Genomic DNA, 69525 nt, shown 5'->3' on the forward strand with positions numbered 1-69525 from the left:
GAGGGGGAAACAGGGCTCCTCTGGATGTGGGCGGGACCATCGTGCTTCCTCTCGAGTGGAGACGGGTATGGCGGTGAACTTCTTGAGTTGCAGCAAGGGTGTGAAAGACCCTTTTGAAGTTCCAGAGGTTAGGTGTCATTAGTCTTCAGACGCCTCATCGGAAATAGGCCTCATCTCGCCTGGAAGGGAAAACTTCCTCGATTTTCTCGAGTTGCGGCACGTGTTCTCGAGTTTCGCCGGGGACCTCAGGGACCCGCCCTGGTGGCCTCAGGAGAGGCCAGTTCCCATGCGAGTTGCTAGGGGGCCTCTCGGGATTCCTCTCCCGTCGATACTGGGGCCAAAAACCTTGTGTGGAATCAGGGCCGGAACCGAGGATTCCTCTCAGGGGCTGACATGGATCTTTGGGTACTTCTGGAGTCTCCCCAGGGGAGTCAGGCCTCGTCTCGATTGGGGGCATGCACGTGCGCTTTCCTTCCAGGCTGTAGCAGCAATGTCACGCCTCCCGTGGCGTGGATCAAAGGATCTGTGTTTTTCCCTCGAGGCTTTCCCTCGAGGCTTTCCCACAGGGCTTTCCCACGTGCCACCGTGGTGTCAGTCGATCCTCGGCATGAAAGATGAGCCAGTGCAGGGCAAAGAGGTTCCTCTGGAATGGACTGAGACATCTGGGGGACTCTTGGAATGGTGGTACGACCATGGAGTTCCTCTCGCCTTTCCTGTTGAGAGTGCCTCCTCTTGAGATGCGACGGGAACGCCGGGAATTCTTTCCCGTTGAAAGCAGGGAAAGGATCCCTCATCTCGAGCTACGAGGGGGAAACGGGGCTCCTCTGGATGTGGGCGGGACCATCGTGCTTCCTCTCGAGTGGAGACGGGTATGGCGGTGAACTTCTTGAGTTGCAGCAAGGGTGTGAAAGACCCTTTCGAAGTTCCAGAGGTTAGGTGTCATTAGTCTCCAGACGCCTCATCGGAAATAGGCCTCATCTCGCCTGGAAGGGAGAACTTCCTGGATTTTCTCGAGTTGCGGCAGGTGTTCTCGAGTTACGACGGAGACCTCAGGGATCTGCCCTGGTGGCCTCAGGAGAGGCCAGTCCTCATGCGAGTTCCTAGGGGGCCTCTGGGGATTCCTCTCCCGTCGATACCGGGGCCAAAAACCTTGTGTGGAGTCAGGGCCAAAACCGAGGATTCCTCTCAGGGGCTGACATGGATCTTTGGGTACTTCTGGAGTCTCCCCAGGAGAATCAGGCCTCGTCTCGAGTGGGGGCATGCACGTGCGCTTTCCTTCCAGGCTGTAGCAGCAATGTCACGCTTCCCGTCGCGTGGATCAAAGGATCTGTGGTTTTCCCTGGAGGCTATCCCTCGAGGCTTTCCCACAGGGCTGTGCCACGTGCCACCGTGGTTGTGAGTCGATCCTCGGCGTGAAAGATGAGCCAGTGCAGGGCAAAGAGGTTCCTCTGGAATGGACTGAGACTTCTGGGGGACTCTTGGAATGGTGGTACGACCATGGAGTTCCTCTCGCCTTTCCTGTTGAGAGTGCCTCCTCTTGAGATGCGACGGGAACGCCGGGAATTCATTCCCGTTGAAAGCAGGGAAAGGATCCCTCATCTCGAGCTACCAGGGGGAAACGGGGCTCCTCTGGATGTGGGCGGGACCATCGTGCTTCCTCTCGAGTGGAGACGGGTATGGCGGTGAACTTCTTGAGTTGCAGCAAGGGTGTGAAAGACCCTTTCGAAGTTCCAGAGGTTAGGTGTCATTAGTCTCCAGACGCCTCATCGGAAAGAGGCCTCATCTCGCCTGGAAGGGAGAACTTCCTGGATTTTCTCGAGTTGCGGCAGGTGTTCTCGAGTTACGACGGGGACCTCAGGGACCCGCCCTGGTGGCCTCAGGAGAGACCAGTCCCCATGCGAGTTGCTAGGGGGCCTCTCGGGATTCCTCTCCCATCGATACTGGGGCCAAAAACCTTGTGTGGAGTCAGGGCCAAAACCGAGGATTCCTCTCAGGGGATGACATGGATCTTTGGGTACTTCTGGAGTCTCCCCAGGGGAGTCAGGCCTCGTCTCGAGTGGGGGCATGCACGTGCGCTTTCCTTCCAGGCTGTAGCAGCAAAGTCACGCTTCCCGTCGCGTGGATCAAAGGATCTGTGGTTTTCTCTCGAGGCTTTCCCTCGAGGCTTTCCCACAGGGCTGTCCCACGTGCCACCGTGGTGTGAGTCAATCCTCGGCGTGAAAGATGAGCCAGTGCAGGGCAAAGAGGTTCCTCTGGAATGGACTGAGACTTCTGGGGGACTCTTGGAATGGTGGTACGACCATGGAGTTCCTCTCGCCTTTCCTGTTGAGAGTGCCTCCTCTTGAGATGCGACGGGAATGCCGGGAATTCATTCCCGTTGAAAGCAGGGAAAGGATCCCTCATCTCGAGCTACGAGGGGGAAACGGGGCTCCTCTGGATGTGGGCGGGACCATCGTGCTTCCTCTCGAGTGGAGACGGGTATGGCGGTGAACTTCTTGAGTTGTAGCAAGGGTGTGAAAGACCCTTTCGAAGTTCCAGAGGTTAGGTGTCATTAGTATCCAGACGCCTCATCGGAAAGAGGCCTCATCTCGCCTTGAAGGGAGAACTTCCTGGATTTTCTCGAGTTGCGGCAGGTGTTCTCGAGTTACGACGGGGACCTCAGGGACCCGCCCTGGTGGCCTCAGGAGAGACCAGTCCCCATGCGAGTTGCTAGGGGGCCTCTCGGGATTCCTCTCCCATCGATACTGGAGCCAAAAACCTTGTGTGGAGTCAGGGCCAAAACCGAGGATTCCTCTCAGGGGCTGACATGGATCTTTGGGTACTTCTGGAGTCTCCCCAGGGGAGTCAGGCCTCGTCTCGAGTGGGGGCATGCACGTGCGCTTTCCTTCCTGCCTGTAGCAACAATGTCACGCTTCCCGTGGCGTGGATCAAAGGATCTGTGGTTTTCCCTCGAGGCTTTCCCTCGAGGCTTTCCCACAGGGCAGTCCCACGTGCCACCGTGGTGTGAGTCGATCCTCGGCGTGAAAGATGAGCCAGTGCAGGGCAAAGAGGTTCCTCTGGAATGGACTGAGACATCTGGGGGACTCTTGGAATGGTGGTACGACCATGGAGTTCCTCTCGCCTTTCCTGTTGAGAGTGCCTCCTCTTGAGATGCGATGGGAACGCCGGGAATTCATTCCCGCTGAAAGCAGGAAAAGGATCCCTCATCTCGAGCTCCGAGGGGGAAACAGGGCTCCTCTGGATGTGGGCGGGACCATCGTGCTTCCTCTCGAGTGGAGACGGGTATGGCGGTGAACTTCTTGAGTTGCAGCAAGGGTGTGAAAGACCCTTTTGAAGTTCCAGAGGTTAGGTGTCATTAGTCTTCAGACGCCTCATCGGAAATAGGCCTCATCTCGCCTGGAAGGGAAAACTTCCTCGATTTTCTCGAGTTGCGGCACGTGTTCTCGAGTTTCGCCGGGGACCTCAGGGACCCGCCCTGGTGGCCTCAGGAGAGGCCAGTTCCCATGCGAGTTGCTAGGGGGCCTCTCGGGATTCCTCTCCCGTCGATACTGGGGCCAAAAACCTTGTGTGGAATCAGGGCCGGAACCGAGGATTCCTCTCAGGGGCTGACATGGATCTTTGGGTACTTCTGGAGTCTCCCCAGGGGAGTCAGGCCTCGTCTCGATTGGGGGCATGCACGTGCGCTTTCCTTCCAGGCTGTAGCAGCAATGTCACGCCTCCCGTGGCGTGGATCAAAGGATCTGTGTTTTTCCCTCGAGGCTTTCCCTCGAGGCTTTCCCACAGGGCTTTCCCACGTGCCACCGTGGTGTCAGTCGATCCTCGGCATGAAAGATGAGCCAGTGCAGGGCAAAGAGGTTCCTCTGGAATGGACTGAGACATCTGGGGGACTCTTGGAATGGTGGTACGACCATGGAGTTCCTCTCGCCTTTCCTGTTGAGAGTGCCTCCTCTTGAGATGCGACGGGAACGCCGGGAATTCTTTCCCGTTGAAAGCAGGGAAAGGATCCCTCATCTCGAGCTACGAGGGGGAAACGGGGCTCCTCTCGATGTGGGCGGGACCATCGTGCTTCCTCTCGAGTGGAGACGGGTATGGCGGTGAACTTCTTGAGTTGCAGCAAGGGTGTGAAAGACCCTTTCGAAGTTCCAGAGGTTAGGTGTCATTAGTCTCCAGACGCCTCATCGGAAATAGGCCTCATCTCGCCTGGAAGGGAGAACTTCCTGGATTTTCTCGAGTTGCGGCAGGTGTTCTCGAGTTACGACGGAGACCTCAGGGACCTGCCCTGGTGGCCTCAGGAGAGGCCAGTCCTCATGCGAGTTCCTAGGGGGCCTCTGGGGATTCCTCTCCCGTCGATACCGGGGCCAAAAACCTTGTGTGGAGTCAGGGCCAAAACCGAGGATTCCTCTCAGGGGCTGACATGGATCTTTGGGTACTTCTGGAGTCTCCCCAGGAGAATCAGGCCTCGTCTCGAGTGGGGGCATGCACGTGCGCTTTCCTTCCAGGCTGTAGCAGCAATGTCACGCTTCCCGTCGCGTGGATCAAAGGATCTGTGGTTTTCCCTGGAGGCTATCCCTCGAGGCTTTCCCACAGGGCTGTGCCACGTGCCACCGTGGTTGTGAGTCGATCCTCGGCGTGAAAGATGAGCCAGTGCAGGGCAAAGAGGTTCCTCTGGAATGGACTGAGACTTCTGGGGGACTCTTGGAATGGTGGTACGACCATGGAGTTCCTCTCGCCTTTCCTGTTGAGAGTGCCTCCTCTTGAGATGCGACGGGAACGCCGGGAATTCATTCCCGTTGAAAGCAGGGAAAGGATCCCTCATCTCGAGCTACCAGGGGGAAACGGGGCTCCTCTGGATGTGGGCGGGACCATCGTGCTTCCTCTCGAGTGGAGACGGGTATGGCGGTGAACTTCTTGAGTTGCAGCAAGGGTGTGAAAGACCCTTTCGAAGTTCCAGAGGTTAGGTGTCATTAGTCTCCAGACGCCTCATCGGAAAGAGGCCTCATCTCGCCTGGAAGGGAGAACTTCCTGGATTTTCTCGAGTTGCGGCAGGTGTTCTCGAGTTACGACGGGGACCTCAGGGACCCGCCCTGGTGGCCTCAGGAGAGACCAGTCCCCATGCGAGTTGCTAGGGGGCCTCTCGGGATTCCTCTCCCGTCGATACCGGGGCCAAAAACCTTGTGTGCAGTCAGGGCCGGAACCGAGGATTCCTCTCAGGGGCTGACATGGAGCTTTGGGTACTTCTGGAGTCTCCCCAGGGGAGTCAGGCCTCGTCTCGAGTGGGGGCATGCACGTGCGCTTTCCTTCCAGCCTGTAGCAACAATGTCACGCCTCCCGTGGCGTGGATCAAAGGATCTGTGGTTTTCCCTCGAGGTTTTCCCTCGAGGCTTTCCCACAGGGCTCTCCCAAGTGCCAACGTGGTGTGAGGTGATCCTCGGCGTGAAAGATGAGCCAGTGCAGGGCAAAGAGGTTCCTCTGGAATGGACTGAGACATCTGGGGGACCCTTGGAATGGTGGTACGACCATGGAGTTCCTCTCGCCTTTCCTGTTGAGAGTGCCTCCTCTTGAGATGCGACGGGAACGCCGGGAATTCTTTCCCGTTGAAAGCAGGGAAAGGATCCCGCATCTCGAGCTCCGAGGGGGAAACGGGGCTCCTCTGGATGTGGGCGGGACCATCGTGCTTCCTCTCGAGTGGAGACGGGTATGGCGGTGAACTTCTTGAGTTGCAGCAAGGGTGTGAAAGACCCTTTCGAAGTTCCAGAGGTTGGGTGTCATTAGTCTCCAGACGCCTCATCGGAAATAGGCCTCATCTCGCCTGGAAGGGAGAACTTCCTGGATTTTCTCGAGTTGCGGCAGGTGTTCTCGAGTTACGACGGGGACCTCAGGGACCCGCCCTGGTGGCCTCAGGAGAGGCCAGTCCCCATGTGAGTTGCTAGGGGGCCTCTCGGGATTCCTCTCCCGTCGATACCGGGGCCAAAAACCTTGTGTGGAGTCAGGGCCGGAACCGAGGATTCCTCTCAGGGGCTGACATGGATCTTTGGGTACTTCTGGAGTCTCCCCAGGAGAATCAGGCCTCGTCTCGAGTGGGGGCATGCACGTGCGCTTTCCTTCCAGGCTGTAGCAGCAATGTCACGCTTCCCGTCGCGTGGATTAAAGGATCTGTGGTTTTCCCTCGAGGCTTTCCCTCGAGGCTTTCCCACAGGGCTGTCCCACGTGCCACCGTGGTGTGAGTCGATCCTCGGCGTGAAAGATGAGCCAGTGCAGGGCAAAGAGGTTCCTCTGGAATGGACTGAGACATCTGGGGGACTCTTGGAATGGTGGTACGACCATGGAGTTGCTCTCGCCTTTCCTGTTGAGAGTGCCTCCTCTTGAGATGCGACGGGAACGCCGGGAATTCTTTCCCGTTGAAAGCAGGGAAAGGATCCCTCATCTCGAGCTCCGAGGGGGAAACGGGGCTCCTCTGGATTTGGGTGGGACCATCGTGCTTCCTCTCGAGTGGAGACGGGTATGGCGGTGAACTTCTTGAATTGCAACAAGGGTGTGAAAGACCCTTTCGAAGTTCCAGAGGTTAGGTGTCATTAGTCTCCAGACGCTTCATCGGAAATAGGCCTCATCTCGCCTGGAAGGGAGAACTTCCTGGATTTTCTCGAGTTGCGGCAGGTGTTCTCGAGTTACGACGGGGACCTCAGGGACCCGCCCTGGTGGCCTCAGGAGAGGCCAGTCCCCATGCGAGGTGCTAGGGTGCCTCTCGGGATTCCTCTCCCATCGATACCGGGGCCAAAAACCTTGTGTGGAGTCGGTCGGAAACGAGGATTCCTCTCAGGGGCTGACATGGATCTTTGGGTACTTCTGGAGTCTCCCCAGGGGAGTCAGGCCTCGTTTCGAGTGGGGGCATGCACGTGCGCTTTCCTTCCAGGCTGTAGCAGCAATGTCACGCTTCCCGTCGCGTGGATCAAAGGATCTGTGGTTTTCCCTCGAGGCTTTCCCTCGAGGCTTTCCCACAGGGCGGTCCCACGTGCCACCGTGGTGTGAGTCGATCCTCAGCGTGAAAGATGAGCCAGTGCAGGGCAAAGAGGTTCCTCTGGAATGGACTGAGACATCTGGGGGACTCTTGGAATGGTGGTACGACCATGGAGTTCCTCTCGCCTTTCCTGTTGAGAGTGCCTCCTCTTGAGATGCGACGGGAACGCCGGGAATTCTTTCCCGTTGAAAGCAGGGAAAGGATCCCTCATCTCGAGCTCCGAGGGGGTAACTGGGCTCCTCTGGATGTGGACGGGACCATCGTGCTTCCTCTCGAGTGGAGACGGGTATGGCGGTGAACTTCTTGAGTTGCAGCAAGGGTGTGAAAGACCCTTTCGAAGTTCCAGAGGTTAGGTGTCATTAGTCTCCAGACGCCTCATCGGAAATGGGCCTCATCTCGCCTGGAAGGGAGAACTTCCTGGATTTTCTCGAGTTGTGGCAGGTGTTCTCGAGTTACGACGGGGAACTCAGGGACCCGCCCTGGTGGCCTCAGGAGAGGCCAGTCCCCATGCGAGTTGCTAGGGGGTCTCTCGGGATTACTCTCCCGTCGATACTGGGGCCAAAAACCTTGTGTGGAGTCAGGGCCGGAACCGAGGATTCCTCTCAGGGGCTCACATGTATCTTTGGGTACTTCTGGAGTCTCCCCAGGGGAGTCAGGCCTCGTCTCGAGTGGGGGCATGCACGTGCGCTTTCCTTCCAGGCTGTAGCAGCAATGTCACGCTTCCCGTGGCGTGGATCAAAGGATCTGTGGTTTTCCCTCGAGACTTTCCCTTGAGGTTTTCCCACAGGGCTGTCCCACGTGCCACCGTGGTGTGAGTCGATCCTCGGCGTGAAAGATGAGCCAGTGGAGGGCAAAGAGGTTCCTCTGGAATGGACTGAGACATCTGGGGGACTCTTGGAATGGTGGTACGACCATGGAGTTCCTCTCGCCTTTCCTGTTGAGAGTGCCTCCTCTTGAGATGCGACGGGAACGCCGGGAATTCTTTCCCGTTGAAAGCAGGGAAAGGATCCCTCATCTCGAGCTACGAGGGGGAAACGGGGCTCCTCTGGATGTGGGCGGGACCATCGTGATTCCTCTTGAGTGGAGACGGGTATGGCGGTGAACTTCTTGAGTTGCAGCAAGCGTGTGAAAGACCCTTTCGAAGTTCCAGAGGTTAGGTGTCATTAGTCTCCAGACGCCTCATCGGAAATAGGCCTCATCTCGCCTGGAAGGGAGAACTTCCTGGATTTTCTTGAGTTGCGGCAGGTGTTCTCGAGTTACGACGGGGACCTTAGGGACCCACCCTGGTGGCCTCAGGAGAGGCCAGTCCCCATGAGAGGTGCTAGGGGGCCTCTCGGGATTCCTCTCCCGTCGATATCGGGGCCAAAAGCCTTGTGTGGAGTCAGGGCCGGAACCGAGGATTCCTCTCAGGGGCTGACATGGATCTTTGGGTACTTCTGGAGTCTCCCCAGGGGAGTCAGGCCTCGTCTCGAGTGGGAGCATGCACGTGCGCTTTCCTTCCAGGCTGTAGCAGCAATGTCACGCTTCCCGTGGCGTGGATCAAAGGATCTGTGGTTTTCCCTCGAGGCTTTCCCACAGGGCTGTCCCACGTGCCACCGTGGAGTGAGTCGATCCTCGGCGTGAAAAATGAGCCAGTGCAGGGCAAAGAGGTTCCTCTGGAATGGACTGAGACATCTGGGGGACTCTTGGAATGGTGGTACGACCATGGAGTTGCTCTCGCCTTTCCTGTTGAGAGTGCCTCCTCTTGAGATGCGACGGGAACGCCGGGAATTCTTTCCCGTTGAAAGCAGGGAAAGGATCCCTCATCTCGAGCTCCGAGGGGGAAACGGGGCTCCTCTGGATGTGGGCGGGACCATCGTGCATCCTCTCGAGTGGACATGGGTATGGCGGTGAACTTCTTGAGTTGCAGTAAGGGTGTGAAAGACCCTTTCAAAGTTCCAGAGGTTAGGTGTCATTAGTCTCCAGACGCCTCATCGGAAATAGGCCTCATCTCGCCTGGAAGGGAGAACTTCCTGGATTTTCTCGAGTTGCGGCAGGTGTTCTCGAGTTACGACGGGGACCTCAGGGACCCGCCCTGGTGGCCTCAGGAGAGGCCAGTCCCCATGCGAGTTGCTAGGGGGCCTCTCGGGATTCCTCTCCCGTCGATACTCGGGTCAAAAACCTTGTGTGGAGTCAGGGCCAGAACCGAGGATTCCTCTTAGGGGCTGACATGGATCTTTGGGTACTTCTGGAGTCTCCCCAGGGGAGTCAGGCCTCGTCTCGAGTGGGGGCATGCACGTGCGCTTTCCTTCCAGGCTGTAGCAGCAATGTCACGCTTCCCGTCGCGTGGATCAAAGGATCTGTGGTTTTCTCCCGAGGCTTTCCCTCGAGGCTTTCCCACAGGGCTGTCCCACGTGCCACCGTGGAGTGAGTCGATCCTCGGCGTGAAAGATGAGCCAGCGCAGGGCAAAGAGTTTCCTCTGGAATGGACTGAGACATCTGGGGGACTCTTGGAATGGTGGTACGACCATGGAGTTCCTCTCGCCTTTCCTGTTGAGAGTGCCTCCTCTTGAGATGCGACGGGAACACCGGGAATTCTTTCCCGTTGAAAGCAGGGAAAGGATCGCTCATCTCGAGCTCCGAGGGGGAAACGGGGCTCCTCTGGATGTGGGCGGGACCATCGTGCTTCCTCTCGAGTGGAGACGGGTATGGCGGTGAACTTCTTGAGTTGCAGCAAGGGTGTGAAAGACCCTTTCGAAGTTCCAGAGGTTAGGTGTCATTACTCTCCAGACGCCTCATCGGAAATAGGCCTCATCTCGCCTGGAAGGGAGAACTTCCTGGATTTTCTCGAGTTGCGGCAGGTGTTCTCGAGTTACGACGGGGACCTCAGGGACCCGCCCTGGTGGCCTCAGGAGAGGCCAGTCCCCATGCGAGGCGCTAGGGGGCCTCTCGAGATTCCTCTCCCATTGATACCGGGGCCAAAATCCTTGTGTGGAGTCAGGCCCGGAACCGAGGATTCCTCTCAAGGGCTGACATGGATCTCTGGGTACTTCTGGAGTCTCCCCAGGGGAGTCAGGCCTCGTCTCGAGTGGGGGCATGCACGTGCGCTTTCCTTCCAGGCTGTAGCAGCAATGTCACGCTTCCTGTCGCGTGGATCAAAGAATCTGTGGTTTTCCCTGGAGGCTTTCCCTCGAGGCTTTCCCACAGGGCTGTCCCACGTGCCACGGTGGTGTGAGTCGATCCTCGGCGTGAAAGATGAGCCAGTACAGGGCAAAGAGGTTCCTCTGGAATGGACTGAGACATCTGGGGGACTCTTGGAATGGTGGTACGACCATGGAGTTCCTCTCGCCTTTCCTGTTGAGAGTGCCTCCTCTTGAGATGCGACGGGAACGCCGGGAATTCTTTCCCGTTGAAAGCAGGGAAAGGATCCCTCTTCTCGAGCTCCGAGGGCGAAACAGGGCTCCTCTGGATGTGGGCGGGACCATCGTGCTTCCTCTCGAGTGGAGACGGGTATGGCGGTGAACTTCTTGAGTTGCAGCAAGGGTGTGAAAGACCCTTTCGAAGTTCCAGAGGTTAGGTGTCATTAGTCTCCAGACGCCTCATCGGAAATAGGCCTCATCTCGCCTGGAAGGGAGAACTTCCTGGATTTTCTCGAGTTGCGGCAGGTGTTCTCGAGTTACGTCGGGGACCTCAGGGACCCGCCCTGGTGGCCTCAGGAAAGGCCAGTCCCCATGCGAGTTGCTAGGGGGCCTCTCGGGATTCTTTTCCCGTCGATACCTGGGCCAAAAACCTTGTGTGGATTAAGGCCCGAACCGAGGATTCCTCTCAGGGGCTGACATGCATCTTTGGGTACTTCTGGAGTCTCCCCAGGGGTGTCAGGCCTCGTCTCGAGTGGGGGCATGCACGTGCGCTTTCCTTCCAGGCTGTAGCAGCAATGTCACGCTTCCCGTGGCGTGGATAAAAGGATCTGTGGTTTTCCCTCGAGGCTTTCCCTCGAGGCTTTCCCACAGGGCTGTCCCACGTGCCACCGTGGTGTGAGTCGATCCTCGGCGTGAAAGATGAGCCAGTGCAGGGCAAAGAGGTTCCTCTGGAATGGACTGAGACATCTGGGGGACTCTTGGAATGGTGGTACGGCCATGGAGTTCCTCTCGCCTTTCCTGTTGAGAGTGCCTCCTCTTGAGATGCGACGGGAACACCGGGAATTCTTTCCCGTTGAAAGCAGGGAAAGGATCCCTCATCTCGAGCTCCGAGGGGGAAACGGGGCTCCTCTGGATGTGGGCGGGACCATCGTGCTTCCTCTCGAGTGGAGACGGGTATGGCGGTGAACTTCTTGAGTTGCAGCAAGGGTGTGAAAGACCCTTTCGAAGTTCCAGAGGTTAGGTGTCATTAGTCTCCAGACGCCTCATCGGAAATAGGCCTCATCTCGCCTGGAAGGGAGAACTTCCTGGATTTTCTCGAGTTGCGGCAGGTGTTCTCGAGTTACGACGGGGACCTCAGGGACCCGCCCTGGTGGCCTCAGGAGAGGCCAGTCCCCATGCGAGGTGCTAGGGTGCCTCTCGGGATTCCTCTCCCGTCGATACCGGGGCCAAAAACCTTGTGTGGAGTCGGTCGGAAACGAGGATTCCTCTCAGGGGCTGACATGGATCTTTGGGTACTTCTGGAGTCTCCCCAGGGGAGTCAGGCCTCGTTTCGAGTGGGGGCATGCACGTGCGCTTTCCTTCCAGGCTGTAGCAGCAATGTCACGCTTCCCGTCGCGTGGATCAAAGGATCTGTGGTTTTCCCTCGAGGCTTTCCCTCGAGGCTTTCCCACAGGGCGGTCCCACGTGCCACCGTGGTGTGAGTCGATCCTCAGCGTGAAAGATGAGCCAGTGCAGGGCAAAGAGGTTCCTCTGGAATGGACTGAGACATCTGGGGGACTCTTGGAATGGTGGTACGACCATGGAGTTCCTCTCGCCTTTCCTGTTGAGAGTGCCTCCTCTTGAGATGCGACGGGAACGCCGGGAATTCTTTCCCGTTGAAAGCAGGGAAAGGATCCCTCATCTCGAGCTCCGAGGGGGTAACTGGGCTCCTCTGGATGTGGACGGGACCATCGTGCTTCCTCTCGAGTGGAGACGGGTATGGCGGTGAACTTCTTGAGTTGCAGCAAGGGTGTGAAAGACCCTTTCGAAGTTCCAGAGGTTAGGTGTCATTAGTCTCCAGACGCCTCATCGGAAATGGGCCTCATCTCGCCTGGAAGGGAGAACTTCCTGGATTTTCTCGAGTTGTGGCAGGTGTTCTCGAGTTACGACGGGGAACTCAGGGACCCGCCCTGGTGGCCTCAGGAGAGGCCAGTCCCCATGCGAGTTGCTAGGGGGTCTCTCGGGATTACTCTCCCGTCGATACTGGGGCCAAAAACCTTGTGTGGAGTCAGGGCCGGAACCGAGGATTCCTCTCAGGGGCTCACATGTATCTTTGAGTACTTCTGGAGTCTCCCCAGGGGAGTCAGGCCTCGTCTCGAGTGGGGGCATGCACGTGCGCTTTCCTTCCAGGCTGTAGCAGCAATGTCACGCTTCCCGTGGCGTGGATCAAAGGATCTGTGGTTTTCCCTCGAGACTTTCCCTTGAGGTTTTCCCACAGGGCTGTCCCACGTGCCACCGTGGTGTGAGTCGATCCTCGGCGTGAAAGATGAGCCAGTGGAGGGCAAAGAGGTTCCTCTGGAATGGACTGAGACATCTGGGGGACTCTTGGAATGGTGGTACGAACATGGAGTTCCTCTCGCCTTTCCTGTTGAGAGTGCCTCCTCTTGAGATGCGACGGGAACGCCGGGAATTCTTTCCCGTTGAAAGCAGGGAAAGGATCCCTCATCTCGAGCTACGAGGGGGAAACGGGGCTCCTCTGGATGTGGGCGGGACCATCGTGATTCCTCTTGAGTGGAGACGGGTATGGCGGTGAACTTCTTGAGTTGCAGCAAGCGTGTGAAAGACCCTTTCGAAGTTCCAGAGGTTAGGTGTCATTAGTCTCCAGACGCCTCATCGGAAATAGGCCTCATCTCGCCTGGAAGGGAGAACTTCCTGGATTTTCTTGAGTTGCGGCAGGTGTTCTCGAGTTACGACGGGGACCTTAGGGACCCACCCTGGTGGCCTCAGGAGAGGCCAGTCCCCATGAGAGGTGCTAGGGGGCCTCTCGGGATTCCTCTCCCGTCGATATCGGGGCCAAAAGCCTTGTGTGGAGTCAGGGCCGGAACCGAGGATTCCTCTCAGGGGCTGACATGGATCTTTGGGTACTTCTGGAGTCTCCCCAGGGGAGTCAGGCCTCGTCTCGAGTGGGAGCATGCACGTGCGCTTTCCTTCCAGGCTGTAGCAGCAATGTCACGCTTCCCGTGGCGTGGATCAAAGGATCTGTGGTTTTCCCTCGAGGCTTTCCCACAGGGCTGTCCCACGTGCCACCGTGGAGTGAGTCGATCCTCGGCGTGAAAGATGAGCCAGCGCAGGGCAAAGAGTTTCCTCTGGAATGGACTGAGACATCTGGGGGACTCTTGGAATGGTGGTACGACCATGGAGTTCCTCTCGCCTTTCCTGTTGAGAGTGCCTCCTCTTGAGATGCGACGGGAACACCGGGAATTCTTTCCCGTTGAAAGCAGGGAAAGGATCGCTCATCTCGAGCTCCGAGGGGGAAACGGGGCTCCTCTGGATGTGGGCGGGACCATCGTGCTTCCTCTCGAGTGGAGACGGGTATGGCGGTGAACTTCTTGAGTTGCAGCAAGGGTGTGAAAGACCCTTTCGAAGTTCCAGAGGTTAGGTGTCATTACTCTCCAGACGCCTCATCGGAAATAGGCCTCATCTCGCCTGGAAGGGAGAACTTCCTGGATTTTCTCGAGTTGCGGCAGGTGTTCTCGAGTTACGACGGGGACCTCAGGGACCCGCCCTGGTGGCCTCAGGAGAGGCCAGTCCCCATGCGAGGCGCTAGGGGGCCTCTCGAGATTCCTCTCCCATTGATACCGGGGCCAAAATCCTTGTGTGGAGTCAGGCCCGGAACCGAGGATTCCTCTCAAGGGCTGACATGGATCTCTGGGTACTTCTGGAGTCTCCCCAGGGGAGTCAGGCCTCGTCTCGAGTGGGGGCATGCACGTGCGCTTTCCTTCCAGGCTGTAGCAGCAATGTCACGCTTCCTGTCGCGTGGATCAAAGAATCTGTGGTTTTCCCTGGAGGCTTTCCCTCGAGGCTTTCCCACAGGGCTGTCCCACGTGCCACGGTGGTGTGAGTCGATCCTCGGCGTGAAAGATGAGCCAGTACAGGGCAAAGAGGTTCCTCTGGAATGGACTGAGACATCTGGGGGACTCTTGGAATGGTGGTACGACCATGGAGTTCCTCTCGCCTTTCCTGTTGAGAGTGCCTCCTCTTGAGATGCGACGGGAACGCCGGGAATTCTTTCCCGTTGAAAGCAGGGAAAGGATCCCTCTTCTCGAGCTCCGAGGGCGAAACAGGGCTCCTCTGGATGTGGGCGGGACCATCGTGCTTCCTCTCGAGTGGAGATGGGTATGGCGGTGAACTTCTTGAGTTGCAGCAAGGGTGTGAAAGACCCTTTCGAAGTTCCAGAGGTTAGGTGTCATTAGTCTCCAGACGCCTCATCGGAAATAGGCCTCATCTCGCCTGGAAGGGAGAACTTCCTGGATTTTCTCGAGTTGCGGCAGGTGTTCTCGAGTTACGTCGGGGACCTCAGGGACCCGCCCTGGTGGCCTCAGGAAAGGCCAGTCCCCATGCGAGTTGCTAGGGGGCCTCTCGGGATTCTTTTCCCGTCGATACCTGGGCCAAAAACCTTGTGTGGATTAAGGCCCGAACCGAGGATTCCTCTCAGGGGCTGACATGCATCTTTGGGTACTTCTGGAGTCTCCCCAGGGGTGTCAGGCCTCGTCTCGAGTGGGGGCATGCACGTGCGCTTTCCTTCCAGGCTGTAGCAGCAATGTCACGCTTCCCGTGGCGTGGATAAAAGGATCTGTGGTTTTCCCTCGAGGCTTTCCCTCGAGGCTTTCCCACAGGGCTGTCCCACGTGCCACCGTGGTGTGAGTCGATCCTCGGCGTGAAAGATGAGCCAGTGCAGGGCAAAGAGGTTCCTCTGGAATGGACTGAGACATCTGGGGGACTCTTGGAATGGTGGTACGGCCATGGAGTTCCTCTCGCCTTTCCTGTTGAGAGTGCCTCCTCTTGAGATGCGACGGGAACACCGGGAATTCTTTCCCGTTGAAAGCAGGGAAAGGATCCCTCATCTCGAGCTCCGAGGGGGAAACGGGGCTCCTCTGGATGTGGGCGGGACCATCGTGCTTCCTCTCGAGTGGAGACGGGTATGGCGGTGAACTTCTTGAGTTGCAGCAAGGGTGTGAAAGACCCTTTCGAAGTTCCAGAGGTTAGGTGTCATTAGTCTCCAGACGCCTCATCGGAAATAGGCCTCATCTCGCCTGGAAGGGAGAACTTCCTGGATTTTCTCGAGTTGCGGCAGGTGTTCTCGAGTTACGACGGGGACCTCAGGGACCCGCCCTGGTGGCCTCAGGAGAGGCCAGTCCCCATGCGAGGTGCTAGGGGGCCTCTCGGGATTCCTCTCCCGTTGATACCGGGGCCAAAATCCTTGTTTGGAGTCAGGCCCGGAACCGAGGATTCCTCTCAAGGTCTGACATGGATCTCTGGGTACTTCTGGAGTCTCCCCAGGGGAGTCAGGCCTCGTCTCGAGTGGGGGCATTTACGTGCGCTTTCCTTCCAGGCTGTAGCAGCAATGTCACGCTTCCTGTCGCGTGGATCAAAGGATCTGTGGTTTTCCCTGGAGGCTTTCCCTCGAGGCTTTCCCACAGGGCTGTCCCACGTGCCACCGTGGTGTGAGTCGATCCTCGGCGTGAAAGATGAGCCAGTGCAGGGCAAAGAGGTTCCTCTGGAATGGACTGAGACATCTGGGGGACTCTTGGAATGGTGGTACGACCATGGAGTTCCTCTCGCCTTTCCTGTTGAGAGTGCCTCCTCTTGAGATGCGACGGGAACGCCGGGAATTCTTTCCCGTTGAAAGCAGGGAAAGGATCCCTCATCTCGAGCTCCGAGGGGGAAACGGGGCTCCTCTGGATGTGGGCGGGACCATCGTGCTTCCTCTCGAGTGGAGACGGTTATGGCAGTGAACTTCTTGAATTGCAGCAAGGGTGTGAAAGACCCTTTCGAAGTTCCAGAGGTTAGGTGTCATTAGTCTCCAGACGCCTCATCGGAAATAGGCCTCATCTCGCCTGGAAGGGAGAACTTCCTGGATTTTCTCGAGTTGCGGCAGGTGTTCTCGAGTTACGACGGGGACCTCAGGGACCCGCCCTGGTGGCCTCAGGAGAGGCCAGTCCCCATGCGAGTTGCTAGGGGGCCTCTCGGGAGTCCTCTCCCGTGGATACCGGGGCCAAACACCTTGTGTGGAGTCAGGGCCGGAACCGAGGATTCCTCTCATGGGCTGACATGGATCTTTGGGTACTTCTGGAGTCTCCCCAGGGGAGTCAGGCCTCGTCTCGAGTGGGGGCATGCACGTGCGCTTTCCTTCCAGGCTGTAGCAGCAATGTCACGCTTCCCGTCACGTGGATCAAAGGATCTGTGGTTTTCCCTCGAGGCTTTCCCTCGAGGCTTTCCCACAGGGCTGTCCCACGTGCCACCGTGGTGTGAGTCGATCCTCGGCATGAAAGATGAGCCAGTCCAGGGCAAAGAGGTTCCTCTGGAATGGACTGAGACATCTGGGGGACTCTTGGAATGGTGGTACGACCATGGAGTTCCTCTCGCCTTTCCTGTTGAGAGTGCCTCCTCTTGAGATGCGACGGGAACGCCGGGAATTCTTTCCCGTTGAAAGCAGGGAAAGGATCCCTCCTCTCGAGCTCCGAGGGGGAAACGGGGCTCCTCTGGATGTGGGCGGGACCATCGTGCTTCCTCTCGAGTGGAGACGGGTATGGCGGTGAACTTCTTGAGTTGCAGCAAGGGTGTGAAAGACCCTTTCGAAGTTCCAGAGGTTAGGTGTCATAAGTCTCCAGACGCCTCATCGGAAATAGGCCTCATCTCTCCTGGAAGGGAGAACTTCCTGGATTTTCTCGAGTTGCGGCAGGTGTTCTCGAGTTACGACGGGGACCTCAGGGACCCGCCCTGGTGGCCTCAGGAGAGGCCAGTCCCCATGCGAGTTGCTAGGGGGCCTCTCGGGAGTCCTCTCCCGTGGATACCGGGGCCAAAAACCTTGTGTGGAGTCAGGGCCGGAACCAAGGATTCCTCTCAGGGGCTGACATGGATCTTTGGGTACTTCTGGAGTCTCCCCAGGGGAGTCAGGCCTCGTCTCGAGTGGGGGCATGCACGTGCGCTTTCCTTCCAGGCTGTAGCAGCAATGTCACGCTTCCCGTGTCGTGGATCAAAGGATCTGTGGTTTTCCCTCGAGGCTTTCCCTCGAGGCTTTCCCACAGGGCTGTCCCACGTGCCACCGTGGTGTGAGTCGATCCTCGGCATGAAAGATGAGCCAGTGCAGGGCAAAGAGGTTCCTCTGGAATGGACTGAGACATCTGGGGGACTCTTGGAATGGTGGTACGACCATGGAGTTCCTCTCGCCTTTCCTGTTGAGAGTGCCTCCTCTTGAGATGCGACGGGAACGCCGGGAATTCTTTCCCGTTGAAAGCAGGGAAAGGATCCCTCCTCTCGAGCTCCGAGGGGGAAACGGGGCTCCTCTGGATGTGGGCGGGACCATCGTGCTTCCTCTCGAGTGGAGACGGGTATGGCGGTGAACTTCTTGAGTTGCAGCAAGGGTGTGAAAGACCCTTTCGAAGTTCCAGAGGTTAGGTGTCATAAGTCTCCAGACGCCTCATCGGAAATAGGCCTCATCTCGCCTGGAAGGGAGAACTTCCTGGATTTTCTCGAGTTGCGGCAGGTGTTCTCGAGTTACGACGGGGACCTCAGGGACCCGCCCTGGTGGCCTCAGGAGAGGCCAGTCCCCATGCGAGGCGCTAGGGGGCCTCTCGGGATTCCTCTCCCATTGATACCGGGGCCAAAATCCTTGTGTGGAGTCAGGCCCGGAACCGAGGATTCCTCTCAAGGGCTGACATGGATCTCTGGGTACTTCTGGAGTCTTCCCAGGGGAGTCAGGCCTCGTCTCGAGTGGGGGCATGCACGTGCGCTTTCCTTCCAGGCTGTAGCAGCAATGTCACGCTTCCTGTCGCGTGGATCAAAGAATCTGTGGTTTTCCCTGGAGGCTTTCCCTCGAGGCTTTCCCACAGGGCTGTCCCACGTGCCACCGTGGTGTGAGTCGATCCTCGGCGTGAAAGATGAGCCAGTGCAGGGCAAAGAGGTTCCTCTGGAATGGACTGAGACATCTGGGGGACTCTTGGAATGGTGGTACGACCATGGAGTTCCTCTCGCCTTTCCTGTTGAGAGTGCCTCCTCTTGAGATGCGACGGGAACGCCGGGAATTCTTTCCCGTTGAAAGCAGGTAAAGGATCCCTCTTCTCGAGCTCCGAGGGCGAAACAGGGCTCCTCTGGATGTGGGCGGGACCATCGTGCTTCCTCTCGAGTGGAGACGGGTATGGCGGTGAACTTCTTGAGTTGCAGCAAGGGTGTGAAAGACCCTTTCGAAGTTCCAGAGGTTAGGTGTCATTAGTCTCCAGACGCCTCATCGGAAATAGGCCTCATCTCGCCTGGAAGGGAGAACTTCCTGGATTTTGTCGAGTTGCGGCAGGTGTTCTCGAGTTACGTCGGGGACCTCAAGGACCCGCCCTGGTGGCCTCAGGAAAGGCCAGTCCCCATGCGAGTTGCTAGGGGGCCTCTCGGGATTCTTTTCCCGTCGATACCTGGGCCAAAAACCTTGTGTGGATTAAGGCCCGAACCGAGGATTCCTCTCAGGGGCTGACATGCATCTTTGGGTACTTCTGGAGTCTCCCCAGGGGTGTCAGGCCTCGTCTCGAGTGGGGGCATGCACGAGCGCTTTCCTTCCAGGCTGTAGCAGCAATGTCACGCTTCCCGTGGAGTGGATAAAAGGATCTGTGGTTTTCCCTCGAGGCTTTCACTCGAGGCTTTCCCACAGGGCTGTCCCACGTGCCACCGTGGTGTGAGTCGATCCTCGGCGTGAAAGATGAGCCAGTGCAGGGCAAAGAGGTTCCTCTGGAATGGACTGAGACATCTGGGGGACTCTTGGAATGGTGGTACGACCATGGAGTTCCTCTCGCCTTTCCTGTTGAGAGTGCCTCCTCTTGAGATGCGACGGGAACACCGGGAAATCTTTCCCGTTGAAAGCAGGGAAAGGATCCCTCATCTCGAGCTCCGAGGGGGAAACGGGGCTCCTCTGGATGTGGGCGGGACCATCGTGCTTCCTCTCGAGTGGAGACGGGTATGGCGGTGAACTTCTTGAGTTGCAGCAAGGGTGTGAAAGACCCTTTCGAAGTTCCAGAGGTTAGGTGTCATTAGTCTCCAGTCGCCTCATCGGAAATAGGCCTCATCTCGCCTGGAAGGGAGAACTTCCTGGATTTTCTCGAGTTGCGGCAGGTGTTCTCGAGTTACGACGGGGACCTCAGGGACCCGCCCTGGTGGCCTCAGGAGAGGCCAGTCCCCATGCGAGGTGCTAGGGGGCCTCTCGGGATTCCTCTCCCGTTGATACCGGGGCCAAAATCCTTGTGTGGAGTCAGGCCCGGAACCGAGGATTCCTCTCAAGGGCTGACATGGATCTCTGGGTACTTCTGGAGTCTCCCCAGGGGAGTCAGGCCTCGTCTCGAGTGGGGGCATTTACGTGCGCTTTCCTTCCAGGCTGTAGCAGCAATGTCACGCTTCCTGTCGCCTGGATCAAAGGATCTGTGGTTTTCCCTGGAGGCTTTCCCTCGAGGCTTTCCCACAGGGCTGTCCCACGTGCCACCGTGGTGTGAGTCGATCCTCGGCGTGAAAGATGAGCCAGTGCAGGGCAAAGAGGTTCCTCTGGAATGGACTGAGACATCTGGGGGACTCTTGGAATGGTGGTACGACCATGGAGTTCCTCTCGCCTTTCCTGTTGAGAGTGCCTCCTCTTGAGATGCGACGGGAACGCCGGGAATTCTTTCCCGTTGAAAGCAGGGAAAGGATCCCTCATCTCGAGCTCCGAGGGGGAAACGGGGCTCCTCTGGATGTGGGCGGGACCATCGTGCTTCCTCTCGAGTGGAGACGGTTATGGCAGTGAACTTCTTGAATTGCAGCAAGGGTGTGAAAGACCCTTTCGAAGTTCCAGAGGTTAGGTGTCATTAGTCTCCAGACGCCTCATCGGAAATAGGCCTCATCTCGCCTGGAAGGGAGAACTTCCTGGATTTTCTCGAGTTGCGGCAGGTGTTCTCGAGTTACGACGGGGACCTCAGGGACCCGCCCTGGTGGCCTCAGGAGAGGCCAGTCCCCATGCGAGTTGCTAGGGGGCCTCTCGGGAGTCCTCTCCCGTGGATACCGGGGCCAAAAACCTTGTGTGGAGTCAGGGCCGGAACCGAGGATTCCTCTCATGGGCTGACATGGATCTTTGGGTACTTCTGGAGTCTCCCCAGGGGAGTCAGGCCTCGTCTCGAGTGGGGGCATGCACGTGCGCTTTCCTTCCAGGCTGTAGCAGCAATGTCACGCTTCCCGTGTCGTGGATCAAAGGATCTGTGGTTTTCCCTCGAGGCTTTCCCTCGAGGCTTTCGCACAGGGCTGTCCCACGTGCCACCGTGGTGTGAGTCGATCCTCGGCGTGAAAGATGAGCCTGTGCAGGGCAAAGAGGTTCCTCTGGAATGGACTGAGACATCTGGGGGACTCTTGGAATGGTGGTACGACCATGGAGTTCCTCTCGCCTTTCCTGTTGAGAGTGCCTCCTGTTGAGATGCGACGGGAACGCTGGGATTTCTTCCCCGTTGAAAGCAGGGAAAGGATCCCTCATCTCGAGCTACGAGGGGGAAACGGGGCTCCTCGGGATGTGGGCGGGACCATCGTGCTTCCTCTCGAGTGGAGACGGGTATGGCGGTGAACATCTTGAGTTGCAGCAAGGGTGTGAAAGACCCTTTCGAAGTTCCAGAGGTTAGGTGTCATTAGTCTCCAGACGCCTCATCGGAAATAGGCCTCATCTCGCCTGGAAGGGAGAACATCCTGGATTTTCTCGAGTTGCGGCAGGTGTTCTCGATTTACGACGGGGACGTCAGGGACCCGCCCTGGTGGCCTCAGGAAAGGCCAGTCCCCATGGAGTTGCTAGAGGGCCTCTCGGGATTCCTCTCCCGTCGATACCGGGGCCAAAAACATTGTGTGGAGTCAGGGCCGGAATCGAGGATTCCTCTCAGGGACTGACATGGATCATTGGGTACTTCTGGAGTCTCCCCAGGGTAATCAGGCCTCGTCTCGATTGGGGGCATGCACGTGCGCTTTCCTTCCTGGCTGTAGCAGCAATGTCACGCTTCCCGTCCCGTGGATCAAAGGATCTGTGGTTTTCCCTCGAGGCTTTCCCTTGAGGCTTTCCCACAGGGCTGTCCCACGTGCCACCGTGGTGTGAGTCGATCCTCGGCGTGAAAGATGAGCCAGTGAAGGGCAAAGAAGTTCCTCTGGAATGGACTGAGACATCTGGGGGCTCTTGGAATGGTGGTACGACCATGGAGTTCCTCTCGCCTTTCCGGTTGAGAGTGCCTCCTCTTGAGATGCGACGGGAACGCCGGGAATTCTTTCCCGTTGAAAGCTGGGAAAGGATCCCTCATCTCGAGCTACGAGGGGGAAACGGGGCTCCTCCAGATGTGGGCGGGATCATCGTGCTTCCTCTCGAGTAGAGACGGGTATGGCGGTGAACTTCTTGAGTTGCAGCAAGGGTGTGAAAGACACTTTCGAAGTTCCAGAGGTTAGGTGTCATTAGTCTCCAGACGCCTCATCGGAAATAGGCCTCATCTCGCCTGGAAGGGAGAACTTCCTGGATTTTCTCGAGTTGCGGCAGGTGTTCTCGAGTTACGACGGGGACCTCAGGGACCCGCCCTGGTGGCCTCAGCAAAGGCCAGTCCCCATGCAAGTTGCTAGGAGGCCTCTCGGGATTCCTCTCCCGTCGATAGAGGGGCCAAAAATCTGGTGTGGAGTAAGGGCCGGATCCGAGGATTCCTCACAGGGGCTGACATGGGCCTTGGGGTACTTCTGGAGTCTCCCCAGGGGAGTCAGGCCTCGTCTCGAGTGGGGGCATGCACGTGCGCTTTCCTTCCAGGCTATAGCAGCAATGTCACGCTTCCCGTCGCGTGGATCAAAGGATCTGTGGTTTTCCCTCGAGGCTTTCCCTCGAGGCTTTCCCACAGGGCTGTCCCACGTGCCACCGTGGTGAGAGTCGATCCTCGGCGTGAAAAATGAGCCAGTGCAGGGCAAAGAGTTTCCTCTGGAATGGACTGAGACATCTGGGGGACTCTTGGAATGGTGGTATGACCATGGAGTTCCTCTCGCCTTTCCTGTTGAGAGTGCCTCCTCTTGAGATGCGACGGGAACGCCGGGAATTCTTTCCCGTTGAAATGAGGGAAAGGATCCCTCATCTCGAGCTACGAGGGGGAAACGGGGCTCCTCTGGATGTGGGCGGGACCATCGTGCTTCCTCTCGAGTGGAGACGGCTATGGCGGTGAACTTCTTGAGTTGCAGCAAGGGTGTGAAAGACCCTTTCGAAGTTCCAGAGGTTAGGTGTCATTAGTCTCCAGACGCCTCATCGGAAATAGGCCTCATCTCGCCTGGAAGGGAGAACTTCCTGGATTTTCTCGAGATGCGGCAGGTGTTTTCGAGCTACGACTGGGACCTCAGGGACCCGCCCTGGTGGCCTCAGGAGAGGCCAGTCCCCTTGCGAGTTGCTAGGGGGCCTCTCGGGATTCCTCTCCCGTCGATACCGGGGCCAAAAACCTTGTGTGGATTCAGGGCCGGAACCGAGGATTACTCTCAGGGGCTGACAAGGATCTGTGGGTACTTCTGGAGTCTCCCCAGGGGAGTCAGGCCTCGTCTCGAGTGGGGGCATGCACGTGCTCTTTCCTTCCAGGCTGTAACAGCAATGTCACGCTTCCCGTCGCGGGGATCAAAGGATCTGTGGTTTTCCCTCGAGGCTTTCCCTCGAGGCTTTCCCACAGGGCTGTCCCACGTGCCACCGTGGTGTGAGTCGATCCTCGGCGTGAAAGATGAGCCAGTGCAGGGCAAAGAGCTTCCTCTGGAATGGACTGAGACATCTGGGGGACTCTTGGAATGGTGGTACGACCTTGAAGTTCCTCTCGCCTTTCCTGTTGAGAGTGCCTCCTCTTGAGATGCGACGGGAACACCGGGAATTCTTTCCCGTTGAAAGCAGGGAAAGGTTCCCTCATCTCGAGCTACCAGGGGGAACCGGGGCTCCTCTGGATGTGGGAGGGAACATCGTGCTTCCTCTCGAGTGGAGACGGGTATGGCGGTGAACTTCTTGAGTTGCAGCAAGGGTGTGAAAGACCCATTCGAAGTTCCAGAGGTTAGGTGTTATTAGTCTCCAGACGGCTCATCGGAAATAGGCCTCATCTCGCCTGGAAGGGAGTACTTCCTGGATTTTCTCGAGATGCGGCAGGTGTTCTCGAGTTACGACGGGGACCTCAGGGACCCGCCCTGGTGGCCTCAGGAGAGGCCAATCCCCATGCGAGTTGCTAGGGGGCCTCTCGGGATTCCTCTCCCGTCGATACCGGGGCCAAAATCCTTGTGTGGAGTCAGGGCCGGAACCGAGGATTCCTCTCAGGGGCTGACATGGATCTTTGGGTACTTCTGGAGTCTCCCCAGGGGAGTCAGGCCTCGTCTCGAGTGGGGGCATGCACGTGCGCTTTCCTTCCAGGCTGTAGCAGCAATGTCACGTTTCCCGTCGCGTGGATCAAAGGATCTGTGGTTTTCCCTCGAGGCTTTCCCTCGAGGCTTTCCCACAGGGCTGTCCCACGTGCCACTGTGGTGTGAGTCGATCCTCGGCGTGAAAGATGAGCCAGTGCAGGGCAAAGAGGTTCCTCTGAAATGGACTGAGACATCTGGGGGACTCTTGGAATGGTGGTACGACCATGGAGTTCCTCTCGCCTTTCCTGTTGAGAGTGCCTCCTCTTGAGATGCGACGGGAACGCCGGGAATTCGTTCCCGTTGAAAGCAGGGAAAGGATCCCTCATCTCGAGCTACGAGGGGGAACCGGGGCTCCTCCTAATGTGGGCGGGACCATCGTGCTTCCTCTCGAGTGCAAACGGGTATGGCGGTGAACTTCTTGAGTTGCAGCAAGGGTGTGAAAGACCCTTTCGAAGTTCCAGAGGTTAGGTGTCATTAGTCTCCAGACGCCTCATCGGAAATAGGCCTCATCTCGCCTGGAAGGGAGAACTTCCTGGATTTTCTCGAGATGCGGAAGGTGTTCTCGAGTTACGACGGGGACCTCAGGGACCCTCCCTGGTGGCCTCAGGAGAGGCCAGTCCCCATGCGAGTTGCTAGGGGGCCTCTCGGGATTCCTCTCCCGTCGATACCGGGGCCAAAATCCTTGTGTGGAGTCAGGGCCGGAACCGAGGATTCCTCTCAGGGGCTGACATGGATCTTTGGGTACTTCTGGAGTCTCCCCAGGGGAGTCAGGCCTCGTCTCGAGTGGGGGCATGCACGTGCGTTTTCCTTCCAGGCTGTAGCAGCAATGTCACGCTTCCCGTCGCGTGGATCAAAGGATCTGTGGTTTTCCCTCGAGGCTTTCGCTCGAGGCTTTCCCACAGGGCTGTCCCACGTGCCACCGTGGTGTGAGTCGATCCTCGGCGTGAAAGATGAGCCAGTGCAGGGCAAAGAGGTTCCTCTGGAATGGACTGAGACATCTGGGGGTCTCTTGGAATGGTCGTACGACCATGGAGTTCCTCTCGCCTTTCCTGTTGAGAGTGCCTCATCTTGAGATGCGACGGTAACGCCGGGAATTCTTTCCCGTTGAAAGCAGGGAAAGGATCCCTCATCTCGAGCAACGAGGGGGAAACGGGGGTCCTCCTGATGTGGGCGGACCATCGTGCTTCCTCTCGAGTGGAGACGGGTATGGCGGTGAACTTCTTGAGTTGCAGCAAGGGTGTGAAAGACCCTTTCGAAGTTCCAGAGTTTAGGTGTCATTACTCTCCAGACGCCTCATCGGAAATAGGCCTCATCTCGCCTGGAAGGGAGAACTTCCTGGATTTTCTCGAGATGCGGCAGGTGTTCTCGAGTTACGACGGGGACCTCAGGGACCCGCCCTGGTGGCCACAGGAGAGGCCAGTCCCCATGTGAGTTGCTAGGGGGCCTCTCGGGATTCCTCTCCCGTCGATACCGGGGCCAAAAACCTTGTGTGGAGTCAGTGCCGGAACCGAGGATTCCTCTCAGGGGCTGACATGGAACTTTGGGTACTTCTGGAGTCTCCCCAGGGGAGTCAGGCCTCGTCTCGAGTGGGGGCATGCACGTGCGCTTTCCTTCCTGGCTGCAGCAGCAATGTCATGCTTCCATTCGCGTGGATCAAGGGATCTGTGGTTTTCCCTCAAGGCTTTCCCTCGAGGCTTTCCCACAGGGCTGTCGCACGTGCCACCGTGGTGTGAGTGGATCCTCGGCGTGAAAGATGAGCCAGTGCAGGGCACAGAGGTTCCTCTGGAATGGACTTAGACATCTGGGGGACTCTTGGAATGGTGGTACGACCATGAAGTTCCTCTCGCCTTTCCTGTTGAGAGTGCCTCCTCTTGAGATGCGACGGGAACGCCGGGTATTCTTTCCCGTTGGAAGCAGGGAAAGGATCCCTCATCTCGAGCTCCGAGGGGGAAACGGGGCTCCTCTGGATGTGGGCGGGAACATCGTGCTTCCTCTCGAGTGGAGACGGGTATGGCGGTGAACTTCTTGAGTTGCAGCAAGGGTGTGAAAGACCCTTTCGAAGTTCCAGAGGTTAGGTGTCATTAGTCTCCAGACGCCTCTTCGGAAATAGGCCTCATCTCGCCTGGAAGGGAGAACTTCCTGGATTTTCTCCAGTTGCGGCAGGTGTTCTCTAGTTATGACGGGGACCTCAGGGACCCACCCTGATGGGCTCAGGAACGGTCAGTCCCCATGCGAGTTGCTATGGGGCCTCTCGGTATTCCTCTCCCGTCGATACTGGGGCCAAAAACCTTGTGTGGAGACAGGGCCGGAACCGAGGATTCCTCTCAGGGGCTGACATGGATGTTTGGGTACTTCTGGAGTCTCCCCAGGGGAGTCAGGCCTCGTCTCAAGTGGGGGCATGCACGTGTGCTTTCCTTCCAGGCTGTAGCAGCAATGTCACGCTTCCCGTGGCGTGGATCAAAGGATCTGTGGTTTTCCCTCAAGGCTTTCCCTCGAGGCATTCCCACTGCGCTGTCCCACGTGCCACCGTGGTGTGAGTCGATCCTCGGCTTGAAAGATCAGCCAGTGCAAGGCAAAGAGGTTCCTCTGGAATGGACTGAGACATCTGGGGGACTCTTGGAATGGTGGTACGACCATGGAGTTCCTCTCGCCTTTCCTGTTGAGAGTGCCTCCTCTTGAGATGCGACAGGAATACCGGGAATTCTTTCCCGTTGAAAGCAGGGAAAGGATCTCTCATCTCGAGCTACGAGGGCGAAACGGGGCTCCTCCTGATGTGGGCGGGACCATCGTGCTTCCTCTCGAGTGGAGACGGGTATGGCGGTGAACTTCTTGAGTTGCAGCAAGGGTGTGAAAGACCCTTTCGAAGTTCCAGAGGTTAGGTGTCATTAGTCTCCAGACGCCTCATCGGAAATAGGCCTCATCTCGCCTGGAAGGGAGAACTTCCTGGATTTTCTCGAGATGCGGCAGGTGTTCTCGAGTTACGACGGGGACCTCAGGGACCCGCCCTGGTGGCCTCAGGAGAGGCCAGTCCCCATGCGAGTTGCTATGGGGCCTCTCGGGATTCCTCTCCCGTCGATACCGGGGCCAAAAACCTTGTGTGGAGTAAGGGCCGGAACCGAGGATTCCTCTCAGGGGCTGACATGGATCTTTGGGTACTTCTGGAGTCTCCCCAGGGGTGTCAGGCCTCGTCTCGAGTGGGGGCATGCACGTGCGCTTTCCTTCCAGGCTGTAGCAGCAATGTCACGCTTCCCGTGGCGTGGATCAAAGGATCTGTGGTTTTCCCTCGAGGCTTTCCCTCGAGGCTTTCCCACAGGGCTGTCCCACGTGCCACCGTGGTGTGAGTCGATCCTCGGCGTGAAAGATGAGCCAGTGCAGGGCAAAGAGGTTCCTCTGGAATGGACTGAGACATGTGGGGGACTCTTGGAATGGTGGTACGACCATGGAGTTCCTCTCGCCTTTCCTGTTGAGAGTGCCTCCTCTTGAGATGCGACGGGAACGCCGGGAATTCTTTCCCGTTGAAAGAAGGGAAAGGATCCCTCATCTCGAGCTACGAGGGGGAACCGGGGCTCCTCCTGATGTGGGCGGGACCATCGTGCTTCCTCTCGAGTGGAGATGGGTATGGCGGTGAACTTCTTGAGTTGCAGCAAGGGTGTGAAAGACCCTTTCGAAGTTCCAGAGGTTAGGTGTCATTAGTCTCCAGACGCCTCATCGGAAATAGGCTTCATCTCGCCTGGAAGGGAGAACTTCCTGGATTTTCTCGAGATGCGGCAGGTGTTCTCGAGTTACGACGGGGACCTCAGGGACCCGCCCTGGTGGCGTCAGGAGATGCCAATCCCCATGCGAGTTGCTAGGGGGCCTCTCGGGATTCCTCTCCCGTCGATACCGGGGCCAGAATCCTTGTGTGGATTCAGGGCCGGAACCGAGGATTACTCTCAGGGGCTGACATGGATCTTTGGGTACTTCTGGAGTCTCCCCAGGGGAGTCAGGCCTCGTCTCGAGTGGGGGCATGCACGTGCGCTTTCCTTCCAGGCTGTAGCAGCAATGTCACGCTTCCCGTCGCGGGGATCAAAGGATCTGTGGTTTTCCCTCGAGGCTTTCCCTCGAGGCTTTCCCACAGGGCTGTCCCACGTGCCACCGTGGTGTGAGTCGATCCTCGGCGTGAAAGATGAGCCAGAGCAGGGCAAAGAGCTTCCTCTGGAATGGACTGAGACATCTGGGGGACTCTTGGAATGGTGGTACGACCATGGAGTTCCTCTCGCCTTTCCTGTTGAGAGTGCCTCCTCTTGAGATGCGACGGGAACACCGGGAATTCTTTCCCGTTGAAAGCAGGGAAAGGTTCCCTCATCTCGAGCTACCAGGGGGAACCGGGGCTCCTCTGGATGTGGGAGGGAATATCGTGCTTCCTCTCGAGTGGAGACGGGTATGGCGGTGAACTTCTTGAGTTGCAGCAAGGGTGTGAAAGACCCATTCGAAGTTCCAGAGGTTAGGTGTCATTAGTCTCCAGACGGCTCATCGGAAATAGGCCTCATCTCGCCTGGAAGGGAGAACTTCCTGGATTTTCTCGAGATGCGGAAGGTGTTCTCGAGTTACGACGGGGACCTCAGGGACCCGCCCTGGTGGCCTCAGGAGAGGCCAGTCCTCCTGCGAGTTGCTAGGGGGCCTCTCGGGATTCCTCTCCCGTCGATACCGGGGCCAAAAACCTTGTGTGGAGTCAGGGCCGGAACCGAGGATTCCTCTCAGGGGCTGACATGGATGTTTGGGTACTTCTGGAGTCTCCCCAGGGGAGTCAGGCCTCGTCTCGAGTGGGGGCATGCACGTGCGCTTTCCTTCCAGGCTGTAGCAGCAATGTCACGCTTCCCGTCGCGTGGATCAAAGGATCTATGGTTTTCCCTCGAGGCTTTCCCTCGAGGCTTTCCCACAGGGCTGTCCCACGTGCCACCGTGGTGTGAGTCGATCCTCTGCGTGAAAGATGAGCCAGTGCAGGGCAAAGAGGTTCATCTGGAATGGACTGAGACATGTGGGGGACTCTTGGAATGGTGGTACGACCATGGAGTTCCTCTCGCCTTTCCTGTTGAGAGTGCCTCCTCTTGAGATGCGACGGGAACGCCGGGAATTCGTTCCCGTTGAAAGCAGGGAAAGGATCCCTCATCTCGAGCTACGAGGGGGAACCGGGGCTCCTCCTGATGTGGGCGGGACCATCGTGCTTCCTCTCGAGTGGAGACGGGTATGGCAGTGAACTTCTTGAGTTGCAGCAAGGGTGTGAAAGACCCTTTTGAAGTTCCACAGGTTAGGTGTCATTAGTCTCCAGACGCCTCATCGGAAATAGGCCTCATCTAGCCTGGAAGGGAGAACTTCCTGGATTTTCTCGAGATGCGGCAGGTGTTCTCGAGTTACGACGGGGACCTCAGGGACCCGCCCTGGTGGCCTCAGGAGAGGCCAGTCCCCATGCGAGTTGCTAGGGGGCCTCTCGGGATTCCTCTCCCGTCGATACCGGGGCCAAAATCCTTGTGTGGAGTCAGGGCCGGAACCGAGGATTCCTCTCAGGGGCTGACATGGATCTTTGGGTACTTCTGGAGTCTCCCCAGGGGAGTCAGGCTTCGTCTCGAGTGGGGGCATGCACGTGCGCTTTCCTTCCAGGCTGTAGCAGCAATGTCACGCTTCCCGTCGCGTGGATCAAAGGATCTGTGGTTTTCCCTCGAGGCTTTCCCTCGAGGCTTTCCCACAGGGCTGTCCCACGTGCCACCGTGGTGTGAGTCGATCCTCGGCGTGAAAGATGAGCCAGTGCAGGGCAAAGAGGTTCCTCTGGAATGGACTGAGACATCTGGGGGACTCTTGGAATGGTGGTACGACCATGGAGTTCCTCTCGCCTTTCCTGTTGAGAGTGCCTCCTCTTGAGATGCCACGGGAATACCGGGAATTCTTTCCCGTTGAAAGCAGGGAAAGGATCCCTCATCTCGAGCTACGAGGGGGAAACGGGGCTCCTCCTGATGTGGGCGGGACCATCGTGCTTCCTCTCGAGTGGAGACGGGTATGGCGGTGAACTTCTTGAGTTGCAGCAAGGGTGTGAAAGACCCTTTCGAAGTTCCAGAGGTTAGGTGTCATTAGTCTCCAGACGCCTCATCGGAAATAGGCCTCATCTCGCCTGGAAGGGAGAACTTCCTGGATTTTCTCGAGATGCGGCAGGTGTTCTCGAGTTACGACGGGGACCTCAGGGACCCGCCCTGGTGGCCTCAGGAGAGGCCAGTCCCCATGCGAGTTGCTAGGGGGCCTCTCGGGATTCCTCTCCCGTCGATACCGGGGCCAAAATCCTTGTGTGGAGTCAGGGCCGGAACCGAGGATTCCTCTCAGGGGCTGACATGGATGTTTGGGTACTTCTGGAGTCTCCCCAGGGGAGTCAGGCCTCGTCTCGAGTGGTGGCATGCACGTGCGCTTTCCTTCCAGGCTGTAGCAGCAATGTCACGCTTCCCCTCGCGTGGATCAAAGGATCTGTGGTTTTCCCTCGAGGCTTTCCCTCAAGGCTTTCCCACAGGGCTGTCCCACGTGCCACCGTGGTGTGAGTCGATCCTCGGCGTGAAAGATGAGCCAGTGCAGGGTAAAGAGCTTCCTCTTGAATGGACTGAGACATCTGGGGGACTCTTGGAATGGTGGTACGACTATGGAGTTCCTCTCGCCTTTCCTGTTGAGAGTGCCTCCTCTTGAGATGCGACGGGAACGCCGGGAATTCGTTCCCGTTGAAAGCAGGGATAGGATCCCTCATCTCGAGCTACGAGGGGGAAACGGGGCTCCTCCTGATGTGGGCGGGACCATCGTGCTTCCTCTCGAGTGGAGACGGGTATGGCGGTGAACTTCTTGAGTTGCAGCAAGGGTGTGAAAGACCCTTTCAAAGTTCCAGAGGTTAGGTGTCATTAGTCTCCAGACGCCTCATCGGAAATAGGCCTCATCTCGCCTGGAAGGGAGAACTTCCTGGATTTTCTCGAGATGCGGCATGTGTTCTCGAGTTACGACGGGGAAATCAGGGACCCGCCCTGGTGGCCTCAGGTGAGGCCAGTCCCCATGCGAGTTGCTAGGGGGCCTCTAGGGATTCCTCTCCCGTCGATACCGGGGCCAAAAACCTTGTGTGGAGTCAGGGCCTGAACCGAGGATTCCTCTCATGGGCTGACATGGATCTTTGGGTACTTCTGGAGTCTCCCCAGGGGAGTCAGGCCTCGTCTCGAGTGGGGGCATGCACGTGCGCTTTCCTTCCAGGCTGTAGCAGCAATGTCACGCTTCCCGTCGCTTGGATCAAAGGATCTGTGGTTTTCCCTCGAGGCTTTCCCTCGAGGCTTTCCCACAGGGCTGTCCCACGTGCCACCGTGGTGTGAGTCGATCCTCGGCGTGAAAGATGAGCCAGTGCAGGGCAAAGAGGTTCCTCTGGAATGGACTGAGACATCTGGGGGACTCTTGGAATGGTGGTACGACCATGGAGTTCCTCTCGCCTTTCCTGTTGAGAGTGCCTCCTCTTGAGATGCGACGGGAACGCCGGGAATTCGTTCCCGTTGAAAGCAGGGAAAGGATCCCTCATCTCGAGCTACGAGGGGGAACCGGGGCTCCTCCTGATGTGGGCGGGACCATCGTGCTTCCTCTCGAGTGGAGACGGGTATGGCGGTGAACTTCTTGAGTTGCAGCAAGGGTGTGAAAGACCCTTTTGAAGTTCCACAGGTTAGGTGTCATTAGTCTCCAGACGCCTCATCGGAAATAGGCCTCATCTAGCCTGGAAGGGAGAACTTCCTGGATTTTCTCGAGATGCGGCAGGTGTTCTGGAGTTACCACGGGGACCTCAGGGACCCGCCCTGGTGGCCTCAGGAGAGGCCAGTCCCCATGCGAGTTGCTAGGGGGCCTCTCGGGATTCCTCTCCCGTCGATACCGGGGCCAAAATCCTTGTGTGGAGTCAGGGCCGGAACCGAGGATTCCTCTCAGGGGCTGACATGGATCTTTGGGTACTTCTGGAGTCTCCCCAGGGGAGTCAGGCCTCGTCTCGAGTGGGGGCATGCACGTGCGCTTTCCTTCCAGGCTGTAGCAGCAATGTCACGCTTCCCGTCGCGTGGATCAAAGGATCTGTGGTTTTCCCTCGAGGCTTTCCCTCGAGGCTTTCCCACAGGGCTGTCCCACGTGCCACCGTGGTGTGAGTCGATCCTCGGCGTCAAAGATGAGCCAGTGCAGGGCAAAGAGGTTCCTCTGGAATGGACTGAGACATCTGGGGGACTCTTGGAATGGTGGTATGACCATGGAGTTCCTCTCGCCTTTCCTGTTGAGAGTGCCTCCTCTTGAGATGCGACGGGAATACCGGGAATTCTTTCCCGTTGAAAGCAGGGAAAGGATCCCTCATCTCGAGCTACGAGGGGGAAACGGGGCTCCTCCTGATGTGGGCGGGACCATCGTGCTTCCTCTCGAGTGGAGACGGGTATGGCGGTGAACTTCTTGAGTTGCAGCAAGGGTGTGAAAGACCCTTTCGAAGTTCCAGAGGTTAGGTGTCATTAGTCTCCAGACGCCTCATCGGAAATAGGCCTCATCTCGCCTGGAAGGGAGAACTTCCTGGATTTTCTCGAGATGCGGCAGGTGTTCTCGAGTTACGACGGGGACCTCAGGGACCCGCCCTGGTGGCCTCAGGAGAGGCCAGTCCCCATGCGAGTTGCTAGGGGGCCTCTCGGGATTCCTCTCCCGTTGATACCGGGGCCAAAATCCTTGTGTGGAGTCAGGGCCTGAACCGAGGATTCCTCTCAGGGGCTGACATGGATCTTTGGGTACTTCTGGAGTCTCCCCAGGGGAGTCAGGCCTCGTCTCGAGTGGGGGCATGCACGTGCGCTTTCCTTCCAGGCTGTAGCAGCAATGTCACGCTGCCCGTCGCATGGATCAAAGGATCTGTGGTTTTCCCTCGACGCTTTCCCTCGAGGCTTTCCCACAGGTCTGTCCCACGTGCCACCGTGGTGTGAGTCGATCCTCGGCGTGAATGATGAGCCAGGGCAGGGCAAAGAGGTTCCTATGGAATGGACTGAGACATCTGGGGGACTCTTGGAATGGTGGTACGACCATGGAGTTCCTCTCGCCTTTCCTGTTGAAAGTGCCTCCTCTTGAGATGCGACGGGAACGCCGGGAATTCTTTCCCGTTGAAAGCAGGGAAAGGATCCCTCATCTCGAGCTATGAGGGGGAAACGGGGCTCCTCCTGATGTGGGCGGGACCATCGTGCTTCCTCTCGAGTGGAGACGGGTATGGCGGTGAACTTCTTGAGTTGCAGCAAGGGTGTGAAAGACCCTTTCGAAGTTCCAGAGGTTAGGTGTCATTAGTCTCCAGACGCCTCATCGGAAATAGGCCTCATCTCCCTGGAAGGGAGAACTTCCTGGATTTTCTCGAGATGCGGCAGGTGTTCTCGAGTTACGACGGGGACCTCAGGGACCCGCCCTGGTGGCCTCAGGAGAGGCCAGTCCCCATGCGAGTTGCTAGGGGGCCTCTCGGGATTCCTCTCCCGTCGATACGCGGGCCAAAAACCTTGTGTGGAGTCAGGGCCGGAACCGAGGATTCCTCTCATCGGCTGACATGCATCTTTGGGTACTTCTGGAGTCTCCCCAGGGGAGTCAGGCCTCGTCTCGAGTGGGGGCATGCACGTGCGCTTTCCTTCCAGGCTGTAGCAGCAATGTCACGCTTCCCGTCGCGTGGATCAAAGGATCTGTGGTTTTCCCTCGAGGCTTTCCCTCGAGGCTTTCCCACAGGGCTGTCCCACGTGCCACCGTGGTGTGAGTCGATCCTCGGCGTGAAAGATGAGCCAGTGCAGGGCAAAGAGGTTCCTCTGGAATGGACTGAGACATCTGGGGTACTCTTGGAATGGTGGTACGACCATGGAGTTCCTCTCGCCTTTCCTGTTGAGAGTGCCTCCTCTTGAGATGCGACGGGAACGCCGGGAATACTTTCCCGTTGAAAGCAGGGAAAGGATCCCTCATCTCGAGCTACGAGGGGGAACCGGGGCTCCTCTGGATGTGGGCGGGACCATCGTGCTTCCTCTCGAGTGGAGACGGGTATGGTGGTGAACTTCTTGAGTTGCAGCAAGGGTGTGAAAGACCCTTTCGAAGTTCCAGAGGTTAGGTGTCATTAGTCTCCAGACGCCTCATCGGAAATAGGCCTCATCTCGCCTGGAAGGGAGAAGTTCCTGGATTTTCTCGAGATGCGGCAGGTGTTCTCGAGTTACGACGGAGACCTCAGGGACCCGCCCTGGTGGCCTCAGGAGAGGCCAGTCCCCATGCGAGTTGCTAGGGGGCCTCTCGGGATTCCTCTCCCGTTGATACCGGGGCCAAAATCCTTGTGTGGAGTCAGGGCCTGAACCGAGGATTCCTCTCAGGGGCTGACATGGATCTTTGGGTACTTCTGGAGTCTCCCCAGGGGAGTCAGGCCTCGTCTCGAGTGGGGGCATGCACGTGCGCTTTCCTTCCAGGCTGTAGCAGCAATGTCACGCTGCCCGTCGCATGGATCAAAGGATCTGTGGTTTTCCCTCGACGCTTTCCCTCGAGGCTTTCCCACAGGTCTGTCCCACGTGCCACCGTGGTGTGAGTCGATCCTCGGCGTGAATGATGAGCCAGGGCAGGGCAAAGAGGTTCCTATGGAATGGACTGAGACATCTGGGGGACTCTTGGAATGGTGGTACGACCATGGAGTTCCTCTCGCCTTTCCTGTTGAAAGTGCCTCCTCTTGAGATGCGACGGGAACGCCGGGAATTCTTTCCCGTTGAAAGCAGGGAAAGGATCCCTCATCTCGAGCTATGAGGGGGAAACGGGGCTCCTCCTGATGTGGGCGGGACCATCGTGCTTCCTCTCGAGTGGAGACGGGTATGGCGGTGAACTTCTTGAGTTGCAGCAAGGGTGTGAAAGACCCTTTCGAAGTTCCAGAGGTTAGGTGTCATTAGTCTCCAGACGCCTCATCGGAAATAGGCCTCATCTCCCTGGAAGGGAGAACTTCCTGGATTTTCTCGAGATGCGGCAGGTGTTCTCGAGTTACGACGGGGACCTCAGGGACCCGCCCTGGTGGCCTCAGGAGAGGCCAGTCCCCATGCGAGTTGCTAGGGGGCCTCTCGGGATTCCTCTCCCGTCGATACGCGGGCCAAAAACCTTGTGTGGAGTCAGGGCCGGAACCGAGGATTCCTCTCATCGGCTGACATGCATCTTTGGGTACTTCTGGAGTCTCCCCAGGGGAGTCAGGCCTCGTCTCGAGTGGGGGCATGCACGTGCGCTTTCCTTCCAGGCTGTAGCAGCAATGTCACGCTTCCCGTCGCGTGGATCAAAGGATCTGTGGTTTTCCCTCGAGGCTTTCCCTCGAGGCTTTCCCACAGGGCTGTCCCACGTGCCACCGTGGTGTGAGTCGATCCTCGGCGTGAAAGATGAGCCAGTGCAGGGCAAAGAGGTTCCTCTGGAATGGACTGAGACATCTGGGGTACTCTTGGAATGGTGGTACGACCATGGAGTTCCTCTCGCCTTTCCTGTTGAGAGTGCCTCCTCTTGAGATGCGACGGGAACGCCGGGAATACTTTCCCGTTGAAAGCAGGGAAAGGATCCCTCATCTCGAGCTACGAGGGGGAACCGGGGCTCCTCTGGATGTGGGCGGGACCATCGTGCTTCCTCTCGAGTGGAGACGGGTATGGTGGTGAACTTCTTGAGTTGCAGCAAGGGTGTGAAAGACCCTTTCGAAGTTCCAGAGGTTAGGTGTCATTAGTCTCCAGACGCCTCATCGGAAATAGGCCTCATCTCGCCTGGAAGGGAGAAGTTCCTGGATTTTCTCGAGATGCGGCAGGTGTTCTCGAGTTACGACGGAGACCTCAGGGACCCGCCCTGGTGGCCTCAGGAGAGGCCAGTCCCCATGCGAGTTGCTAGGGGGCCTCTCGGGATTCCTCTCCCGTCGATACCGGGGCCAAAATCCTTGTGTGGAGTCAGGGCCTGAACCGAGGATTCCTCTCAGGGGCTGACATGGATCTTTGGGTACTTCTGGAGTCTCCCCAGGGGAGTCAGGCCTCGTCTCGAGTGGGGGCATGCACGTGCGCTTTCCTTCCAGGCTGTAGCAGCAATGTCACGCTTCCCGTCGCATGTATCAAAGGATCTGTGGTTTTCCCTCGACGCTTTCCCTCGAGGCTTTCCCACAGGTCTGTCCCACGTGCCACCGTGGTGTGAGTCGATCCTCGGCGTGAAAGATGAGCCAGGGCAGGGCAAAGAGGTTCCTATGGAATGGACTGAGACATCTGGGGGACTCTTGGAATGGTGGTACGACCATGGAGTTCCTCTCGCCTTTCCTGTTGAAAGTGCCTCCTCTTGAGATGCGACGGGAACGCCGGGAATTCTTTCCCGTTGAAAGCAGGGAAAGGATCCCTCATCTCGAGCTACGAGGGGGAAACAGGGCTCCTCCTGATGTGGGCGGGACCATCGTGCTTCCTCTCGAGTGGAGACGGGTATGGCGGTGAACTTCTTGAGTTGCAGCAAGGGTGTGAAAGACCCTTTCGAAGTTCCAGAGGTTAGGTGTCATTAGTCTCCAGACGCCTCATCGGAAATAGGCCTCATCTCGCCTGGAAGGGAGAACTTCCTGGATTTTCTCGAGATGCGGCAGGTGTTCTCGAGTTACGACGGGGACCTCAGGGACCCGCCCTGGTGGCCTCAGGAGAGGCCAGTCCCCATGCGAGTTGCTAGGGGGCCTCTCGGGATTCCTCTCCCGTCGATACCGGGGCCAAAAACCTTGTGTGGAGTAAGGGCCGGAACCGAGGATTCCTCTCAGGGGCTGACATGGATCTTTGGGTACTTCTGGAGTCTCCCCAGGGGTGTCAGGCCTCGTCTCGAGTGGGGGCATGCACGTGCGCTTTCCTTCCAGGCTGTAGCAGCAATGTCACGCTTCCCATAGCGTGGATCAAAGGATCTGTGGTTTTCCCTCGAGGCTTTCCCTCGAGGCTTTCCCACAGGGCTGTCCCACGTGCCACCGTGGTGTGAGTCGATCCTCGGCGTGAAAGATGAGCCAGTGCAGGGCAAAGAGGTTCCTCTGGAATGGACTGAGACATGTGGGGGACTCTTGGAATGGTGGTACGACCATGGAGTTCCTCTCGCCTTTCCTGTTGAGAGTGCCTCCTCTTGAGATGCGACGGGAACACCGGGAATTCTTTCCCGTTGAAAGCAGGGAAAGGTTCCCTCATCTCGAGCTACGAGGGGGAACCGGGGCTCCTCTGGATGTGGGAGGGAATATCGTGCTTCCTCTCGAGTGGAGACGGGTATGGCGGTGAACTTCTTGAGTTGCAGCAAGGGTGTGATAGACCCATTCGAAGTTCCAGAGGTTAGGTGTCATTAGTCTCCAGACGGCTCATCGGAAATAGGCCTCATCTCGCCTGGAAGGGAGTACTTCCTGGATTTTCTCGAGATGCGGCAGGTGTTCTCGAGTTACGACGGGGACCTCAGGGACCCGCCCTGGTGGCGTCAGGAGATGCCAATCCCCATGCGAGTTGCTAGGGGGCCTCTCGGGATTCCTCTCCCGTCGATACCGGGGCCAAAAACCTTGTGTGGAGTCAGGGCCGGAACCGAGGATTCCTCTCAGGGGCTGACATGGATCTTTGGGTACTTCTGGAGTCTCCCCAGGGGAGTCAGGCCTCGTCTCGAGTGGGGGCATGCACCTGCGCTTTCCTTCCAGGCTGTAGCAGCAATGTCACGCTTCCCGTCGCGTGGATCAAAGGATCTGTGGTTTTCCCTCGAGGCTTTCCCTCGAGGCTTTCCCACAGGGCTGTCCCACGTGCCACCGTGGTGTGAGTCGATCCTCGGCGTGAAAGATGAGCCAGTTCAGGGCAAAGAGGTTCCTCTGGAATGGACTGAGACATCTGGGGGACTCTTGGAATGGTGGTACGACCATGGAGTTCCTCTCGCCTTTCCTATTGAGAGTGCCTCCTCTTGAGATGCGACGGGAACGCCGGGAATTCTTTCCCGTTGGAAGCAGGGAAAGGATCCCTCATCTCGAGCTCCGAGGGGGAAACGGGGCTCCTCTGGATGTGGGCGGGACCATCGTGCTTCCTCTCGAGTGGAGACGGGTATGGCGGTGAACTTCTTGAGTTGCAGCAAGGGTGTGAAAGACCCTTTCGAAGTTCCAGAGGTTAGGTGTCATTAGTCTCCAGACGCCTCTTCGGAAATAGGCCTCATCTCGCCTGGAAGGGAGAACTTCCTGGATTTTCTCCAGTTGCGGCAGGTGTTCTCTAGTTATGACGGGGACCTCAGGGACCCACCCTGATGGGCTCAGGAACGGTCAGTCCCCATGCGAGTTGCTATGGGGCCTCTCGGTATTCCTCTCCCGTCGATACTGGGGCCAAAAACCTTGTGTGGAGACAGGGCCGGAACCGAGGATTCCTCTCAGGGGCTGACATGGATGTTTGGGTACTTCTGGAGTCTCCCCAGGGGAGTCAGGCCTCGTCTCGAGTGGGGGCATGCACGTGTGCTTTCCTTCCAGGCTGTAGCAGCAATGTCACGCTTCCCGTGGCGTGGATCAAAGGATCTGTGGTTTTCCCTCAAGGCTTTCCCTCGAGGCATTCCCACTGCGCTGTCCCACGTGCCACCGTGGTGTGAGTCGATCCTCGGCGTGAAAGATGAGCCAGTGCAGGGCAAAGAGGTTCCTCTGGAATGGACTGAGACATCTTTGGGACTCTTGGAATGGTGGTACGACCATGGAGTTCCTCTCGCCTTTCCTGTTGAGAGTGCCTCCTCTTGAGATGCGACGGGAATACCGGGAATTCTTTCCCGTTGAAAGCAGGGAAAGGATCTCTCATCTCGAGCTACGAGGGCGAAACGGGGCTCCTCCTGATGTGGGCGGGACCATCGTGCTTCCTCTCGAGTGGAGACGGGTATGGCGGTGAACTTCTTGAGTTGCAGCAAGGGTGTGAAAGACCCTTTCGAAGTTCCAGAGGTTAGGTGTAATTAGTCTCCAGACGCCTCATCGGAAATAGGCCTCATCTCGCCTGGAAGGGAGAACTTCCTGGATTTTCTCGAGATGCGGCAGGTGTTCTCGAGTTACGACGGGGACCTCAGGGACCCGCCCTGGTGGCCTCAGGAGAGGCCAGTCCCCATGCGAGTTGCTAGGGGGCCTCTCGGGATTCCTCTCCCGTCGATACCGGGGCCAAAATCCTTGTGTGGAGTCAGGGCCGGAACCGAGGAATCCTCTCATGGGCTGACATGGATGTTTGGGTATTTCTGGAGACTCCCCAGGGGAGTCAGGCCTCGTCTTGAGTGGGGGCATGCACGTGCGCTTTCCTTCCAGGCTGTAGCAGCAATGTCACGCTTCCCGTCGCGTGGATCAAAGGATCTGTGGTTTTCCCTCGAGGCTTTCCCTCGAGGCTTTCCCACAGGGCTGTCCCACGTGCCACCGTGGTGTGAGTCGATCCTCGGCGTGAAAGATGAGCCAGTGCATGGCAAAGAGGTTCCTCTGGAATGGACTGAGACATCTGGGGGACTCTTGGAATGGTGGTACGACCATGGAGTTCCTCTCGCCTTTCCTGTTGAGAGTGCCTCCTCTTGAGATGCGACGGGAATGCCGGGAATTCTTTCCCGTTGAAAGCAGGGAAAGGATCCCTCATCTCGAGCTACGAGGGGGAACCGGGGCTCCTCCTGATGTGGGCGGGACCATCGTGCTTCCTCTCGAGTGGAGACGGGTATGGCGGTGAACTTCTTGAGTTGCAGCAAGGGTGTGAAAGACCCTTTTGAAGTTCCACAGGTTAGGTGTCATTAGTCTCCAGACGCCTCATCGGAAATAGGCCTCATCTCGCCTGGAAGGGAGAACTTCCTGGATTTTCTCGAGATGCGGCAGGTGTTCTCGAGTTACGACGGGGACCTCAGGGACCCGCCCTGGTGGCCTCAGGAGAGGCCAGTCCCCATGCGAGTTGCTAGGGGGCCTCTCGTGATTCCTCTCCCGACGATACCAGGGCAAAAAACCTTGTGTGGAGTCAGGGCCGGAACCGAGGATTCCTCTCAGGGGCTGACATGGATCTTTGGGTACTTCTGGAGTCTCCCCAGGGGAGTCAGGCCTCGTCTCGAGTGGGGGCATGCACGTGCGCTTTCCTTCCAGGCTGTAGCAGCAATGTCACGCTTCCCGTCGCGTGGATCAAAGCATCTGTGGTTTTCCCTCGAGGCTTTCCCTCGAGGCTTTCCCACAGGGCTGTCCCACGTGCCACCGTGGTGTGAGTCGATCCTCGGCGTGAAAGATGAGCCAGTGCAGGGCAAAGAGGTTCCTCTGGAATGGACTGAGACATCTGAGGGCTCTTGGAATGGTGGTACGACCATGGAGTTCCTCTCGCCTTTCCTGTTGAGAGTGCCTCCTCTTGAGATGCGTCGGGAACGCTGGGAATTCTTTCCCGTTGAAAGCAGGGAAAGGATCCCTCATCTCGAGCTACCAGGGGGAAACGGGGCTCCTCTGGATGTGGGCGGGACCATCGTGCTTCCTCTCGAGTGGAGACGGGTATGGCTGTGAACTTCTTGAGTTGCAGCAAGGGTGTGAAAGACCCTTTCGAAGTTCCAGAGGTTAGGTGTCATTAGTCTCCAGACGCCTCATCGGAAATAGGCCTCATCTCGCCTGGAAGGGAGAACTTCCTGGATTTTCTCGAGATGTGGCAGGTGTTCTCGAGTTACGACGGGGACCTCAGGGACCCGCCCTGGTGGCCTCAGGAGAGGCCAGTCCCCATGCGAGTTGCTAGGGGGACTCTCGGGATTCCTCTCCCGTCGATACGGGGGCCAAAAACCTTGTGTGGAGTCAGGGCCTGAACAGAGGATTCCTCTCATGGGCTGACATGGATCTTTGGGTACTTCTGGAGTCTCCCCAGGGGAGTCAGGCCTCGTCTCGAGTGGGGGCATGCACGTGCGCTTTCCTTCCAGGCTGTAGCAGCAATGTCACGCTTCCCGTCGCATGGATCAAAGGATCTGTGGTTTTCCCTCGACGCTTTCCCTCGAGGCTTTCCCACAGGTCTGTCCCACGTGCCACCGTGGTGTGAGTCGATCCTCGGCGTGAAAGATGAGCCAGGGCAGGGCAAAGAGTTTCCTATGGAATGGACTGAGACATCTGGGGGACTCTTGGAATGGTGGTACGACCATGGAGTTCCTCTCGCCTTTCCTGTTGAAAGTGCCTCCTCTTGAGATGCGACGGGAACGCCGGGAATTCTTTCCCGTTGAAAGCAGGGAAAGGATCCCTCATCTCGAGCTACGAGGGGGAAACGGGGCTCCTCCTGATGTGGGCGGGACCATCGTGCTTCCTCTCGAGTGGAGACGGGTATGGCGGTGAACTTCTTGAGTTGCAGCAAGGGTGTGAAAGACCCTTTTGAAGTTCCAGAGGTTAGGTGTCATTAGTCTCCAGACGCCTCATCGGAAATAGGCCTCATCTCCCTGGAAGGGAGAACTTCCAGGATTTTCTCGAGATGCGGCAGGTGTTCTCGAGTTACGACGGGGACCTCAGGGACCCGCCCTGGTGGCCTCAGGAGAGGCCAGTCCCCATGCGAGTTGCTAGGGGGCCTCTCGGGATTCCTCTCCCGTCGATACCGGGGCCAAAAACCTTGTGTGGAGTCAGGGCCGGAACCGAGGATTCCTCTCAGGGGCTGACATGGATCTTTGGGTACTTCTGGAGTCTCGCCAGGGGAGTCAGGCCTCGTCTCGAGTGGGGGCATGCACGTGCGCTTTCCTTCCAGGCTGTAGCAGCAATGTCACGCTTCCCGTCGCGTGGATCAAAGGATCTGTGATTTTCCCTCGAGGCTTTCCCTCGAGGCTTTCCCACAGGGCTGTCCCACGTGCCACCGTGGTGTGAGTCGATCCTCGGCGTGAAAGATGAGCCAGTGCAGGGCAAAGAGGTTCCTCTGGAATGGACTGAGACATCTGGGGGACTCTTGGAATGGTGGTACGACCATGGAGTTCCTCTCGCCTTTCCTGTTGAGAGTGCCTCCTCTTGAGATGCGACGGGAACGCCGGGAATACTTTCCCGTTGAAAGCAGGGAAAGGATCCCTCATCTCGAGCTACGAGGGGGAACCGGGGCTCCTCTGGATGTGGGTGGGACCATCGTGCTTCCTCTCGAGTGGAGACGGGTATGGTGGTGAACTTCTTGAGTTGCAGCAAGGGTGTGAAAGACCCTTTCGAAGTTCCAGAGGTTAGGTGTCATTAGTCTCCAGACGCCTCATCGGAAATAGGCCTCATCTCGCCTGGAAGGGAGAACTTCCTGGATTTTCTCGAGATGCGGCAGGTGTTCTCGAGTTACGACGGAGACCTCAGGGACCCGCCCTGGTGGCCTCAGGAGAGGCCAGTCCCCATGCGAGTTGCTAGGGGGCCTCTCGGGATTCCTCTCCCGTCGATACCGGGGCCAAAATCCTTGTGTGGAGTCAGGGCCTGAACCGAGGATTCCTCTCAGGGGCTGACATGGATCTTTGGGTACTTCTGGAGTCTCCCCAGGGGAGTCAGGCCTCGTCTCGAGTGGGGGCATGCACCTGCGCTTTCCTTCCAGGCTGTAGCAGCAATGTCACGCTTCCCGTCGCATGGATCAAAGGATCTGTGGTTTTCCCTCGACGCTTTCCCTCGAGGCTTTCCCACAGGTCTGTCCCACGTGCCACCGTGGTGTGAGTCGATCCTCGGCGTGAAAGATGAGCCAGGGCAGGGCAAAGAGGTTCCTATGGAATGGACTGAGACATCTGGGGGACTCTTGGAATGGTGGTACGACCATGGAGTTCCTCTCGCCTTTCCTGTTGAAAGTGCCTCCTCTTGAGATGCGACGGGAACGCCGGGAATTCTTTCCCGTTGAAAGCAGGGAAAGGATCCCTCATCTCGAGCTACGAGGGGGAAACGGGGCTCCTCCTGATGTGGGCGGGACCATCGTGCTTCCTCTCGAGTGGAGACGGGTATGGCGGTGAACTTCTTGAGTTGCAGCAAGGGTGTGAAAGACCCTTTCGAAGTTCCAGAGGTTAGGTGTCATTAGTCTCCAGACGCCTCATCGGAAATAGGCCTCATCTCGCCTGGAAGGGAGAACTTCCTGGATTTTCTCGAGATGCGGCAGGTGTTCTCGAGTTACGACGGGGACCTCAGGGACCCGCCCTGGTGGCCTCAGGAGAGGCCAGTCCCCATGCGAGTTGCTAGGGGGCCTCTCGGGATTCCTCTCCCGTCGATACCGGGGCCAAAAACCTTGTGTGGAGTAAGAGCCGGAACCGAGGATTCCTCTCAGGGGCTGACATGGATCTTTGGGTACTTCTGGAGTCTCCCCAGGGGAGTCAGGCCTCGTCTCGAGTGGGGGCATGCACGTGCGCTTTCCTTCCAGGCTGTAGCAGCAATGTCACGCTTCCCGTCGCATGGATCAAAGGATCTGTGGTTTTCCCTCGACGCTTTCCCTCGAGGCTTTCCCACAGGTCTGTCTCACGTGCCACCGTGGAGTGAGTCGATCCTCGGCGTGAAAGATGAGCCAGGGCAGGGCAAAGAGGTTCCTCTGGAATGGATTGAGACATCTGGGGGACTCTTGGAATGGTGGTACGACCATGGAGTTCCTCTCGCCTTTCCTGTTGAAAGTGCCTCCTCTTGAGATGCGACGGGAACGCCGGGAATTCTTTCCCGTTGAAAGCAGGGAAAGGATCCCTCATCTCGAGCTACGAGGGGGAAACGGGGCTCCTCCTGATGTGGGCGGGACCATCGTGCTTCCTCTCGAGTGGAGACGGGTATGGCGGTGAACTTCTTGAGTTGCAGCAAGGGTGTGAAAGACCCTTTCGAAGTTCCAGAGGTTAGGTGTCATTAGTCTCCAGACGCCTCATCGGAAATAGGCCTCATCTCCCTGGAAGGGAGAACTTCCTGGATTTTCTCGAGATGCGGCAGGTGTTCTCGAGTTACGACGGGGACCTCAGGGACCCGCCCTGGTGGCCTCAGGAGAGGCCAGTCCCCATGCGAGTTGCTAGGGGGACTCTCAGGATTCCTCTGCCGTCGATACGCGGGCCAAAAACCTTGTGTGGAGTCAGGGCCGGAACCGAGGATTCCTCTCATCGGCTGACATGGATCTTTGGGTACTTCTGGAGTCTCCCCAGGGGAGTCAGGCCTCGTCTCGAGTGGGGGCATGCACGTGCGCTTTCCTTCCAGGCTGTAGCAGCAATGTCACGCTTCCCGTCTCGTGGATCAAAGGATCTGTGATTTTCCCTCGAGGCTTTCCCTCGAGGCTTTCCCTCAGGGCTGTCCCACGTGCCACCGTGGTGTGAGTCGATCCTCGGCGTGAAAGATGAGCCAGTGCAGGGCAAAGAGGTTCCTCTGGAATGGACTGAGACATCTGGGGGACTCTTGGAATGGTGGTACGACCATGGAGTTCCTCTCGCCTTTCCTGTTGAGAGTGCCTCCTCTTGAGATGCGACGGGAACGCCGGGAATACTTTCCCGTTGAAAGCAGGGAAAGGATCCCTCATCTCGAGCTACGAGGGGGAACCGGGGCTCCTCTGGATGTGGGCGGGACCATCGTGCTTCCTCTCGAGTGGAGACGGGTATGGCGGTGAACTTCTTGAGTTGCAGCAAGGGTGTGAAAGACCCTTTCGAAGTTCCAGAGGTTAGGTGTCATTAGTCTCCAGACGCCTCATCGGAAATAGGCCTCATCTCGCCTGGAAGGGAGAACTTCCTGGATTTTCTCGAGATGCGGCAGGTGTTCTCGAGTTACGACGGGGACCTCAGGGACCCGCCCTGGTGGCCTCAGGAGAGGCCAGTCCCCATGCGAGTTGCTAGGGGGCCTCTCGGGATTCCTCTCCCGTCGATACCGGGGCCAAAATCCTTGTGTGGAGTCAGGGCCGGAACCGAGGATTCCTCTCAGGGGCTGACATGGATCTTTGGGTACTTCTGGAGTCTCCCCAGGGGAGTCAGGCCTCGTCTCGAGTGGGGGCATGCACGTGCGCTTTCCTTCCAGGCTGTAGCAGCAATGTCACGCTTCCCGTCACATGGATCAAAGGATCTGTGGTTTTCCCTCGACGCTTTCCCTCGAGGCTTTCCCACAGGTCTGTCCCACGTGCCACCGTGGTGTGAGTCGATCCTCGGCGTGAAAGATGAGCCAGGGCAGGGCAAAGTGCTTCCTATGGAATGGACTGAGACATCTGGGGGACTCTTGGAATGGTGGTACGACCATGGAGTTCCTCTCGCCTTTCCTGTTGAAAGTGCCTCCTCTTGAGATGCGACGGGAACGCCGGGAATTCTTTCCCGTTGAAAGCAGGGAAAGGATCCCTCATCTCGAGCTACGAGGGGGAAACGGGGCTCCTCCTGATGTGGGCGGGACCATCGTGCTTCCTCTCGAGTGGAGACGGATATGGCGGTGAACTTCTTGAGTTGCAGCAAGGGTGTGAAAGACCCTTTCGAAGTTCCAGAGGTTAGGTGTCATTAGTCTCCAGACGCTTCATCGGAAATAAGCCTCATCTCGCCTGGAAGGGAGAACTTCCTGGATTTTCTCGAGATGCGGCAGGTGTTCTCGAGTTACGACGGGGACCTCAGGGACCCGCCCTGGTGGCCTCAGGAGAGGCCAGTCCCCATGCGAGTTGCTAGGGGGCCTCTCGGGATTCCTCTCCCGTCGATACCGGGGCCAAAAACCTTGTGTGGAGTAAGGGCCGGAACCGAGAATTTCTCTCAGGGGCTGACATGGATCTTTGGGTACTTCTGGAGTCTCCCCAGGGGTGTCAGGCCTCGTCTCGAGTGGGGGCATGCACGTGCGCTTTCCTTCCAGGCTGTAGCAGCAATGTCACGCTTCCCGTCGCGTGGATCAAAGGATCTGTGGTTTTCCCTCGAGGCTTTCCCTGGAGGCTTTCCCACAGGGCTGTCCCACGTGCCACCGTGGTGTGAGTCGATCCTCGGCGTGAAAGATGAGCCAGTGCAGGGCAAAGAGGTTCCTCTGGAATGGACTGAGACATGTGGGGGACTCTTGGAATGGTGGTACGACCATGGAGTTCCTCTCGCCTTTCCTGTTGAGAGTGCCTCCTCTTGAGATGCGACGGGAACGCCGGGAATTCTTTCCCGTTGAAAGAAGGGAAAGGATCCCTCATCTCGAGCTACGAGGGGGAACCGGGGCTCCTCCTGATGTGGGCGGGACCATCGTGCTTCCTCTCGAGTGGAGATGGGTATGGCGGTGAACTTCTTGAGTTGCAGCAAGGGTGTGAAAGACCCTTTCGAAGTTCCAGAGGTTAGGTGTCATTAGTCTCCAGACGCCTCATCGGAAATAGGCCTCATCTCGCCTGGAAGGGAGAACATCCTGGATTTTCTCGAGATGCGGCAGGTGTTCTCGAGTTACGACGGGGACATCAGGGACCCGCCCTGGTGGCCTCAGGAGAGGCCAGTCCCCATACGAGTTGCTAGGGGGCCTCTCGGGATTCCTCTCCCGTCGATACCGGGGCCAAAAACCTTGTGTGGAGTCAGGGCCGGAACCGAGGAATCCTCTCAGGGGCTGACATGGATCTTTGGGTACTTCTGGAGTCTCCCCAGGGGAGTCAGGCCTCGTCTCGAGTGGGGGCATGCACGTGCGCTTTCCTTCCAGGCTGTAGCAGCAATGTCACGCTTCCCGTCGCGTGGATCAAAGGATCTGTGGTTTTCCCTCGAGGCTTTCCCTCGAGGCTTTCCCACAGGGCTGTCCCACGTGCCACCGTGGTGTGAGTCGATCCTCGACGTGAAAGATGAGCCAGTGCAGGGTAAAGAGCTTCCTCTGGAATGGACTGAGACATCTGGGGGACTCTTGGAATGGTGGTACGACCATGGAGTTCCTCTCGCCTTTCCTGTTGAGAGTGCCTCCTCTTGAGATGAGACGGGAACGCCGGGAATTCTTTCCCGTTGAAAGCAGGGAAAGGATCACTCATCTCGAGCTACCAGGGGGAAACGGGGCTCCTCTGGATGTGGGCGGGAACATCGTGCTTCCTCTCGAGTGGAGACGGGTATGGCTTTGAACTTCTTGAGTTGCAGCAAGGGTGTGAAAGACCCTTTCGAATTTCCAGAGGTTAGGTGTCATTAGTCTCCAGACGCCTCATCGGAAATAGGCCTCATCTCGCCTGGAAGGGAGAACTTCCTGGATTTTCTCGAGATGCGGCAGGTGTTCTCGAGTTACGACGGGGACCTCAGGGACCCGCCCTGGTGGCCTCAGGAGAGGCCAGTCCCCATGCGAGGTGCTAGGGGGCCTCTCGGGATTCCTCTCCCGTCGATACCGGGGCCAAAATCCTTGTGTGGAGTCAGGGCAGGAACCGAGGATTCCTCTCATGGGCTGACATGGATCTTTGGGTACTTCTGGAGTCTCCCCAGGGGAGTCAGGCCTCGTCTCGAGTGGGGGCATGCACGTGCGCTTTCCTTCCAGGCTGTAGCAGCAATGCCACGCTTCCCGTCGCGTGGATCAAAGGATCTGTGGTTTTCCCTCTACCCCTTTCCCTCGAGGCTTTCCCACAGGGCTGTCCCACGTGCCACCGTTGTGTGAGTCGATCCTCGGCGTGAAAGATGAGCCAGTGCAGGGCAAAGAGGTTCCTCTGGAATGGACTGAGACATCTGGGGGACTCTTGGAATGGTGGTTCGACCATGGAGTTCCTCTCGCCTTTCCTGTTGAGAGTGCCTCCTCTTGAGATGCGACGGGAACGCCGGGAATTCTTTCCCGTTGAAAGCAGGGAAAGCATCCCTCATCTCGAGCTACGAGGGGGAACCGGGGCTCCTCCTGATGTGGGCGGGACCATCGTGCTTCCTCTCGAGTGGAGACGGGTATGGCGGTGAACTTCTTGAGTTGCAGCAAGGGTGTGAAAGACCCTTTCGAAGTTCCAGAGGTTAGGTGTCATTAGTCTCCAGACGCCTCATCGGAAATAGGCCTCATCTCGCCTGGAAGGGAGAACTTCCTGGATTTTCTCGAGATGCGGCAGGTGTTCTCGAGTTACGACGGGGACCTCAGGGCCCCGCCCTGGGGGCCTCAGCAGAGGCCAGTCCCCATGCGAGTTGCTAGGGGGCCTCTCGGGATTCCTCTCCCGTCGATACCGGGGCCAAAAACCTTGTGTGGAGTCAGGACCGGAACCGAGGATTCCTCTCAGGGGCTGACATGGATCTTTGGGTACTTCTGGAGTCTCCCCAGGGGAGTCAGGCCTTGTCTCGCGTGGGGGCATGCACGTGCGCTTTCCTTCCATGCTGTAGCAGCAATGTCACGCTTCCCGTCGCGTGGATCAAAGGATCTGTGGTTTTCCCTCGACCCCTTTCCCTCGAGGCTTTCCCACAGGGCTGTCCCACGTGCCACCGTGGTGTGAGTCGATCCTCGGCGTGAAAGATGAGCCAGTGCAGGGCAAAGAGGTTCCTCTGGAATGGACTGAGACATCTGGGGGACTCTTGGAATGGTGGTACGACCATGGAGTTCCTCTCGCCTTTCCTGTTGAGAGTGCCTCCTCTTGAGATGCGACGGGAACGCAGGGAATTCTTTCCCGTTGAAAGCAGGGAAAGGATCCCTCATCTCGAGCTACGAGGGGGAAACAGAGCTCCTCCTGATGTGGGCGGGACCATCGTGCTTCCTCTCGAGTGGAGACGGGCATGGCGGTGAACTTCTTGAGTTGCAGCAAGGGTGTGAAAGACCCTTTCGAAGTTCCAGAGGTTAGGTGTCATTAGTCTCCAGACGCCTCATCGGAAATAGGCCTCATCTCGCCTGGAAGGGAGAACTTCCTGGATTTTCTCGAGATGCGGCAGGTGTTCTCGAGTTACGACGGGGACCTCAGGGACCCGCCCTGGTGGCCTCAGGAGAGGCCAGTCCCCATGCGAGTTGCTAGGGGGCCTCTCGGGATTCCTCTCCCGTCGATACCGGGGCCAAAATCCTTGTGTGGAGTCAGGGCCGGAACCGAGGATTCCTCTCAGGGGCTGACATGGATCTTTGGGTACTTCTGGAGTCTCCCCAGGGGAGTCAGGCCTCGTCTCGAGTGGGGGCATGCACGTGCGCTTTCCTTCCAGGCTGTAGCAGCAATGTCACGCTTCCCGTCGCATGGATCAAAGGATCTGTGGTTTTCCCTCGATGCTTTCCCTCGAGGCTTTCCCACAGGTCTGTCCCACGTGCCACCGTGGTGTGAGTCGATCCTCGGCGTGAAAGATGAGCCAGGGCAGGGCAAAGAGGTTCCTCTGGAATGGACTGAGACATCTGGGGGACTCTTGGAATGGTGGTACGACCATGGAGTTCCTCTCGCCTTTCCTGTTGAAAGTGCCTCCTCTTGAGATGCGACGGGAACGCCGGGAATTCTTTCCCGTTGAAAGCAGGGAAAGGATCTGTCATCTCGAGCTACGAGGGGGAAACGGGGCTCCTCCTGATGTGGGCGGGACCATCGTGCTTCCTCTCGAGTGGAGACGGGTATGGCGGTGAACTTCTTGAGTTGCAGCAAGGGTGTGAAAGACCCTTTCGAAGTTCCAAAGGTTAGGTGTCATTAGTCTCCAGACGCCTCATCGGAAATAGGCCTCATCTCGCCTGGAAGGGAGAACTTCCTGGATTTTCTCGAGATGCGGCAGGTGTTCTCGAGTTACGACGGGGACCTCAGGGACCCGCCCTGGTGGCCTCAGGAGAGGCCAGTCCCCATACGAGTTGCTAGGGGGCCTCTCGGGATTCCTCTCCCGTCGATACCGGGGCCAAAAACTTTGTGTGGAGTCAGGGCCGGAACCGAGGAATCCTCTCAGGGGCTGTCATGGATCTTTGGGTACTTCTGGAGTCTCCCCAGGGGAGTCAGGCCTCGTCTCGAGTGGGGGCATGCACGTGCGCTTTCCTTCCAGGCTGTAGCAGCAATGTCACGCTTCCCGTCGCGTGGATCAAAGGATCTGTGGTTTTCCCTCGAGGCTTTCCCTCGAGGCTTTCCCACAGGGCTGTCCCACGTGCCACCGTGGTGTGAGTCGATCCTCGGCGTGAAAGATGAGCCAGTGCAGGGCAAAGAGGTTCCTCTGGAATGGACTGAGACATCTGGGGGACTCTTGGAATGGTGGTACGACCATGGAGTTCCTCTCGACTTTCCTGTTGAGAGTGCCTCCTCTTGAGATGCGACGGGAACGCCGGGAATTCTTTCCCGTTGAAAGCAGGGAAAGGATCACTCATCTCGAGCTACCAGGGGGAAACGGGGCTCCTCTGGATGTGGGCGGGACCACCGTGCTTCCTCTCGAGTGGAGACGGGTATGGCGGTGAACTTCTTGAGTTGCAGCAAGGGTGTGAAAGACCCTTTCGAAGTTCCAGAGGTTAGGTGTCATTAGTCTCCAGACGCCTCATCGGAAATAGGCCTCATCTCGCCTGGAAGGGAGAACTTCGTGAATTTTCTCGAGATGCGGCAGGTGTTCTCGAGTTACGACGGGGACCTCAGGGACCCGCCCTGGTGGCCTCAGGAGAGGCCAGTCCCCATGCGAGTTGCTAGGGGGCCTCTCGGGATTCCTCTTCCGTCGATACCGGGGCCAAAATCCTTGTGTGGAGTCAGGGCCGGAACCGAGGATTCCTCTCAGGGGCTGACATGGATCTTTGGGTACTTCTGGAGTCTCCCCAGGGGAGTCAGGCCTCGTCTCGAGTGGGGGCATGCACGTGCGCTTTCCTTCCAGGCTGTAGCAGCAATGTCACGCTTCCCGTCGCATGGATCAAAGGATCTGTGGTTTTCCCTCGAGGCTTTCCACAGGGCTGTCCCACGTGCCACCGTGGTGTGAGTCGATCCTCGGCGTGAAAGATGAGCCAGTGCAGGGCAAAGAGCTTCCTCTGGAATGGACTGAGACATCTGGGGGACTCTTGGCATGGTGGTACGACCATGGAGTTCCTCTCGCCTTTCCTGTTGAGAGTGCCTCCTCTTGAGATGCGACGGGAACGCCGGGAATTCTTTCCCGTTGAAAGCAGGGAAGGATCCCTCATCTCGAGCTCCGAGGGGGAAACGGGGCTCCTCTGGATGGGGGCGGGACCATCGTGCTTCCTCTCGAGTGGAGACGGGTATGGCGGTGAACTTCTTGAGTTGCAGCAAGGGTGAGAAAGTCCCTTTCGAAGTTCCAGAGGTTAGGTGTCATTAGTCTCCAGACGCCTCATCGGAAATAGGCCTCATCTCGCCTGGAAGGGAGAACTTCCTGGATTTTCTCGAGTTGCGGCAGGTGTTCTCGAGTTATGACAGGGACCTCAGGGACCCGCCCTGGTGGCCTCAGGTGAGGCCAGTCCCCATGCGAGTTGCTAGGGGGCCTCTCGGGATTCCTCTCCCGTCGATACCGGGGCCAAAAACCTTGTGTGCAGTCAGGGCCGGAACCGAGGATTCCTCTCAGGGGCTGACATGGATCTTTGGGTACTTCTGGAGTCTCCCCAGGGGAGTCAGGCCTCGTCTCGAGTGGGGGCATGCACGTGCACTTTCCTTCCAGGCTGTAGCAGCAATGTCACGCTTCCCGTCGCGTGGATCAAAGGATCTGTGGTTTTCCCTCGAGGCTTTCCCTCGAGGCTTTCCCACAGGGCTGTCCCACGTGCCACCGTGGTGTGAGTCGATCCTCGGCGTGAAAGATGAGCCAGTGCAGGGCAAAGAGCTTCCTCTGGAATGGACTGAGACATCTGGGGGACTCTTGGAATGGTGGTACGACCATGGAGTTCCTCTCGCCTTTCCTGTTGAGAGTGCCTCCTCTTGAGATGCGACGGGAACGCTGGAAATTCTTTCCCGTTGAAAGCAGGGAAAGGATCCCTCATCTCGAGCTCCGAGGGGGAAACGGGGCTCCTCTGGATGTGGGCGGGACCATCGTGCTTCCTCTCGAGTGGAGACGGGTATGGCGGTGAACTTCTTGAGTTGCAGCAAGGGTGTGAAAGACCCTTTCGAAGTTCCAGAGGTTAGGTGTCATTAGTCTCCAGACGCCTCATCGGAAATAGGCCTCATCTCGCCTGGAAGGGAGAACTTCCTGGATTTTCTCGAGTTGCGGCAGGTGTTCTCGAGTTACGACGGGGACCTCAGGGACCCGCCCTGGTGGCCTCAGGAGAGGCCAGTCCCCATGCGAGGTGCTAGGGGGCCTCTCGGGATTCCTCTCCCGTCGATACCGGGGCCAAAATCCTTGTGTGGAGTCAGGGCCGGAACCGAGGATTCCTCTCAGGGGCTGACATGGATCTTTGGGTACTTCTGGAGTCTCCCCAGGGGAGTCAGGCCTCGTCTCGAGTGGGGGCATGCACGTGCGCTTTCCTTCCAGGCTGTAGCAGCAATGTCACGCTTCCCGTCGCATGGATCAAAGGATCTGTGGTTTTCCCTCGATGCTTTCCCTCGAGGCTTTCCCACAGGTCTGTCCCACGTGCCACCGTGGTGTGAGTCGATCCTCGGCGTGAAAGATGGGCCAGGGCAGGGCAAAGAGGTTCCTCTGGAATGGACTGAGACATCTGGGGGACTCTTGGAATGGTGGTACGACCATGGAGTTCCTCTCGCCTTTCCTGTTGAAAGTGCCTCCTCTTGAGATGCGACGGGAACGCCGGGAATTCTTTCCCGTTGAAAGCAGGGAAAGGATCTGTCATCTCGAGCTACGAGGGGGAAACGGGGCTCCTCCTGATGTGGGCGGGACCATCGTGCTTCCTCTCGAGTGGAGACGGGTATGGCGGTGAACTTCTTGAGTTGCAGCAAGGGTGTGAAAGACCCTTTCGAAGTTCCAGAGGTTAGGTGTCATTAGTCTCCAGACGCCTCATCGGAAATAGGCCTCATCTCGCCTGGAAGGGAGAACTTCCTGGATTTTCTCGAGATGCGGCAGGTGTTCTCGAGTTACGACGGGGACCTCAGGGACCCGCCCTGGTGGCCTCAGGAGAGGCCCGTCCCCATACGAGTTGCTAGGGGGCCTCTCGGGATTCCTCTCCCGTCGATACCGGGGCCAAAAACCTTGTGTGGAGTCAGGGCCGGAACCGAGGAATCCTCTCAGGGGCTGACATGGATCTTTGGGTACTTCTGGAGTCTCCCCAGGGGAGTCAGGCCTCGTCTCGAGTGGGGGCATGCACGTGCGCTTTCCTTCCAGGCTGTAGCAGCAATGTCACGCTTCCCGTCGCGTGGATCAAAGGATCTGTGGTTTTCCCTCAAGGCTTTCCCTCGAGGCTTTCCCACAGGGCTGTCCCACGTGCCACCGTGGTGTGAGTCGATCCTCGGCGTGAAAGATGAGCCAGTGCAGGGCAAAGAGGTTCCTCTGGAATGGACTGAGACATCTGGGGGACTCTTGGAATGGTGGTACGACCATGGAGTTCCTCTCGCCTTTCCTGTTGAGAGTGCCTCCTCTTGAGATGCGACGGGAACGCCGGGAATACTTTCCCGTTGAAAGCAGGGAAAGGATCCCTCATCTCGAGCTACCAGGGGGAAACGGGGCTCCTCTGGATGTGGGCGGGACCATCGTGCTTCCTCTCAAGTGGAGACGGGTATGGCGGTGAACTTCTTGAGTTGCAGCAAGGGTGTGAAAGACCCTTTCGAAGTTCCAGAGGTTAGGTGTCATTAGTCTCCAGACGCCTCATCGGAAATAGGCCTCATCTCGCCTGGAAGGGAGAACTTCCTGGATTTTCTCGAGATGCGGCAGGTGTTCTCGAGTTACGACGGGGACCTCAGGGACCCGCCCTGGTGGCCTCAGGAGAGGCCAGTCCCCATGCGAGTTGCTATGGGGCCTCTCGGGATTCCTCTCCCGTCGATACCGGGGCCAAAATCCTTGTGTGGAGTCAGGGCAGGAACCGAGGATTCCTCTCAGGGGCTGACATGGATCTTTGGGTACTTCTGGAGTCTCCCCAGGGGAGTCAGGCCTCGTCTCGAGTGGGGGCATGCACGTGCGCTTTCCTTCCAGGCTGTAGCAGCAATGTCACGCTTCCCGTCGCGTGGATCAAAGGATCTGTGGTTTTCCCTCGAGGCTTTCCCTCGAGGCTTTCCCACAGGGCTGTCCCACGTGCCACCGTGGTGTGAGTCGATCCTCGGCGTGAAAGATGAGCCAGTGGAGGGCAAAGAGGTTCCTCTGGAATGGACTGAGACATCTGGGGGACTCTTGGAATGGTGGTACGACCATGGAGTTCCTCTCGCCTTTCCTGTTGAGAGTGCCTCCTCTTGAGATGCGACGGGAACGCCGGGAATTCTTTCCCGTTGAAAGCAGGGAAAGGATCACTCATCTCGAGCTACGAGGGGGAAACGGGGCTCCTCTGGATGTGGGCGGGACCATCGTGCTTCCTCTCGAGTGGAGACGGGTATGGCGGTGAACTTCTTGAGTTGCAGCAAGGGTGTGAAAGACCCTTTCGAAGTTCCAGAGGTTAGGTGTCATTAGTCTCCAGACGCCTCATCGGAAATAGGCCTCATCTCGCCTGGAAGGCAGAACTTCGTGGATTTTCTCGAGATGCGGCAGGTGTTCTCGAGTTACGACGGGGACCTCAGGGACCCGCCCTGGTGGCCTCAGGAGAGGCCAGTCCCCATGCGATTTGCTAGGGGGCCTCTCGGGTTTCCTCTCCCGTCGATACCGGGGCCAAAAACCTTGTGTGGAGTCAGGGCCGGAACCGAGGATTCCTCTCAGGGGCTGACATGGGTCCTTGCGTACTTCTGGAGTCTCCCCAGTGGTGTCAGGCCTCGTCTCGAGTGGGGGCATGCACCTGCGCTTTCCTTCCAGGCTGTAGCAGCAATGTCACGCTTCCTGTGGCCTGGAACAAAGGATCTGTGGTTTTCCCTCGAGGCTTTCCCTCGAGGCTTTCCCACAGGGCTGTCCCACGTGCCACCGTGGTGTGAGTCGATCCTCGGCATGAAAGATGAGCCAGTGCAGGGCAAAGAGGTTCCTCTGGAATGGACTGAGACATCTGGGGGACTCTTGGAATGGTGGTACGACCATGGAGTTCCTCTCGCCTTTCCTGTTGAGAGTGCCTCCTCTTGAGATGCGACGGGAACGCCGGGAATTCTTTCCCGTTGAAAGCAGGGAAAGGATCCCTCATCTCGAGCTACGAGGGGGAAACGGGGCTCTTCTGGATGTGGGTGGGACCATCGTGCTTCCTCTCGAGTGGAGACGGGTATGGCGGTGAACTTCTTGAGTTGCAGCAAGGGTGTGAAAGACCCTTTCGAAGTTCCAGAGGTTAGGTGTCATTAGTCTCCAGACTCCTCATCGGAAATAGGCCTCATCTCGCCTGGAAGGGAGAAATTCCTGGATTTTCTCGAGTTGCGGCAGGTGTTCTCGAGTTACGACGGGGACCTCAGGGACCCGCCCTGGTGGCCTCAGGAGAGGCCAGTCCCCATGCGAGTTGCTAGGGGGCCTCTCGGGATTCCTCTCCCGTCGATACCGGGGCCAAAAACCTTGTGTGGAATCACGGCCGGAACCGAGGATTCCTCTCAGGGGCTGACATGGATCTTTGGGTACTTCTGGAGTCTCCCCAGGGGAGTCAGGCATCGTCTCGAGTGGGGGCATGCACGTGCGCTTTCCTTCCAGGCTGTAGCAGCAATGTCACGCTTCCCGTGGCCTGGATCAAAGGATCTGTGGTTTTCCCTCGAGGCTTTCCCTCGAGGCTTTCCCACAGGGCTGTCCCACGTGCCACCGTGGTGTGAGTCGATCCTCGGCGTGAAAGATGAGCCAGTGCAGGGCAAAGAGGTTCCTCTGGAATGGACTGAGACATCTGGGGGACTCTTGGAATGGTGGTACGACCATGGAGTTCCTCTCGCCTTTCCTGTTGAGAGTGCCTCCTCTTGAGTTGTGACGGGAACGCCGGGAATTCTTTCCCGTTGAAAGCAGGGAAAGGATCCCTCATCTCGAGCTCCGAGGGGGAAACGGGGCTCCTCTGGATGTGGGCGGGACCATCGTGCTTCCTCTCGAGTGGAGACGGGTATGGCGGTGAACTTCTTGAGTTGCAGAAAGGGTGTGAAAGACCCTTTCGAAGTTCCAGAGGTTAGGTGTCATTAGTCTCCAGACGCCTCATCGGAAATAGGCCTCATCTCGCCTGGAAGGGAGAACTTCCTGGATTTTCTCGAGTTGCGGCAGGTGTTCTTGAGTTACGACGGGGACCTCAGGGACCCCCCCTGGTGGCCTCAGGAGAGGCCAGTCCCCTTGCGAGTTGCTAGGGGGCCTCTCGGGATTCCTCTCCCGTTGATACCGGGGCCAAAAACCTTGTGTGGAGTCAGGGCCGGAACCGAGGATTCCTCTCAGGGGCTGACATGGATCTTTGGGTACTTCTGGAGTCTCCCCAGGGGAGTCAGGCCTCGTCTCGAGTCGGGGCATGCACGTGCGCTTTCCTTCCAGGCTGTAGCAGCAATGTCACGCTTCCCGTCGCGTGGAACAAAGGATCTGTGGTTTTCCCTCGAGGCTTTCCCTCGAGGCTTTCCCACAGGGCTGTCCCACGTGCCACCGTGGTGTGAGTCGATCCTCGGCGTGAAAGATGAGCCAGTGCAGGGCAAAGAGGTTCCTCTGGAATGGACTAAGACATCTGGGGGACTCTGGGAATGGGGGTACGACCATGGAGTTCCTCTCGCCTTTCCTGTTGAGAGTGCCTCCTCTTGAGATGCTACGGGAACGCCGGGAATTCTTTCCCGTTGAAAGCAGGGAAAGGATCCCTCATCTCGAGCTCCGAGGGGGAAACGGGGCTCCTCTGGATGTGGGCGGGACCATCGTGCTTCCTCTCGAGTGGAGACGGGTATGCCGGTGAACTTCTTGAGTTGCAGCAAGGGTGTGAAAGACCCTTTCGAAGTTCGAGAGGTTAGGTATTATTAGTCTCCAGACGCTTAATCGGAAATAGGTCTCATCTCGAATGGAAGGGAGAACTTCCTGGATTTTCTCGAGTTGCGGCAGGTGTTCTCGAGTTACGACGGGGACCTCAGGGACCCGCCCTGGTGGCCTCAGGAGAGGCCATTCCCCATGCGAGTTGCTAGGGGGCCTCTCGGGATTCCTCTCCCGTCGATACCGGGGCCAAAAACCTTGTGTGGAGTCAGGGCCGGAACCGAGGATTCCTCTCAGGGGCTGACATGGATCTTTGGGTACTTCTGGAGTCTCCCCAGGGGAGTCAGGCCTCGTCTCGAGTCGGGGCATGCACGTGCGCTTTCCTTCCAGGCTGTAGCAGCAATGTCACGCTTCCCGTCGCGTGGATCAAAGGATCTGTGGTTTTCCCTCGAGGCTTTCCCTCGAGGCTTTCCCACAGGGCTGTCCCACGTGCCACCGTGGTGTGAGTCGATCCTCGGCGTGAAAGATGAGCCAGTGCAGGGCAAAGAGGTTCCTCTGGAATGGACTGAGACATCTGGGGGACTCTTGGAATGGTGGTAGGACCATGGAGTTCCTCTCGCCTTTCCTGTTGAGAGTGCCTCCTCTTAAGATGCGACGGGAACGCCGGGAATTCTTTCCCGTTGAAAGCAGGGAAAGGATCCCTCATCTCGAGCTCCGAGGGGGAAACGGGGCTCCTCTGGATGTGGGCGGGACCGTCGTGCTTCCTCTCGAGTGCAGACAGGTATGGCGGTGAACTTCTTGAGTTGCAGCAAGGGTGTGAAAGACCCTTTCGAAGTTCCAGAGGTTAGGTGTCATTAGTCTCCAGACGCCTCATCGGAAATAGGCCTCACCTTGCCTGGAAGGGAGAACTTCCTGGATTTTCTCGAGTTGCGGCAGGTGTTCTCGAGTTACGACGGGGACCTCAGGGACCCGCTCTGGTGGCCTCAGGAGAGGCCAGTCCCCATGCGAGTTGCTAGGGGGCCTCTCGGGATTCCTCTCCCGTCGATACCGGGGCCAAAAACATTGTGTGGAGTCAGGGCCGGAACCGAGGATTCCTCTCAGGGGCTGACATGGGTCCTTGCGTACTTCTGGAGTCTCCCCAGTGGAGTCAGGCCTCGTCTCGAGTGGGGGCATGCACCTGCGCTTTCCTTCCAGGCTGTAGCAACAATGTCACGCTTCCCGTCGCGTGGATCAAAGGATCTGTGGTTTTCCCTCGAGGCTTTCCCTCGAGGCTTTCCCACCGGGCTGTCCCACGTGCCACCGTGGTGTGAGTCGATCCTCGGCGTGAAAGATGAGCCAGTGCAGGGCAAAGAGGTTCCTCTGGAATGGACTGAGACATCTGGGGGACTCTTGGAATGGTGGTACGACCATGGAGTTCCTCTCGCCTTTCCTGTTGAGAGTGCCTCCTCTTGAGATGCGACGGGAACGCAGGGAATTCTTTCCCGTTGAAAGCAGGGAAAGGATCCCTCATCTCGAGCTCCGAGGGGGAAACGGGGCTCCTCTGGATGTGGGCGGGACCATCGTGCTTCCTCTCGATTGGAGACGGGTATGGCGGTGAACTTCTTGAGTTGCAGCAAGGGTGTGAAAGACCCTTTCGAAGTTCCAGAGGTTAGGTGTCATTAGTCTCCAGACGCCTCATCGGAAATAGGCCTCATCTCGCCTGGAAGGGAGAACTTCCTGGATTTTCTCGAGTTGTGGCAGGTGTTCTCGAGTTACGACGGGGACCTCAGGGACCCGCCTTGGTGGCCTCAGGAGAGGCCAGTCCCCATGCGAGTTGCTAGGGGGCCTTTCGGGATTCCTCTCCCTTCGATACCGGGGTCAAAAACCTTGTGTGGAGTCAGGGCCGGAACCGAGGATTCCTCTCAGGGGCTGACATGGGTCCTTGCGTACTTCTGGAGTCTCCCCAGTGGAGTCAGGCCTCGTCTCGAGTGGGGGCATGCACCTGCGCTTTCCTTCCAGGCTGTAGCAACAATGTCACGCTTCCCGTCGCGTGGATCAAAGGATCTGTGGTTTTCCCTCGAGGCTTTCCCTCGAGGCTTTCCCACAGGGCTGTCCCACGTGCCACCGTGGTGTGAGTCGATCCTCGGCGTGAAAGATGAGCCAGTGCAGGGCAAAGAGGTTCCTCTGGAATGGACTGAGACATCTGGGGGACTCTTGGAATGGTGGTACGACCATGGAGTTCCTCTCGCCTTTCCTGTTGAGAGTGCCTCCTCTTGAGATGCGACGGGAACACCGGGAATTCTTTCCCGTTGAAAGCAGGGAAAGGATCCCTCATCTCGAGCTCCGAGGGGGAAACGGGGCTCCTCTGGATGTGGGCGGAACCATCGTGCTTCCTCTCGAGTGGAGACGGGTATGGCGGTGAACTTCTTGAGTTGCAGCAAGGGTGTGAAAGACCCTTTCGAAGTTCCAGAGGTTAGGTGTCATTAGTCTCCAGACTCCTCATCGGAAATAGGCCTCTTCTCGCCTGGAAGGGAGAACTTCCTGGATTTTCTCGAGTTGCGGCAGGTGTTCTCGAGTTACGACGGTGACCTCAGGGACCCGCCCTGGTGGCCTCAGGAGAGGCCAGTCCCCATGCGAGTTGCTAGGGGGCCTCTCGGGATTCCTCTCCCGTCGATACCGGGGCCAAAAACCTTGTGTGGAGTCAGGGCCGGAACCGAGGATTCCGCTCAGGGGCTGACATGGATCTTTGGGTAATTCTGGAGTCTCCCCAGGGGAGTCAGGCCTCGTCTCGAGTGGGGGCATGCACGTGCGCTTTCCTTCCAGGCTGTAGCAGCAATGTCACGCTTCCAGTGGCCTGGATCAAAGGATCTGTGGTTTTCCCTCGAGGCTTTCCCTCGAGGCTTTCCCACAGGGCTGTCCCACGTGCCACCGTGGTGTGAGTCGATCCTCGGCATGAAAGATGAGCCAGTGCAGGGCAAAGAGGTTCCTCTGGAATGGACTGAGACATCTGGGGGACTCTTGGAATGGTGGTACGACCATGGAGTTCCTCTCGCCTTTCCTGTTGAGAGTGCCTCCTCTTGAGATGCGACGGGAACGCCGGGAATTCTTTCCCGTTGAAAGCAGGGAAAGGATCCCTCATCTCGAGCTCCGAGGGGGAAACGGGGCTCCTCTGGATGTGGGTGGGACCATCGTGATTCCTCTCAAGCGGAGACGGGTATGGCGGTGAACTTCTTGAGTTGCAGCAAGGGTGTGAAAGACCCTTTCGAAGTTCCAGAGGTTAGGTGTCATTAGTCTCCAGACGCCTCATCGGAAATAGGCCTCATCTCGCCTGGAAGGGAGAACTTCCTGGATTTTCTCGAGTTGCGGCAGGTGTTCTCGAGTTACGACGGGGACCTCAGGGACCCGCGCTGGTGGCCTCAGGAGAGGCCAGTCCCCATGCGAGTTGCTAGGGGGCCTCTCGGGATTCCTCTCCCGTCGATACCGGGGCCAAAAACCTTGTGTGGAATCAGGGGGGGAACCGAGGATTCCTCTCAGGGGCTGACATGGATCTTTGGGTACTTCTGGAGTCTCCCCAGGGGAGTCAGGCCTCGTCTCGAGTGGGGGCATGCACGTGCGCTTTCCTTCCAGGCTGTAGCAGCAATGTCACGCTTCCCGTCGCATGGATCAAAGGATCTGTGGTTTTCCCTCGAGGCTTTCCCTCGAGGCTTTCCCACAGGGCTGTCCCACGTGCCACCGTGGTGTGAGTCGATCCTCGGCGTGAAAGATGAGCCAGTGCAGGGCAAAGAGGTTCCTCTGGAATGGACTGAGACATCTGGGGGACTCTTGGAATGGTGGTACGACCATGGAGTTCCTCTCGCCTTTCCTGTTGAGAGTGCCTCCTCTTGAGATGCGACGGGAACGCAGGGAATTCTTTCCCGTTGAAAGCAGGGAAAGGATCCCTCATCTCGAGCTCCGAGGGGGAAACGGGGCTCCTCTGGATGTGGGCGGGACCATCGTGCTTCCTCTCGATTGGAGACGGGTATGGCGGTGAACTTCTTGAGTTGCAGCAAGGGTGTGAAAGACCCTTTCGAAGTTCCAGAGGTTAGGTGTCATTAGTCTCCAGACGCCTCATCGGAAATAGGCCTCATCTCGCCTGGAAGGGAGAACTTCCTGGATTTTCTCGAGTTGTGGCAGGTGTTCTCGAGTTACGACGGGGACCTCAGGGACCCGCCTTGGTGGCCTCAGGAGAGGCCAGTCCCCATGCGAGTTGCTAGGGGGCCTTTCGGGATTCCTCTCCCTTCGATACCGGGGCCAAAAACCTTGTGTGGAGTCAGGGCCGGAACCGAGGATTCCTCTCAGGGGCTGACATGGGTCCTTGCGTACTTCTGGAGTCTCCCCAGTGGAGTCAGGCCTCGTCTCGAGTGGGGGCATGCACCTGCGCTTTCCTTCCAGGCTGTAGCAACAATGTCACGCTTCCCGTCGCGTGGATCAAAGGATCTGTGGTTTTCCCTCGAGGCTTTCCCTCTAGGCTTTCCCACAGGGCTGTCCCACGTGCCACCGTGGTGTGAGTCGATCCTCGGCGTGAAAGATGAGCCAGTGCAGGGCAAAGAGGTTCCTCTGGAATGGACTGAGACATCTGGGGGACTCTTGGAATGGTGGTACGACCATGGAGTTCCTCTCGCCTTTCCTGTTGAGAGTGCCTCCTCTTGAGATGCGACGGGAACGCCGGGAATTCTTTCCCGTTGAAAGCAGGGAAAGGATCCCTCATCTCGAGCTCCAAGGGGGAAACGGGGCTCCTCTGGATGTGGGCGGAACCATCGTGCTTCCTCTCGAGTGGAGACGGGTATGGCGGTGAACTTCTTGAGTTGCAGCAAGGGTGTGAAAGACCCTTTCGAAGTTCCAGAGGTTAGGTGTCATTAGTCTCCAGACTCCTCATCGGAAATAGGCCTCTTCTCGCCTGGAAGGGAGAACTTCCTGGATTTTCTCGAGTTGCGGCAGGTGTTCTCGAGTTACGACGGGGACCTCAGGGACCCGCCCTGGTGGCCTCAGGAGAGGCCAGTCCCCATGCGAGTTGCTAGGGGGCCTCTCGGGATTCCTCTCCCGTCGATACCGGGGCCAAAAACCTTGTGTGGAGTCAGGGCCGGAACCGAGGATTCCGCTCAGGGGCTGACATGGATCTTTGGGTAATTCTGGAGTCTCCCCAGGGGAGTCAGGCCTCGTCTCGAGTGGGGGCATGCACGTGCGCTTTCCTTCCAGGCTGTAGCAGCAATGTCACGCTTCCCGTGGCCTGGATCAAAGGATCTGTGGTTTTCCCTCGAGGCTTTCCCTCGAGGCTTTCCCACAGGGCTGTCCCACGTGCCACCGTGGTGTGAGTCGATCCTCGGCGTGAAAGATGAGCCAGTGCAGGGCAAAGAGGTTCCTCTGGAATGGACTGAGACATCTGGGGGATTCTTGGAATGGTGGTACGACCATGGAGTTCCTCTCGCCTTTCCTGTTGAGAGTGCCTCCTCTTGAGTTGTGACGGGAACGCCGGGAATTCTTTCCCGTTGAAAGCAGGGAAAGGATCCCTCATCTCGAGCTCCGAGGGGGAAACGGGGCTCCTCTGGATGTGGGCGGGACCATCGTGCTTCCTCTCGAGTGGAGACGGGTATGCCGGTGAACTTCTTGAGTTGCAGCAAGGGTGTGAAAGACCCTTTCGAAGTTCCAGAGGTTAGGTGTCATTAGTCTCCAGACGCCTCATCGGAAATAGGCCTCATCTCGCCTGGAAGGGAGAACTTCCTGGATTTTCTCGAGTTGCAGCAGGTGTTCTCGAGTTACGACGGGGACCTCAGGGACCCGCCCTGGTGGCCTCAGGAGAGGCCAGTCCCCATGCGAGTTGCTAGGGGGCCTCTCGGGATTCCTCTCCCGTTGATACCGGGGCCAAAAACTTTGTGTGGAGTCAGGGCCGGAACCGAGGATTCCTCTCAGGGGCTGACATGGATCTTTGGGTACTTCTGGAGTCTCCCCAGGGGAGTCAGGCCTCGTCTCGAGTCGGGGCATGCACGTGCGCTTTCCTTCCAGGCTGTAGCAGCAATGTCACGCTTCCCGTCGCGTGGAACAAAGGATCTGTGGTTTTCCCTCGAGGCTTTCCCTCGAAGCTTTCCCACAGGGCTGTCCCACGTGCCACCGTGGTGTGAGTCGATCCTCGGCGTGAAAGATGAGCCAGTGCAGGGCAAAGAGGTTCCTCTGGAATGGACTGAGACATCTGGGGGACTCTGGGAATGGTGGTACGACCATGGAGTTCCTCTCGCCTTTCCTGTTGAGAGTGCCTCCTCTTGAGATGCTACGGGAACGCCGGGAATTCTTTCCCGTTGAAAGCAGGGAAAGGATCCCTCATCTCGAGCTCCGAGGGGGAAACGGGGATCCTCTGGATGTGGGCGGGACCATCGTGCTTCCTCTCGAGTGGAGACGGGTATGCCGGTGAACTTCTTGAGTTGCAGCAAGGGTGTGAAAGACCCTTTCGAAGTTCCAGAGGTTAGGTGTTATTAGTCTCCAGACGCTTAATCGGAAATAGGTCTCATCTCGAATGGAAGGGAGAACTTCCTGGATTTTCTCGAGTTGCGGCAGGTGTTCTCGAGTTACGACGGGGACCTCAGGGACCCGCCCTGGTGGCCTCAGGAGAGGCCATTCCCCATGCGAGTTGCTAGGGGGCCTCTCGGGATTCCTCTCCCGTCGATACCGGGGCCAAAAACCTTGTGTGGAGTCAGGGCCGGAACCGAGGATTCCTCTCAGGGGCTGACATGGATCTTTGGGTACTTCTGGAGTCTCCCCAGGGGAGTCAGGCCTCGTCTCGAGTCGGGGCATGCACGTGCGCTTTCCTTCCAGGCTGTAGCAGCAATGTCACGCTTCCCATAGTGTGGATCAAAGGATCTGTGGTTTTCCCTCGAGGCTTTCCCTCGAGGCTTTCCCACAGGGCTGTCCCACGTGCCACCGTGGTGTGAGTCGATCCTCGGCGAGAAAGATGAGCCAGTGCAGGGCAAAGAGGTTCCTCTGGAGTGGACTGAGACATCTGGGGGACTCTTGGAATGGTGGTACGACCATGGAGTTCCTCTCGCCTTTCCTGTTGAGAGTGCCTCCTCTTAAGATGCGACGGGAACGCGGGGAATTCTTTCCCGTTGAAAGCAGGGAAAGGATCCCTCATCTCGAGCTCCGAGGGGGAAACGGGGCTCCTCTGGATGTGGGCGGGACCATCGTGCTTCCTCTCGAGTGCAGACAGGTATGGCGGTGAACTTCTTGAGTTGCAGCAAGGGTGTGAAAGACCCTTTCGAAGTTCCAGAGGTTAGGTGTCATTAGTCTCCAGACGCCTCATCGGAAATAGGCCTCACCTTGCCTGGAAGGGAGAACTTCCTGGATTTTCTCGAGTTCCGGCTGGTGTTCTCGAGTTACGACGGGGACCTCAGGGACCCGCTCTGGTGGCCTCAGGAGAGGCCAGTCCCCATGCGAGTTGCTAGGGGGCCTCTCGGGATTCCTCTCCCGTCGATACCGGGGCCAAAAACCTTGTGTGGAGTCAGGGCCGGAACCGAGGATTCCTCTCAGGGGCTGACATGGGTCCTTGCGTACTTCTGGAGTCTCCCCAGTGGAGTCAGGCCTCGTCTCGAGTGGGGGCATGCACCTGCGCTTTCCTTCCAGGCTGTAGCACCAATGTCACGCTTCCCGTCGCGTGGATCAAAGGATCTGTGGTTTTCCCTCGAGGCTTTCCCTCGAGGCTTTCCCACAGGGCTGTCCCACGTGCCACCGTGGTGTGAGTCGATCCTCGGCGTGAAAGATGAGCCAGTGCAGGGCAAAGAGGTTCCTCTGGAATGGACTGAGACATCTGGGGGACTCTTGGAATGGTGGTACGGCCATGGAGTTCCTCTCGCCTTTCCTGTTGAGAGTGCCTCCTCTTGAGATGCGACGGGAACGCAGGGAATTCTTTCCCGTTGAAAGCAGGGAAAGGATCCCTCATCTCGAGCTCCGAGGGGGAAACGGGGCTCCTCTGGATGTGGGCGGGACCATCGTGCTTCCTCTCGATTGGAGACGGGTATGGCGGTGAACTTCTTGAGTTGCAGCAAGGGTGTGAAAGACCCTTTCGAAGTTCCAGAGGTTAGGTGTCATTAGTCTCCAGACGCCTCATCGGAAATAGGCCTCATCTCGCCTGGAAGGGAGAACTTCCTGGATTTTCTCGAGTTGTGGCAGGTGTTCTCGAGTTAAGACGGGGACCTCAGGGACCCGCCTTGGTGGCCTCAGGAGAGGCCAGTCCCCATGCGAGTTGCTAGGGGGCCTTTCGGGATTCCTCTCCCTTCGATACCGGGGCCAAAATCCTTGTGTGGAGTCAGGGCCGGAACCGAGGATTCCTCTCAGGGGCTGACATGGATCTTTGGGTACTTCTGGAGTCTCCCCAGGGGAGTCAGGCCTCGTCTCGAGTGGGGGCATGCACGTGCGCTTTCCTTCCAGGCTGTAGCAGCAATGTCACGCTTCCCGTGGCCTGGATCAAAGGATCTGTGGTTTGCCCTCGAGGCTTTACCTCGAGGCTTTCCCACAGGGCTGTCCCACGTGCCACCGTGGTGTGAGTTGATCCTCGGCGTGAAAGATGAGCCAGTGCAGGGCAAAGAGTGTCCTCTGGAATGGACTGAGACATCTGGGGGACTCTTGGAATGGTGGTACGACCATGGAGTTCCTCTCGCCTTTCCTGTTGAGAGTGCCTCCTCTTGAGTTGTGACGGGAACGCCGGGAATTCTTTCCCGTTGAAAGCAGGGAAAGGATCCCTCATCTCCAGCTCCGAGGGGGAAACGGGGCTCCTCTGGATGTGGGCGGGACCATCGTGCTTCCTCTCGAGTGGAGACGGGTATGGCGGTGAACTTCTTGAGTTGCAGCAAGGGTGTGAAAGACCCTTTCGAAGTTCCAGAGGTTAGGTGTCATTAGTCTCCAGACGCCTCATCGGAAATAGGCCTCATCTCGCCTGGAAGGGAGAACTTCCTGGATTTTCTCGAGTTGCGGCAGGTGTTCTCGAGTTACGACGGGGACCTCAGGGACCCGCCCTGGTGGCCTCAGGAGAGGCCAGTCCCCATGAGTGTTGCTAGGGGGCCTCTCGGGATTCCTCTCCCGTTGATACCGGGGCCAAAAACCTTGTGTGGAGTCAGGGCCGGAACCGAGGATTCCTCTCTGGGGCTGACATGGATCTTTGGGTACTTCTGGAGTCTCCCCAGGGGAGTCAGGCCTCGTCTCGAGTCGGGGCATGCACGTGCGCTTTCCTTCCAGGCTGTAGCAGCAATGTCACGCTTCCCGTCGCGTGGAACAAAGGATCTGTGGTTTTCCCTCGAGGCTTTCCCTCGAGCCTTTCCCACAGGGCTGTCCCACGTGCCACCGTGGTGTGAGTCGATCCTCGGCGTGAAAGATGAGCCAGTACAGGGCAAAGAGGTTCCTCTGGAATGGACTGAGACATCTGGGGGACTCTGGGAATGGTGGTACGACCATGGAGTTCCTCTCGCCTTTCCTGTTGAGAGTGCCTCCTCTTGAGATGCTCCGGGAACGCCGGGAATTCTTTCCCGTTGAAAGCAGGGAAAGGATCCCTCATCTCGAGCTCCGAGGGGGAAACGGGGCTCCTCTGGATGTGGGCGGGACCATCGTGCTTCCTCTCGAGTGGAGACGGGTATGCCGGTGAACTTCTTGAGTTGCAGCAAGGGTGTGAAAGACCCTTTCGAAGTTCCAGAGGTTAGGTGTCATTAGTCTCCAGACGCTTAATCGGAAATAGGTCTCATCTCGAATGGAAGGGAGAACTTCCTGGATTTTCTCGAGTTGCGGCAGGTGTTCTCGAGTTACGACGGGGACCTCAGGGACCCGCCCTGGTGTCCTCAGGAGAGGCCATTCCCCATGCGAGTTGCTAGGGGGCCTCTCGGGATTCCTCTCCCGTCGATACCGGGGCCAAAATCCTTGTGTGGAGTCAGGGCCGGAACCGAGGATTCCTCTCAGGGGCTGACATGGATCTTTGGGTACTTCTGGAGTCTCCCCAGGGGAGTCAGGCCTCGTCTCGAGTCGGGGCATGCACGTGCGCTTTCCTTCCAGGCTGTAGCAGCAATGTCACGCTTCCCATAGCGTGGATCAAAGGATCTGTGGTTTTCCCTCGAGGCTTTCCCTCGAGGCTTTCCCACAGGGCTGTCCCACGTGCCACCGTGGTGTGAGTCGATCCTCGGCGTGAAAGATGAGCCAGTGCCGGGCAAAGAGGTTCCTCTGGAATGGACTGAGACATCTGGGGGACTCTTGGAATGGTGGTAGGACCATGGAGTTCCTCTCGCCTTTCCTGTTGAGAGTGCCTCCTCTTGAGATGCGACGGGAACGCCGGGAATTCTTTCCCGTTGAAAGCAGGGAAAGGATCCCTCATCTCGAGCTCCGAGGGGGAAACGGGGCTCCTCTGGATGTGGGCGGGACCATCGTGCTTCCTCTCGAGTGCAGACAGGTATGGCGGTGAACTTCTTGAGTTGCAGCAAGGGTGTGAAAGACCCTTTCGAAGTTCCAGAGGTTAGGTGTCATTAGTCTCCAGACGCCTCATCGGAAATAGGCCTCACCTTGCCTGGAAGGGAGAACTTCCTGGATTTTCTCGAGTTCCGGCAGGTGTTCTCGAGTTACGACGGGGACCTCAGGGACCCACCCTGGTGGCCTCAGGAGAGGCCAGTCCCCATGCGAGTTGCTAGGGGGCCTCTCGGGATTCCTCTCCCGTCGATACCGGGGCCAAAAACCTTGTGTGGAGTCAGGGCCGGAACCGAGGATTCCTCTCAAGGGCTGACATGGGTCCTTGCGTACTTCTGGAGTCTCCCCAGTGGAGTCAGGCCTCGTCTCGAGTGGGGGCATGCACCTGCGCTTTCCTTCCAGGCTGTAGCAACAATGTCACGCTTCCCGTCGCGTGGATCAAAGGATCTGTGGTTTTCACTCGAGGCTTTCCCTCGAGGCTTTCCCACAGGGCTGTCCCACGTGCCACCGTGGTGTGAGTCGATCCTCGGCGTGAAAGATGAGCCAGTGCAGGGCAAAGAGGTTCCTCTGGAATGGACTGAGACATCTGGGGGACTCTTGGAATGGTGGTACGACCATGGAGTTCCTCTCGCCTTTCCTGTTGAGAGTGCCTCCTCTTGAGATGCGACGGGAACGCCGGGAATTCTTTCCCGTTGAAAGCAGGGAAAGGATCCCTCATCTCGAGCTCCGAGTGGGAAACGGGGCTCCTCTGGATGTGGGCGGGACCATCGTGCTTCCTCTCGAGTGGAGACGGGTATGGCGGTGAACTTCTTGAGTTGCAGTAAGGGTGTGAAAGACCCTTTCGAAGTTCCAGAGGTTAGGTGTCATTAGTCTCCAGACTCCTCATCGGAAATAGGCCTCTTCTCGCCTGGAAGGGAGAACTTCCTGGATTTTCTCGAGTTGCGGCAGGTGTTCTCGAGTTACGACGGTGACCTCAGGGACCCGCCCTGGTGGCCTCAGGAGAGGCCAATCCCCATGCGAGTTGCTAGGGGGCCTCTCCGGATTCCTCTCCCGTCGATACCGGGGCCAAAAACCTTGTGTGGAGTCAGGGCCGGAACCGAGGATTCCTCTCAGGGGCTGACATGGATCTTTGGGTACTTCTGGAGTCTCCCCAGGGGAGTCAGGCCTCGTCTCGAGTGGGGGCATGCACGTGCGCTTTCCTTCCAGGCTGTAGCAGCAATGTCACGCTTCCCGTCGCCTGGATCAAAGGATCTGTGGTTTTCCCTCGAGGCTTTCCCTCGAGGCTTTCCCACAGGGCTGTCCCACGTGCCACCGTGGTGTGAGTCGATCCTCGGCATGAAAGATGAGCCAGTGCAAGGCAAAGAGGTTCCTCTGGAATGGACTGAGACATCTGGGGGACTCTTGGAATGGTGGTACGACCATGGAGTTCCTCTCGCCTTTCCTGTTGAGAGTGCCTCCTCTTGAGATGCGACGGGAACGCCGGGAATTCTTTCCCGTTGAAAGCAGGGAAAGGATCCCTCATCTCGAGCTCCGAGGGGGAAACGGGGCTCCTCTGGATGTGGGCGGGACCATCGTGCTTCCTCTCGAGTGCAGACAGGTATGGCGGTGAACTTCTTGAGTTGCAGCAAGGGTGTGAAAGACCCTTTCGAAGTTCCAGAGGTTAGGTGTCATTAGTCTCCAGACGCCTCATCGGAAATAGGCCTCATCTCGGCTGGAAGGGAGAACTTCCTGGATTTTCTCGAGTTGCGGCAGGTGTTCTCGAGTTACGACGGGGACCTCAGGGACCCGCCCTGGTGGCCTCAGGAGAGGCCAGTCCCCATGCGAGTTGCTAGGGGGCCTTTCGGGATTCCTCTCCCGTCGATACCGGGGCCAAAAACCTTGTGTGGAGTCAGGGCCGGAACCGAGGATTCCTCTCAGGGGCTGACATGGATCTTTGGGTACTTCTGGAGTCTCCCCAGGGGAGTCAGGCCTCGTCTCGAGTGGGGGCATGCACGTGCGCTTTCCTTCCAGGCTGTAGCAGCAATGTCACGCTTCCCGTGTCGTGGATCAAAGGATCTGTGTTTTTCCCTCGAGGCTTTCCCTCGAGGCTTTCCCACAGGGCTGTCCCACGTGCCACCGTGGTGTGAGTCGATCCTCGGCGTGAAAGATGAGCCAGTGCAGGGCAAAGAGGTTCCTCTGGAATGGACTGAGACATCTGGGGGACTCTTGGAATGGTGGTACGACCATGGAGTTCCTCTCGCCTTTCCTGTTGAGAGTGCCTCCTCTTGAGATGCGACGGGAACGCCGGGAATTCTTTCCCGTTGAAAGCAGGGAAAGGATCCCTCATCTCGAGCTCCGAGGGGGAAACGGGGCTCCTCTGGATGTGGGCGGGACCATCGTGCTTCCTCTCGAGTGGAGACGGGTATGGCGGTGAACTTCTTGAGTTGCAGCAAGGGTGTGAAAGACCCTTTCGAAGTTCCAGAGTTTAGGTGTCATTAGTCTCCAGACGCCTCATAGGAAATAGGCCTCATCTCGCCTGGAAGGGAGAACTTCTTGGATTTTCTCGAGTTGCGGCAGGTGTTCTCGAGTTACGACGGGGACCTCAGGGACCCGCCCTGGTGGCCTCAGGAGAGGCCAGTTCCCATGCAAGTTGCTAGGGGGCCTCTCGGGATTCCTCTCCCGTCGATACCGGGGCCAAAAACCTTGTGTGGAGTCAGGGCCGGAACCGAGGATTCCTCTCAGGGGCTGACATGTATCTTTGGGTACTTCTGGAGTCTCCCCAGGGGAGTC

This window comes from Capricornis sumatraensis, chromosome 11 (assembly GCF_032405125.1).
Source record: "Capricornis sumatraensis isolate serow.1 chromosome 11, serow.2, whole genome shotgun sequence".
Lineage (NCBI taxonomy): Eukaryota > Metazoa > Chordata > Mammalia > Artiodactyla > Bovidae > Capricornis > Capricornis sumatraensis.